Source organism: Triticum urartu, chromosome 6A (assembly GCF_056163025.1).
Source record: "Triticum urartu cultivar PI428250 chromosome 6A, HENAU_Tu73, whole genome shotgun sequence".
Classification (NCBI taxonomy): domain Eukaryota; kingdom Viridiplantae; phylum Streptophyta; class Magnoliopsida; order Poales; family Poaceae; genus Triticum; species Triticum urartu.
In genome coordinates, this window is record NC_141878.1 from 409,353,144 (window position 1) to 409,425,232 (window position 72,089).

At 47.7% G+C, this 72,089-nt stretch overlaps 4 protein-coding genes across 4 annotated transcripts in view; all 4 read right to left on the bottom strand.

The window, feature by feature from the left end:
• LOC147965448 (uncharacterized) overlaps positions 1-899 on the bottom strand; it is a 1,656-nt gene extending 757 nt beyond the window's left edge. Inside the window, exons 1-2 of the mRNA XM_087530462.1 lie at positions 760-899; positions 1-655 (exon numbers count right to left, since the gene is read on the bottom strand). The exon at positions 1-655 is cut by the window's left edge and continues 108 nt beyond it. Of these exons, the coding sequence (XP_087386588.1) occupies positions 1-655; positions 760-899 (795 nt within the window). The remainder of the gene's footprint in view (positions 656-759) is intronic.
• Positions 900-38,244: 37,345 nt separating this feature from the next.
• Positions 38,245-38,804, bottom strand: LOC147965449 (uncharacterized). The gene is made up of 2 exons (XM_087530463.1): positions 38,591-38,804; positions 38,245-38,507 (listed from the first exon to the last, which is right to left on the bottom strand). The coding sequence occupies exons 1-2, from the start codon at positions 38,802-38,804 to the stop codon at positions 38,245-38,247; spliced, it is 477 nt and encodes a 158-aa protein (XP_087386589.1).
• Positions 38,805-38,930: 126 nt separating this feature from the next.
• On the bottom strand, positions 38,931-39,371 carry LOC147965450 (uncharacterized). The gene has a single exon (XM_087530464.1). The coding sequence runs from the start codon at positions 39,369-39,371 to the stop codon at positions 38,931-38,933; it is 441 nt and encodes a 146-aa protein (XP_087386590.1).
• Positions 39,372-41,220: 1,849 nt separating this feature from the next.
• On the bottom strand, positions 41,221-41,769 carry LOC147965451 (uncharacterized). The gene has a single exon (XM_087530465.1). The coding sequence runs from the start codon at positions 41,767-41,769 to the stop codon at positions 41,221-41,223; it is 549 nt and encodes a 182-aa protein (XP_087386591.1).
• Between the last annotated feature and the right edge of the window lie 30,320 nt (positions 41,770-72,089).

Sequence of the window (72,089 nt, forward strand, 5' to 3'; positions counted from 1 at the left end):
TCCTGCTGCTGCTTCTGGTGCAACTTGTGCTGCTGGGCCCCTACCAAGTTCAGGGCATTTTCTTTTGTTATGCCCTGGCTGCTGGCACACACTACAATGCCCCACAATGCCATGCCTGCTCATCCTAGTACCATTCTCTTCCTCTAGTGGGTTCTTCTTCCTTTTGGTCCCAGGCCTCCCAACTTGCTTCTCATATTTGGGTGGTGCCACTGGAGGGCCATTAGTTCTAGGCCACACCCTAGGATCACTACATGGCATTATGACTTTGCCATAAGCTACTTTGAAAGCTTCAATGCTGTAGCACTTGTTGACAACAGCCTCTGGTTTAATTCTTTCATATCTTAAACATGCTGCTCCATGTCTACATGGAATTCCAGAGAGCTGCCAGGCCCTACATGAGCACTCTTCCTTCTGTATGTTCACCTCATATTCCCCAATCATGCCCTTGACATGAAAGATATGTTGCCCAGCAGGCAAAGTTGTGCAGTTGTTGGACATGTCAATGTTTTTGTTCAATTTCTTTCTAATTTTGGGACAAATAGAACCACACATCTCCTCATCTTCCACATTTTTGCTATAAAACCTAGTCATTAACTGGTCCTTGATCTTCTTAAGAGCACTCACAATGGGCAGTTCTCTAGCATCAAGTATGTATCTAAAGTGGCAACAAATAAAATGCTACTGTTAATAAAATGCTACTATTAACAAGTATGTATCTACAGTTCTTTAGAGAAATGAGATGCTACTGTTAGTACTTACTTGTAAAACACTTCACAACTATTATTCAGAAGCAAATCACATTTTGGGAGTTCTTGGAAATAGGCCTTGCACCACTGTCTTGGGTCAATTGCATCCAAGTACTCAAATGCCCCCTGATCCATCTCTTTCATCTCTTGCATGTATTTCTTCCAGTCTGCCTCATGTGTAGCTCTTGCAATTTGCCACAACTTATTCTTGAAAACATCGCCTTTCCAGTTCTTTGCAAAGTTTTGATGCAGGTGCCTCACACAAAATCTATGTTGTGCATCAGGAAACAGTGCATTGACAGCATTGATCAACCCCTACATACACAGAGTATAGAAAACAAATGAAATGCTATATATGAAATGCTACAGTATGACAAAAGAAATGCTATATATGAAATGCTACAGTATGACAAATGAAATGCTACAATATGACAAATGAAATGCTACAGTACTGATACCTTCTGCCTGTCACTCATAAGTGTCCATCCTGCTGTGTTTTGTATGTTTAGATCCTCCTTCAATGTGTTTAGAAACCACTTCCATGTAACAGTGTCTTCAACTTCAACTATGGCAATAGCAATGGGAAAGATACAATCATTGGGATCAACTCCAACAGCTGTCAACATCACTCCACCATACTTGTTCTTAATGTGGCACCCATCAATGCATATAATTGGCCTGCAAGCAAGTAAGAAACCTCTCTTGCATGCATCCAATGACATGTAACAGTTCTCAAAAACTCCAGCTTTTGTATTCACAAACATTGTACTTCCAGGATTGGACCTTCTAACTTCAGCTGCAAAGTCCCAAAGTAAATTGTACTGTTCCAGTTCATCTCCATGTATTTGCTTTAGTGCAAATCTTCTTGCTCTTGCTAGCTTGCTTCTAGTAGGAAGCATATTGTAGTCCAAGTGAACAAGCCTTGCAAAGTTCTGCAAGGACATCTTCTCATCTGCTCTGAAAGTCTCCACATACCTGGCAGCTAGATATTTTGCTGTGAATTGCTTCAGTGCCCACTCTCTTTCACATGTATGTTCTCCCACATATTTCTTCACAACCCAAGATTTTGTCCTGCTATCGGGTGCAGCAAATAAGAACCAGGGACAATCACCAACACAGCCAGCCCTAACCCTCTGCTTATCATTTTTAATGTATCATATTTGCACTCTTTGTTTCACAATGTACTCTTGAATTGCTGCCCTTAGTTCAGTCACTGTCAAGAACACCATTCCTATATGAAAATTCACCTCTTTCATGTTCTCTGGCCTCCACCTTTTGAGCTTCACTTTCTTCTTCCTTGTTTTCCTTCCTTGAGCATCAACTACTTCCACTTCTTCTGCTAAATCACTCTCTTCAAGCTCGGAATCTTGCAACTCTTGCAGCTTATCAGATTCATAGTCATTGTCCTGCTCCAATATGGATTTCTTCTTTTTCTTCTGCTCAAATTTTTCATCCACCCATTCTTCATAAAGATCATCATCATCTTTACCTACTTCATTGTCAGAGTCTACCCAGTCTGAATCCCACTCACTGTCATCACTATCACTGTCTTTTTCATTGCAAATTTCTTCTTCTACCACAAGCTTTCTCCTGCTTCTTCTGAGCTCATGGCCAACACTTTGTGCCATTGGTGGAACACTGCTACTGCCTACATTGTTGCTGCCTCCATGACACTGGTTCAAATTGCCTTTCTGAGCTTTAACCTTAAACCTAGGACTGCCCCTAATTCCAGTATTAAACTGAGGAGACTTAGGGCTTAGTACAGCAGGAAGATCAGGTGTACCACTAACATTAATGTCATCCATTGCATTGTCATATGTCATATCTTTATGGTCCACAAACAACTGAAAATACTGAAATTTTGGGACAACTGATGTCATGTGCAATGTGTCAGTGTCGCAGTCCACAATCCGGAGACCATCAGCTAGATTTTTTCCAGGGAGCAACCAATATAAAATGAAGTTCGATTGGTCACTATATCCTAATTGTTGCATAAAATCAGTGAGCCAGAGAGGAGACCATGTATCTACTTCACATCCATCAAACACAGCCTCTTTGCCATCAACATATGACTTCGACTTGCCAAATCCACAAAAAAACCATCATAATTGATTTCTACACTGAAAAGCTCCTCTTATGGTCCTAGATTGCAAAGGATTCGGTCACTGATTAAGGTTACGAACACATAACAGGGGAGAGATTGGGATTAGGGTTACGAGCACTTACCATATCGCGGAGGAGGATCTCCGGGTCGCCGTAGATGTGGCGCTATCCTAGCGTCGCCGTCGCCAGACAACAGCTGCCGCCGCCGGCAACGGCCCCCTCTTCTCACTGGAGCAGAGCCGCCGCCGTCAATCCCCTGTTTCCGCCAGACAGGGAGAGGGAAAGGAAGAGGGAGATGGACCGCGAGTGAAAGTGATTTAGGGTTAGAGGGTTTTTCTGCAAATATACGCAGCCAGTCGTTATCCCGCCTGGGCCCTCTGGTGCCGACGTGGCACTGGTCAGCGGCGGTCAGACGAGATTAGGACCTCGGATGAACAACTTAAAAAGATACGGGACTCAAATATGCATTTTGAAAGAATTAGGACTCAAGTGACACTTTCAGAAAAGAATTAGGACCGCGCTTGCATTTTACTCAATGGAGAGAGACGATGTGGAATGAGCTCTGTCTCCCCGTTCCCCTCTTCTTAATCACCACGGGGGTGGCCGCTTCCCCTTCCTTTCTTTAATGCGGCTCAAAAAAACAAAATGCAAAAAACAAACAAACAAACAAAAAGCCCGCACGGAAACACATCCTAGCCCACAAAACGCTCGTGCGGGATCGCGGTTCGACAGAAAAAAAACAAACGGGCTGGTCCACACCTTAGACAGGCCGAAATGAGGGACAATCCGCCCTAGTGTGAATCTACACGCTGCACAAGATCGGACGGCTGAGCAGTCGACTGAGACTTCGCGAAGTCTCAGTCGACTGATATTTAGCAGCGCCGTTGAGATTATACTTAACCTATCACTCAGCTCGCGGGTGGAGAAAGATTACTGATCATGGCATCATGATAAAAGGGGCATTTTCTCTGTTCGATCTGCATACCGGATGCTCACAGGCATCAAGGCATAAAGAGAGGATTGGCTTGAAAACCGGCCTGGCCATTCAAATATCAAGGCGGACAAGAAATCTTGGACACAATTATGGAAGGCCAAGGTTCTATCAAAAGTATGTGTGTTCGTGTGGAGATTGGCTCATACTTCACTTCCGACAGGGACGACTAGACACGAGAGGAACATGGCGACCACATCAGCTTGTTCTATTTGCAATTTAGCAGAAGATGACTGGAGACACTCCCTGTTTGGCTGCCGGATGGCTCGCTGTGTTTGGGCTTTGGGAGATGAAGAAGTGCTAGAGCATGTGATTTCAAACCAAGGTGAAGATGCTCGCTTATGGCTGTTCTGGTTGTTTGACACTATGCATCAACATGGTTTTGCACAAGTATTGGTCACAATGTGGGCAATATGGTGGGATCGACGGCGAGCCATCCATGACGGCGAGTTTCAGAGTCCGCTCACCACAATGGGATTTATCAACAGATACCTGGAAGAAATGGAGATTGTTGCGACTCATGCTCCTTGTAGTCCAGTTTTACAAGTGAGGGCTGTTAGGATAAAACAATGGATCAAACTAGATGGAGATGCGGTGAAAATTAACGTTGATGGTGCTATATCACGAGATGGCAAGTTTGGAGCATCCGTTGCTGTTTGCAGGGACTCATCGGGACATTACCTGGGAGCTTCAGGCGTTGCTTTTGAAGGATTGGTTGAGCCGGCCAGTTTGGAGGTGCAGGCTTGCAATGAGGCCATATCTCTTGCCTTAGACCTTAATGTTCGCAAAATTATTGTTGCTTCAAACTGCCTCGAAGTAATCAACAATATCAATAAAGGAGGTTCCCCTGTTTATGGATTCATTCTGAAGGAAATTGCTCATCGTAAAAGAGAGTTAGACGATGTTAGCTTTTGTTTCGAACATAGAGAGTCGAACTATGCAGCTCATGCCCTTGCTAAGGTTGTAACTTCTTTACAAGCAGGGCACCATGTGTCGTGGTGGGCGCACGACAGATGCCATGGGATGGCTAAAGAGAGGAGGAGGCTCGAGGGCACTGGTGGGCTCCAGAGGTGAGGTCGGCATGAGCGAGCGCGCGACGCAAGACATACCCAGGTTCGGGGCTCTCCGTAGAGATAACACCCCTAGTCCTGCCAAGTGTGGTTAATATGTTATAGTACAGGGTTGCTCCTAGAGCTGTATGGGGGAAGAAGAAGGGCGGGCCAAGGCTTAGACTGCTCCCTCTCTCGGTGTGGCTAGTCTATTTTGTTGTGTGAATGCTATTGTTCTTGTCGTGCTGCTTGTTCGTATGCATGAGGGCTCCTGGGGGGGGGTTATAGGTCAACCCCCAGGGGTACAATGGAAATGTTACAAGGTTGTAGGGCCGGGTCATCAACGTCTAGGAACCCGGTGCTGGGACCCGTCGGGTACCAGGTCTCACCGGGTTCCCCGGGCACGGGACCCACCGGGTACGGGGGCACTGTTGGCCGTCTTGTCGATCGTCAGGGCGTGGCCGAGTTGAGCCGGCTACAGTGGTGCTCCGTCAGGTCGCCGCTTGTTGGCGTCACGGGTGACGATGGGTGCACTGTTGCCACACCGAGCCTGGTCAGCGGGTAGGTGGGGGGCACTGTTGCCTCGTCCGGCTGACCAAAGGCATGGGCGGGGCACTGTGGCTTCGGTCATCAGTTTGTGGCGACTCGTCCCATCGTACGGCTGGGATGGGACAACCACTGACCCTTGGCCGGGTTGGAGTACACGCCAATGGGGGTTGGCTTTTTGGATAAGTCTTGGTGCGTCGGGCTTGGTCGCCTTGGGCTGTCTTGCTAGAAAAGTCTTGAGGATTAGGCCGGGTCGAGGGGCTTGGCCGGGTCGAGCGACCCGGCCGAGCGCAAGCCGTCTTGAGGGGCGATGCCAGCCCCGTTGTTTTTTCAAAGGATTCGGGTTCCGTTGCCTGCTCGGGGTCCATCCCCCCGACAGTAGTCCCCGAAGTTGTGAAGGTCCGCCATCTTCGGGTGGAAGGGCCTTCGCAGTTTCCCCTTTGAAGGAGGTGAATCTTGAGGCCGCCGGGTCTGGCAACACCCACTGTGTGCCGGCTTCCGGAAGCCGGATTGCGGTATCTTGATAGTGGCGGGAAACCGAGGAGTCCACCGAATCTTGGGAGGCAATCTTTCGGGCCTCGCGCGGGCGCCAAGTGGCGTCCGGGAGCCGGAGGGGCCTGATAGGCCACGCGCGCGATAGGACAGGGCGATGCACAGAGGCCCGTGGCCGCGCACCTACGGCCCACGTGCGCGGATTTATTGCGGTGTCCGCGAGTCGGTTGCTATTCTCGAGGCAGTTATTGCACGTGTACATGCGCAGTTATTGTGGGGAAGTGGGGGAGGCGAGCGCAAACGATCCCACTTCCCCATGTTTTGAACTGTGGCTTATAAATTGGGGCGAGGAGGGGGCGGTGGAAACCATTCTCACCCGCGCCCCTGCCTTCGTCTTCCTTCCTCTGTTTCCTGCGAGCGCCACGCACTGCGACGCCCGTTGCTTCGAGCAGAGCTTTGCGGTCACCCTCTTCTTCTTCTTCTCTCGCTTCTTTGTTGATGCCGCTGCCGTCGGGCTTGTGGATGGGCTCGACCGTCACCCTCGAGGACATCACCTAGCTCCGCGCCACCAGGCGCCTGCCGGGAGAGATGGAGGTCGCCGTGGGGCGAGCGGGAGCCGCGGCCCGAGGGCATGGAGAGGGTCGTCTTCCTCCCGAACTTCGAGCGCGGGTTCGGGCTTCCTGCGAGCGGCTTCTTCCGTGACTTCTTGGAGTTCTTAGGGCTCCAGCCTCATCATCTAGGCGACGGTGCCATTGTGCAGTTGTCCGGCTTCGTAACCCTCTGCGAGGGGTACCTGGGGGTCGAACCTTCGATCGACCTCTGGGTCCGCTTCTTCTCCTTGAAGCAGCAGGGCCGAGGGCCGGGGAGATGTCGGAGTGCGGGGCCGCCGTCATCTCCAAGCGGGCAGGCGCTGACTGCCCGAAGATGCCGCTGGAGGATTCTGCCAAGAAGTGGCAGAACTCTTTCTTCTACGTCTGCAACCTTGGAGCGGACCGCATCAACCTGCCACCCTTCGTCAACTCGCCGCCGAAGGAGAAGCAAAACTAGGGGTATTACCCCAAGCGTCCGTCGCAGGAGGTGCTCAACCTGTGCGAGCGGGTGTCAGTGATGAAGGAGAGGGAGGGGCTCACCGGCACCGACCTCATCACTGCCTTCATCGTCCGCCGGGTGCTGCCGCTGCAGCAGCGCAGCCATCTCATCGGGGAGATGACCGGCCTCCAGGACCCCAATCGCATGGCGAACATGCGGCTGGGCACGGACCTGTTCGCGCACCGGGTCAACGACATCTCCAAGGCCAACCTCCAAGGCGACTGGGAGTTCGGGAAGGCCCCGTACAGTCGCGTGAACCTGGCATCCTCGGTGAGTCCTTGGTCTCCATTCTTTGCTGGCGCTTATCTTCTGGTCCGTCCCGACGCAACGCGGGAAGTGCTTCTGAACGCCATCCGACATCCTTATGATTGGGCGCGGGGCGCAGGTGGTGCGCGCTGCCTCGGAGGAGCCCGAGGCCCGCGGTGGAGAGGAGGAGGCGGCAGCTGACGAGGGCGCGGGGCGCCGAGCCGGTAAGCCTTGAGCTTTCTTATGTTTTCTTTTTGAATCGCCGGGTTGCTGGGTCAAGGTGCCGACATGAGCCGTTGATGCAGCAACGCCGGGTGGAGGAGGTGGCGGCGCGGTCGAGGCCGGTTTGCCTCGGGGAGCGCCGGCGGCGAGGCGGCCGCATGGGAAGGACAGCGTCGTGCTGCGAGCCCCGATCGCGAAGCGCCCAGCGGACCCGGCCGGGGTGGCGAAGCCGGCCGCCAAGAGGAGGCGCGCCGTGCCATAGGAGAGGGCGGCGAGACCCGCCGTTCCGGTGGTGCCGAGGTAAGCTTTTCTTCTAGCTCGGACCGAGTTGCCGAGCAGCTTTGCTTGTCTCGTATTTACTTCATCTTGTGTTTCAGGTCGCCGATCTCACTGGCGGTGGCGGCAGTGGATGATGCGTCCGCCGAGGGCGCCATGTTCCGGAGGAGCCGGTCCGGAACCATCGACCGGACAAGGAGGAGGAGGGGCGGGCAGATCCGGACCTTGTTCTGGACCCGTCCGACGCCAAAGTCCTGGCCTGGCGGGACCGGAACCGGGCCGAGGCGGAGCTGGAGGTGGCGTCGACCCAGGCCTGGGTTAGCGCCGTGGCGGCGTGGGCGGGAGCCGACGAGGAACTGGCATGGCCGGAGATGCCGGCAGGGACGATGGCGTTGGAGACGGCCTTTGTGCCATCGTCGGAGGGGGAGCACGACCACGATGGCCGCGTCGACGCGATGGACCTCGACCGGCAGGTCGTGGTCGTTGGGGATGGTGTCCCGCAGCAGACCGACGTGGTCGAGCGGGCGGGAGCCGGCGGAGGCGGCGGTGACGCCATCTTGGGGGAGGCGTCGTGGACGGCGCCGGCAGGGACAGCCCGGGCGCCGGCGAGCGAGACGCCGTTGGTGGTGGAGCCGCAAGCCAGTCGGCCCACGGAGCCGGCATCGGAGCATGCCCTGGTGCTCAAGCCCGGGGGTCGTCGGGTCGCAGCTGGCGCAGAGTGGGACCGGCGAGGTCTTTTTCGGGCCCCCGATCCAGGAGGAGGCGGCGATGAACGCCGTGACCCGACGCGTGCGAGGGCGGGCGGACCGGATCCAGGCCTTCGCCCAGGCCGAGGTTGAGGCGACGCAGGAGCTGGAGCGCATTGTGCTTGTAAGTTTCCTCCGCGTTCTTCTTTTCCTTTTTACTGCTTCTGCTTTGTGGGGGCGCGCTGGCGCGCACCCACTGGGTGTAGCCCCTGAGATTCGGCCAACTGCGTAGCAGTTGGGTCGAATCTTATCTTGATGCCTATCAGGTAAGCGTCTTCAACCGGCTCCTTGAGACGCACGGGCGTCTCAAGGAGTGGCTCACCGCCAAGGAGGAGGAGCTCCGCGCCGTGGCAGGTACTTGCCTTGTATGCTTTTTTCCAGTGGGGGTGCGCTAGCGCACCCACTGGGTGTAGCCCTCGAGATTCGGGCCAACTGCGTAGCAGCTGGGTCGAATCTTAAGTAGTACTTTGTTTCTGAGTTTCTTTTCTGCAGCCGAGGTGTGATACGTCCATTTTGCATCATGCTTTTATATCGATATTTATTGCATTATGGGCTGTTATTACACATTATGTCACAATACTTATGCCTACTCTCTTATTTTACAAGGTTTACATAAACAGGGAGAATGCCGACAGCTAGGATTCTGGACTGGAAAAGGAGCAAATATTAGAGACCTATTCTGCACAACTCCAATAGTCCTGAAACTTCACGAAAGACGTTTTCAAAATATATAAAAAATACCGAGCGCAAGAAGTTCACCAGGGGGGCCACACCCAGCCCACGAGGGTGGGGGGCGCGCCCCCTACCTCGTGGCCCCCCTGGTGGCCCTCCAATGACCATCTTCTGCTATCTGAAGTCTTTCGATGAGAAAAAAAAATCATAAGCCATCTTCTTGGATGAAACTCCGCCGCCACGAGGCGGAACCTTGGCGGAACCAATCTAGGGTTCTGGCGGAGCTGTTCTGCCGGGGACACTTCCCTCCGGGAGGGGGAAATCGTCGTCACCATCATCACCAACGCTCCTCTCATCGGGAGAGGGCAATCTCCATCAACATCTTCACCAGCACCATCTCCACTCAAAACCCTAGTTCATCTCTTGTATCCAATTCTTGTCTCCAAGTCCGGGATTGGTACTAGTAGGTTGCTAGTAGTGTTAATTACTCCTTGTAGTTGATGCTAGTTGGTTTAATTGGTGGCAGATCATATGTTCAGATCCTATATGCATATTAATACCCCTCTGATTATGAACATGAATATGTTTTATGAGTAGTTACGTTTGTTCCTGAGGACATGGGAGAAGTCTTGCTATTAGTAGTCATGTGAATTTGGTATTCGTTCGATATTTTGATGAGATGTATGTTGTCTCTCCTCTAGTGGTGTTATGTGAACGTCGACTACATAACACTTCAGCATTATTTGGGCCTGGAGGAAGGCATTGGGAAGTAATAAGTAGATGATGGGTTGCTAGAGTGACAGAAGCTTAAACCCTAGTTTATGCGTTGCTTCGTAAGGGGCTGATTTGGATCCATATGTTTCATGCTATGGCTAGGTTTACCTTAATACTTTTGTTGTAGTTGCGGATGCTTGCAATATAGGTTAATCATAAGTGGGATGCTTGTCCAAGTAAGGACAACACCCAATCACCGGTCTACCCACATATCAGATTATCAAAGTACCGAACGCGAATCATATGAGCGTGATGAAAACTGGCTTGACGATATTCCCATGTGTCCTCAGGAGCGCTTTTCTCTATATAAGAGTTTGTCCAGGATTGTCCTTTGCTACAAAAAGGATTGGGCCACCTTGCTGCACTTTATTTACTTTTGTTACTTGTTGCTCGTTACAAATTATCCTATCACAAAACTATCTGTTACCACTTATTTTAGTACTTGCAGAGAATACCTTGCTGGAAACCGCTTATCATTTCCTTCTGCTCCTCGTTGGGTTCGACACTCTTACTTATCGAAAGGACTACAATAGATCCCCTATACTTGTGGGTCATCAAGACTCTTTTCTGGCGCCGTTGCCGGGGAGTGAAGCGCCTTTGGTAGGTGGAATTTGGTAAGGAAAAATTTATATAGTGTGCTGAAATTTACTGTCAGTTGTTACTATGGAAAGTAATCCTTTGAGGGGCTTGTTCGGGGTATCTTCACCCCGACCAGTAGAGCAAAGAGTTGCTCCTCAACCTATTGAACCTACTGAAAATGAAAATGAAAATGTCTGCTTTGAAATTCCTTCGGGTATGTTAGAAAAACTGCTAGCTAATCCTTGTGCAGGAGACGGAACAATGCATCCTGATGAGCACCTAATATATGTTGATGAAGTTTGTGGATTATTTAAGCTTGCAGGTGTACCCGGAGATGTTGTTAAGAAGAAGGTCTTCCCTTTATCTTTGAAGGAAGATGCATTGACATGGTACAGGCTATGTGATGATATGGGGTCATGGAACTACAAACGATTGAAATTGGAATTTCATCAGAAGTTTTATCCTATGCATCTTGTTCATCGTGATCGCAATTATATATATAATTTTTGGCCTCGCGAAGGAGAAAGCATCACTCAAGCTTGGGGGAGGCTTAAATCAATGTTATATTCATGCCCCAATCATGAGCTCTCAAGAGAGATGATTATTCAAAATTTATATGCTCGGCTTTCTGATAACAATCGCACCATGCTTGATACTTCTTGTGTTGGCTCTTTTATGACGAAGATTATTGAATTCAAATGGAATTTATTGGAAAGAATTAGACGCAACTCTGAAGATTGGGACCTCGACAAAGGTAAGGAGCTGAGAACCCCGTTGCAGACAACTTGTCTAGGTTAGAAAATGTGCTTGATGACCCACTTCCTATTGATGATAGCTTTCCTGATGAGCAATTAAATGTCATAAATGCTTCTCATACCGCTCCATGGTATGCTGATTATGCTAATTACAATGTTGCTAAGTTTATACCACCTAGTTTCACATACCAGCAAAATAAAAAGTTCTTCTATGGTTTGAGGCATTACTTTTGGGATGACCCACATCTTTATAAAGGAGTAGATGGTGTTATTAGACGTTGTGTACCTGAGCATGAACAGGAACAGATCCTACGCAAGTGTCACTCCGAAGCTTATGGAGGACTGCACATAAGGTATTGCAATCTGGTTTTTATTGGCCTACTCTCTTCAAAGATGCCCGTAAGTTTGTCTTATCTTGTGATGAATGTCAAAGAATTCATAATATTAGTAGACGTCAAGAAATGCCTATGAATTATTCACTTTTGAACCATTTGATGTTTGGGGCTTTGATTATATGGGACCTTTTCCTTCGTCTAATCGGTATACACATATTTTAGTTGCTGTTGATTACGTTACTAAGTGGGTAGAAGCTATTCCAACTAGTAGTGTTGATCATAACACCTCTATTAAGATGCTTAAAGAAGTTATTTTTTCCAAGATTTGGAGTCCCTAGATATTTAATGACTGATGGTGGTTCACATTTTATTCATGGTGCTTTCCATAAAATGCTTGCTAAGTATGATGTTAATCATAGAATTGCATCTCCTTATCACCCACAGTCTAGTGGTCAAGTAGAATTGAGTAATAGAGAACTCAAATTAATTTTGTAAAAGACTGTTAATAGATCTAGAAAGAATTGGTCCAAGAAACTTGATGATGCATTATGGGCCTATAGAACTGCATATAAAAATCCTATGGGTATGTCTCCGTATAAAATGGTTTATGGAAAAGCATGTCACTTACCTCTTGAACTAGAGCACAAGGCATATTGGGCTATTAAAGAGCTCAATTATGATTTTAAACTTGCCGGTGAGAAGAGGTTATTTGATATTAGCTCACTCGATGAATGGAGAACCCAAGCCTACGAAAATGCCAAGTTGTTTAAAGAAAAAGTTAAAAGATGGCATGACAAAAGAATACAAAAGCGTGAGTTTAATATAGGTGATTATGTATTGCTATACAACTCTCGTTTAAGATTTTTTGCAGGAAAATTTCTCTCTAAATGGGAAGGTCCTTACGTTATCGAGGAGGTCTATCGTTCCGGTGCCATAAAAATCAACAACTTCGAAGGCACAAATCCGAAGGTGGTGAACGGTCAAAGAATCAAACATTATATCTCAGGTAATCCCATAAATGTTGAAACCAATGTTATTGAAACCGTAACCCTGGAGGAATACATAAGGGAAACTTTCCGGAACGTTTCAGACTCCGAAAAGGAATAGGTATGTGGTACGATAAGTAAACCGACTCCAAAACAGTTTTTATGGCGATATTTCTCCGTTTTGGAATATTTAGAAAAATAGAAAAATAAGTAGCAGTCCAGGAAGGACACGAGGCCTCCACAAGGGTGGAGGGCGCGCCCTACCCTACTGGGCATGCCACCCTACCTCGTGGGCACCTCGTGTGCTCTCCGGACTCCGTTTTCATATATGACACGTATTTTGGTCAGTAAAAATTCATTATATAATCTCCCGGGGGTTTTGACTCCCGTATCACGCAAATATCTCCTGTCTTTGTTTCGAGCTGTCCTGCTGCAGATTTGAGCAACATGTTGTCCCAGGATTCGGAAGGAGAGAGCTATGTGGCTGATTACCTTGCAGATCCTAAAGTCTATGGGGATGTGGAGCATTGTGGATGGACTACGGATTAAGAAGAGGACTATGAACCTAAGGGAAAGGAGGAGACAAGCTCAGATGAAGTTGAAGTCCCACTACCTCAACCTAGGGACATGCATGTGGAGTTCAAAAAGTCAAGCCTCCCTGATAGAGTAAAGAAACCTAAGATTGAGTTTATCCCTTTTCACCTCTTGCAGGAAAACAAACAGGAACTATGCAAAAAGATACTGAGCCTGGAGCAGGAGATCGAGGACTTAAGGGACCAAAATTCTGTCCTCAAGCGCAAATTAAGGAAAAAGCCTATGCCATCAACAAAACCATCACCTTCTCCACCAACAAAGAAGAATTGAGTATCTGGTATGGGCACTCCGCTTGGCAGCTGCCAAGCTTGGGGGAGTGCCCCGGTATCATATCACCATCACTTTTATCTTTACTGTTTTTCTTAGTTCGATCCTTTTGGTAATATCTTGATCTAGTAGAATAAAAGCTTTTTAGTATGATCTAGTTGTGATTTTTGCTTTATGATCCTTCTATGTAATCGAGTCCGTGAGCTATATAATAAAGATTAGTGTTGAGTCAAGGGCTTGATTATTTTGCCATGATCCTAAGTGAATAAAAGAAAAGAGAAATAAATAAAAAGAAACAAAGAGATCATATGGATCTTTATGGAGAGTAATGAGCTCACATAGAAAAAATATGATGAATAAAAGTTGTTGAGGGTTGACAAACATAGTTTTGGTCATCGTTGCAATTAATAGGAAGTAATAAAGAAAGAGAGGTCTTCACATATAAATATACTATCTTGGACATCTTTTATGATTGTGAGCACTCATTAAAATATGACATGCTAAAAAGTTGACGTTGGACAAGGAAGACAACATAATGGGTTATGTTTTCTTACATCTGAGATAAATTATATTGTCATGGATCATCCAACATAGTTGAGCTTGCCTTTCCCTCTCATGCTAGCCAAATTCATCGCACCAAGTAGAGATACTACTTGTGCTTCCAAATACCCTTAAATCAGTTTTGCCATGAGAGTCCACCATACCTACCTATGGATTGAATAAGATCCTTCAAGTAAGTTGTCATCGGTGCAAGCAATAAAAATTGCTCCCTAAATATGTATGACTTATTAGTGTGGGAGAAAATAAACTTTATACGATTGCGTGATATGGAAGAAATAAAAGCGACAGACTGCATAATAAAGGTCCATATCACAAGTGGCAATATAAAGTGACGTTCTTTCACATTAAGATTTTGTGCATCCAACCATAAAAGCGCATGACAACCTCTGCTTCCCTCTGCGAAGGGCCTATCTTTTACTTTTATCTTCTACCTTGCATAAGAGTCATGGTGATCTTCACCCTTCCTTTTTACATTTTATCCTTTGCCAAGCACAATATGTTGGAAAGATCCTGGTATATATGGCTAATTGGATGTGAGTTTTCATGAACTATTATTGTTGACATTACCCTTGAGGTAAAACATTGGGAGGCAAAACTATAAGCCCCTATCTTTCTCTGTGTTCGATTAAAACTCCATACCCATAAGTATTGCATGAGTGTTAGCAATTGTGAAAGACTATATGATAGTTGAGTATGTGGACTTGCTGAAAAGCTCTTATATATTGACTCTTTCCTATGTTATGAATAAATTGCAATTGCTCCAATGACCGAGATTATAGTTTGTTAGTTTTCAATGAAGTTTATGATTCAAACTTGAAATTGTGATTGAATTATTACTCTAGCATAAGAAATCATATGATAAGAATTATGTAAGTTGATGTTCTAAGAATGATCATGATGCCCTCATGTCCGTATTTTACTTTTATCGACACCTCTATCTCTAAACATGTGGACATATTTTTCGATTTCGGCTTTCGCTTGAGGACAAGCGAGGTCTAAGCTTGGGGGAGTTGATACGTCCATTTTGCATCATGCTTTTATATCGATATTTATTGCATTATGGGCTGTTATTACACATTATGTCACAATACTTATGCCTATTCTCTCTTATTTTACAAGGTTTACATAAAGAGGGAGAATGCCGGCAGCTGGGATTCTGGACTGGAAAAGGAGCAAATATTAGAGACCTATTCTGCACAGCTCCAAAAGTCCTGAAACTTCATGGAAGATGTTTTCGGAATATATAAAAAATACCAAGCGCAAGAAGTTCACCAGGGGGGCCACGCCCTGCCCACGAGGGTGGGGGCGTGCCCTACCCCCTGGGCATGCCGCCCTACCTCTTGGGCCCCCTGGTGGCCCTCCTATGACCATCTTCTGCTGTATGAAGTCTTTCGATGAGAAAAAAAATCATAAGCCATCTTCTCGGATGAAACACCGCCGCCACGAGGCGGAACCTTAGCGGAACCAATCTAGGGTTCTGGCGGAGCTATTCTGCCGGGGAAACTTCCCTCCGGGAGGGGGAAATCATCGTCACCATCATCACCAACGCTCCTCTCATCGGGAGAGGGCAATCTCCATCAACATCTTCACCATCACCATCTCCTCTCAAAACCCTAGTTCATCTCTTGTATCCAATTCTTGTCTCCAAGTCCGGGATTGGTACTAGTAGGTTGCTAGTAGTGTTAATTACTCCTTGTAGTTGATGCTAGTTGGTTTAATTGGTGGAAGATCATATGTTCAGATCCTATATGCATATTAATACCCCTCTGATTATTAACATGAACATGTTTTGTGAGTAGTTATGTTTGTTCCTGAGGACATGGGAGAAGTCTTGCTATTAGTAGTCATGTGAATTTGGTATTCGTTCGATATTTTGATGAGATGTATGTTGTCTCTCCTCTAGTGGTCTTATGTGAACGTCAACTACATAACACTTCACCATTATTTGGGCCTAGAGGAAGGCATTGGGAAGTAATAAGTAGATGATGGGTTGCTAGAGTGACAGAAGCTTAAACCCTAGTTTATGCGTTGCTTCGTAAGGGGCTGATTTGGATCCATATGTTTCATGCTATGGTTAGGTTTACCTTAATACTTTTGTTGTAGTTGCGGATGCTTGCAATAGAGGTTAATCATAAGTGGGATGCTTGTCCAAGTAAGGACAGGACCCAAGCACCGGTCCACCCACATATCAGATTATCAAAGTACCGAACGCGAATCATATGAGCGTGATGAAAACTAGCTTGACGATATTCCCATGTGTCCTCGGGAGCGCTTTTCTCTATATAAGAGTTTGTCTGGGCTTGTCCTTTTCTACAAAAAGGATTGGGCCACCTTGCTGCACTTTATTTACTTTTGTTACTTGTTGCTCGTTACAAATTATCCTATCACAAAACTATATGTTACCACTTATTTCAGTACTTGCAGAGAATACCTTGCTGGAAACCGCTTATCATTTCCTTCTGCTCCTCGTTGGGTTCGACACTCTTACTTATCGAAAGGACTACGATAGATCACATATACTTGTGGGTCATCAAGGTGTTGTCTTGGAGGACCCGGCTGGTCCGGGCCGGCTTCCATTATGACCGGCTCGTTGCTGACGCCGGTCGGCTTGGAGCCGAGGTGGAGAGGGCGAGGGCGGAGGCAACGGGGGCCCGGCGAGCGCTCGACGAAGCCAGCCGGCTGTAGGAGCGGCTGGAGGGTGACAAAGGCCGCCTCGAGGCCGAGGTGGAGCGGCTCACGGTGGAGGCCAGCAAGGTCGTGGAGGCGCAGCAGGCCCTTGCTGAGGCAGACCAGCAACGCGGCCAGCTGGCCGATGACAAGGGGCAGCTCCAGGCCAAGGTGGAGCGTCTGAAAGCGCTGGTGGCCGCGGCGGAGGAGACCCGGCAGGTGATAATCCCCAAGTGCAAGGAAACATCGTAGCAATTTCCAAAGGTGAAAGTGATAAGTATGGAGTGTCAAACCCACAAGTAGCTAAAGGTAAGATCAATATTCTCTCAAGCCCTATCTGCCACTGATACAACTCTACGTACACCGAACGTTTGCTTCCAACTAGCAACGAGAAATAAAACTATCCTGTGGGTATGAAGAGGATAACTTTGTATGATATTGGAGAGCTAAAATATAAAAGTAGGTGATGTTATCATGAAGTTAGAATATATTACTAAATATTATAAATAGCGAGTGTGGAATAATGGTGGATCAGTGTGCGGAATTGTCCTAGGCAACCGTTAACAAGACCGGTAATCACTATTGCAGTTTCATATGAGGGGGAGGCATAAGCTAACATACTTTCTCTACTTGGATCATATGCACTTATGATTGGAACTCTAGCAAGCATCCGCAACTACTAAAGATCATTAAGGTAAAACCCAACCATGGCATTAAAGCATCAAGTCCTCTTTATTTCATACGCAACAACCCCCTTACTCGAGTTTGTGTTTCAGTCACTCACGCAACCCACTATAAGCAAATCATAAATGTATTGCAACACCCTACAGCGGGAATCCCTCATGCTTGCGTGACACGGAGGGCACCATAGGACAACACCAAAGTAAAACATACAACTCATACCAATCTAGATCATCAATCAACCCAAAGACAAAGGATATCTACTCAAAACATCATAGGATGGCAACACATCATTGGATCATAATATGTGGCATAAAGCACCATGTTCAAGTAGGGATTACAGCGGGGTGCGGGAGAGTGGACCGCGTAAAAGAGATGAGGATGGTGATGTTGATGAAGACGATCACCGCGGCGATGATTCCCCTCTCGATGGCACTCAGGTGCCACCAAGAGAGAGGAGGAGTGGTTCTCCCCCTTGTGCTTCCTCCTCCATGGCCTCCCCCCTAGATGGGGAGAGGTTCCTCCTCTGATCCTTGGCCTTCATGGTGATGATGGCCCCTCCGGGATCCTCCTCCACGCCCTCCGGTGATGATGGCCCCCTCTAGCAGGGTGCCAGAAAGGGCCTAGATTGGTTTTCGGTGGCTACGGAGGCTTCTCGCGACGGAACTCCCGATCTAGGTTAATTTTCTGAGGTTTCTGTATTTATAGGAATTTTTGGAGTCGGTCTCATGTCAAGGAGGTGCCCGAGGCATCCACGAGGCAGGCCCACACGCCTGGGGGGGGCACCCTCGTGGACGCCCCGGGACTCTCCTGGCCCAACTCTTTTACTCCGGGGTCTTCTTTTGGTCCATAAAAAATCGTTAAAAATTGGCACATCAATTGGACTCCATTTGATATTCCTTTTCTATAAAACTCAAAAACAAGGAAAAAACAGAAACTGGCACTGGACTCTAGGTTAATAGGTTAGTCCCAAAAACCATATAAATGCATATAAAACATCCAAGGTTGATAATATAATAGCATGAATAATTCATAAATTATAGATACGTTGGAGACGTATCAGCAGGCGGAGACCCGGCGCCGTGAGGAGGCCGGGAAGGCAGCTGAGGACAAGGACGCCGAGCTAAAGGAAGCCCTTGCCAAGGTCGCTGAGCTGGAGAAGGCGCTCTAGGAGCATGACTGCACCATCGCCCGAGAGCGGCACGGTACGTTGCTTGAAGCGCAGCACGTGGAAGAGTCCTTCTCCAGTAAGTGCTTTCCTTCGGTTTTGTTGTTACCGTTTTGGGACTCCGGCTTTTCTTCCTTAGTGACTTTCTTCTGACTTGCTTTTCTCTTCGACAGGGACCTTCCTGGAGATGCACTGGCTGGCGGAGGAGGCGGTCTGCTTTCAGCGCGACCCGCAGGGAATCGTCGGCTCCGGGACTGACCCGCGGGTGGCCTGTACCTTCCTGGAGATCATGGCCGCCGCCAAGGCCCGTCTGCAAGTCCTGAGCAAGCAGATGGGGTGACTTTCTGAGGCCGGCACAGCGATGACAGCGGCCCTCTGGCCGGGCACCATCGCACCGAATAGTTTCACGCGGCTGGCGCGGTGGTTGGAGGCGGGCCCGGACCGTCTTCACTAGTGGCGGGTTTCTGCCACCCGTGCTGGTGCCGAGATGGCGCTTCGGTTCGCGTTGTCTTAGCATCCGGACCTGGTGCTAGATGCGTTGATGGGCCAGCTGGCCGGCTCAGAGAGCCAGCTGCAGGCGGAGGCCGGGCAGGTCGCCGCCCGGGCCAGCTACATCACCGGGTTCACCTTCCACGACGAGTTCCAGCCGGAGCGGGCGGTGGATGGCGGAGTCGTGCCTTTTGAGGACTACGACCTTCTTCTGGACGACCCTGAGGGAAGCTCTGAGGAGGCGGGCGTCTACCGTGACGCAGACGCTAGAGAGGATGATGCCGGAACCTCGACGGACCTAGGGGCTGCGCGATCCGGTGGCGGAGATGCCTGATTTAACTTTGTAAAAATTTCTGTTAGGTAGCAGGTCCACCCACCTGTTGGGGAACGTAGTAATTTCAAAAAAATTCCTACGCACACGCAAGATCATGGTGATGCATAGCAACGAGAGGGGAGAGTGTTGTCCACGTACCCTCGTAGACCGAAAGCGGAAGCGTTAGCACAACGCGGTTGATGTAGTCGTACGTCTTCACGATCCGACCGATCAAGCACCGAACGCACGGCACCTCCGAGTTCTGCACACGTTCAACTCGATGATGTCCCTCGAACTCCGATCCAGCCAAGCTTTGAGGGAGAGTTCCGTCAGCACGACGGCGTGGTGATGATGATGATGTTCTACCGACACAGGGCTTCGCCTAAGCACCGCTACAATATGACCGAGGTGGATTGTGGTGGAGGGGAGCACCGCACACGGCTAAGAGATCCAAGGGATCAATTGTTGTGTCTCTAGGGGGTGCCTCCCTCCCGTATATAAAGGAGTAGAGGAGGGGGAGGGGGCCGGCCACCCTTGGCGCGCCCTATGAGGAGTCCTACTCCCGGTAGGGAGTAGGACTCCCCCCTTTCCATGTTGGAGTAGGAGAGGAGAGGGAAGGAGAAAGAGGGAGAAAGGAAAGGGGGGGGGGCGCCGCCCCCTTCCTAGTCCAATTCAGACTTGGGAGGGGAGGGGCGCGCGGCTGCCCCTTGACCGCCTCTCCTCTTCCACCAATTGGGCCCATGAGGCCCATTAACCTCTGGGGGAGGGGTTCCGGTAACCCCCCGGTACTCCGGTATATATCCGATAACCCCCGAAACCATTCCTATGTCCGAATATAGTCGTCCAATATATCAATCTTCATGTCTCGACCATTTCGAGACTCCTCGTCATGTCCGTGATCACATCCGGGACTCCGAACTACCTTTGGTACATCAAAACACATAAACTCATAATATAACCGTCATTGAACTTTAAGCGTGCGGACCCTACGGATTCGAGAACTATGTAGACATGACCGAGACATGTCTCCGGTCAATAACCAATAGCGGAACCTTGATGCTCATATTGGCTCCTACATATTCTACGAAGATCTTTATCAGTCAAACCGCATAACAACATACGTTATTCCCTTTGTCATCGGTATGTTACTTGCTCGAGATTCGATCGTCGGTATCTCAATACCTAGTTCAATCTCGTTACCGGCAAGTCTCTTTACTCGTTTCGTAATACATCATCCCGCAACTAACTCATTAGTTGCAATGCTTGCAAGGCTTAAGTGATGTGTATTACCGAGTGGGCCCAGAGATACCTCTCCGACAATTGGAGTGACAAATCCTAATCTCGAAATATGCCAAACCAACAAGTACCTTTGGAGACACCTGTAGAACACCTTTATAATCACCCAGTTACATTGTGACATTTGGTAGCACACAAAGTGTTCCTCCGGTAAACGGGAGTTGCATAATCTCATAGTCATAGGAACATGTATAAGTCATGAAGAAAGCAATAGCAACAAACTAAACGATCAAGTGCTAAGCTAACGGAATGGGTCAAGTCAATCACATCATTCTCCTAATGATGTGATCCCCTTAATCAAATGACAACTCATGTCTATGGCTAGGAAACATAACCATCTTTGATTAACGAGCTAGTCTAGTAGAGGCATACTAGTGACACTTTGTTTGTCTATGTATTCACACATGTATCATGTTTCCGGTTAATACAATTCTAGCATGAATAATAAACATTTATCATGATATAAGGAAATAAATAATAACTTTATTATTGCCTCTAGGGCATATTTCCTTCAGTCTTCCACTTCCACTAGAGTCAATAATCTAGATTACACAATAATGATTCTAACACCCATGGAGCCTTGGTGCTGATCATGTTTTGCTCGTGGAAGAGGCTTAGTCAACGAGTCTGCAATATTCAGATCCGTATGTATCTTGCAAATCTCTATGTCTCCCATATGGACTTGATCTCGGATGGAGTTGAAGCGTCTCTTGATGTGCTTGGTTCTCTTGTGAAATCTGGATTCCTTTGCCAAAGCAATTGCACCAGTATTGTCACAAAAGATTTTCATTGGACCCGATGCACTAGGTATGACACCTAGATCAGATATAGACTCCTTCATCTAGACTCCTTCATTTGCTGCTTCTGAAGCAGCTATGTACTCCGCTTCACATGTAGATCCCGCTACGACGCTTTGTTTAGAACTGCACCAACTGACAGCTCCACCGTTTAATAAAAACATGTATCCCGTTTGCGATTTAGAATCGTTCGGATCAGTGTCAAAGATTGCATCGACGTAACCATTTACGATGAGCTCTTTGTCACCTCCATAAACGAGAAACATATCCTTCGTCCTTTTCAGGTATTTCAGGATGTTCTTGACCGCTGTCCAGTGATCCACTCCTGGATTACTTTGGTACCTCCCTGCTAAACTAATAGCAAGGCACACATCAGGTCTGGTACACAGCATTGCATACATGATAGAGCCTATGGCTGAAGCATAGGGAACATCTTTCATTTTCTCTCTATCTTCTGCAGTGGTCGGGCATTGAGTCTTACTCAACTTCACACCTTGCAATACAAACAAGAACCCTTTCTTTGCTTGATCCATTTTGAACTTTTTCAAAACTTTGTTAAGGTATGTGCTTTGTGAAAGTCCACTCAAGCGTCTCGATCTATCGCTATAGATCTTGATGCCCAATATATAAGCAGCTTCACCGAGGTCTTTCATTGAAAAACTCTTATTCAAATATCCTGCTATCCATAAATTCTATATCATTTCCAATCAACAATATGTCATCCACATATAATATTAGAAATGCTACAGAGCTCCCACTCACTTTCTTGTAAATACAGGCTTCTTCAAAAGTCTGTATAAAACCATATGCTTTGATCACACTATCAAAACGTTTATTCCAACTCCGAGAGGCTTGCACCAGTCCATAAATGGATCGCTGGAGCTTGCACACTTTGTCAGATCCCTTTGGATCGACAAAACCTTCCAGTTGCATCATATACAACTCTTCTTCCAGAAATCCATTCAGGAATGCAGTTTTGACATCCATTTGCCAAATTTCATAATCATAAAATGCAGCAATTGCTAACATGATTCGGACAGACTTAAGCATCGCTACAGGTGAGAAGGTCTCATCGTAGTCAATCTCTTGAACTTGTCAAAAACCTTTTGCAACAAGTCGAGCTTTATAGACAGTAACATTGCCATTAGTGTCAGTCTTCTTCTTGAAGATCCATTTATTCTCGATGGCTTGCCGATCAACGGGAAGTCAACCAAAGTCCACACTTTGTTCTCATACATGGATCCCATCTCAGATTTCATGGACTCAAGCCATTTTGCGGAATCTGGGCTCACCATCGCTTCTTCATAGGTTCGTCATGGTCTAGTAACATAACCTCCAGAACAGGATTACTGTACCACTCTGGTGCGGATCTTACTCTGGTTGATCTACGAGGTTCAGTAACAACTTGATATGAAGTTTCATGATCATTATCATTAACTTCCTCACTAATTGGTGTAGGTGTCACAGGAACCGGTTTTTGTGATGAACTACTTTCCAATAAGGGAGCAGGTACAATTACCTCATCAAGTTCTACTTTCCTCCCACTCACTTCTTTCGAGAGAAACTCCTTCTCTAGAAAGGATCCAAATTTAGCAACAAACGTTTTGCCTTCAGATCTGTGATAGAAGGTGTACCCAACAATTTCCTTTGGGTATCCTATGAAGACACATTTCTCCGATTTGGGTTCGAGCTTATCAGGTTGAAGTTTTTTCACATAAGCATCGCAGCCCCAAACTTGAAGAAATGACAACTTTGGTTTCTTGCCAAACCACAGTTCATAAGGCGTCGTCTCAACGGATTTTGACGGTGCCCTATTTAACGTGAATGCAGCCGTCTCTAAAGCATAACCCCAAAATGATAGCGGTAAATCAGTAAGAGACATCATAGATCGCACCATATCTAGTAAAGTACGATTACGATGTTCGGACGCACCATTACGCTGTGGTGTTCCGGGTGGCGTGAGTTGCGAAACTATTCTGCATTGTTTCAAATGAAGACCAAACTCGTAACTCAAATATTTTCCTCCATGATCAGATCATAGAAACTTCATTTTCTTGTTACGATGATTTTCAACTTCACTCTGAAATTCTTTGGACTTTTCAAATGTTTCAGACTTATGTTTCATTAAGTAGATATACCCATATCTACTTAAATCATCTATGAAGGTGAGAAAATAACGATACCCACCGCGAGCCTCAACATTCATCGGACCACATACATCTGTATGTATGATTTCCAACAGATCTGTTGCTCGCTCCATAGTTCCGGAGAATGGCGTTTTAGTCATCTTGCCCATGAGGCACGGTTTGCAAGTACTAAGTGATTCATAATCAAGTGGTTCCAAAAGTCCATCAGTATGGAGTTTCTTTATGCGCTTTACACCAATATGACCTAAACGACAGTGCCACAAATAAGTTGCACTATCATTATCAACTCTGCATCTTTTGGCTTCAATATTATGAATATGTGTATCACTACTATCGAGATTCAATAAGAATAGACCACTCTTCAAGGGTGCATGACCATAAAAGATATTACTCATATAAATAGAACAACCATTATTCTCTGATTTAAATGAATAACCGTCTCGCATCAAACAAGATCCAGATATAATGTTCATGCTCAACGCTGGCACCAAATAACAATTATTTAGGTCTAAAACTAACCCCGAAGGTAGATGTAGAGGTAGCATGCCGACTGCGATCACATCGACTTTGGAACCATTTCCCACGCGCATCCTCACCTCGTCCTTAGCGAATCTTCGCTTAATCCGTAGTCCCTGTTTCGAGTTGCGAATATTAGCAACAGAACCAGTATCAAATACCCAGGTGCTACTGCGAGCATTAGTAAGGTACACATCAATAACATGTATATCACATATACCTTTGTTCTCCTTGCCATCCTTCTTATCCGCCAAATACTTGGGGCAGTTCCGCTTCCAGTGACCAATCTGTTTGCAGTAGAAGCACTCAATTGCAGGCTTAGGTCTAGACTTGGGTTTCTTCTCTTGAGCAGCAACTTGTTTGCCGTTCTTCTTGAAGTTCCCCTTCTTCTTCCCTTTACCCTTTTTCTTGAAACTAGTGGTCTTGTTGACCATCAACACTTGATGCTCCTTTTTGATTTCTACCTCCGCAGCCTTTAGCATCGCGAAGAGCTCGAGAATTGTCTTATTCATCCCTTGCATATTATAGTTCATCATGAAGCTTTTGTAGCTTGTTGGTAGTGATTGAAGAACTCTGTCAATGACACCATCAACAGGAAGATTAACTCCCAGTTGAGTCAAGTGATTATGATACCCAGACATTTTGAGTATATGTTCACTGACAGAACTATTCTCCTCCATCTTACACCTATAGAACTTTTTGGAGACTTCATATCTCTCAATCCGGGCATTTGCTTGAAATATTAACTTCAACTCCTGGAACATCTCATATGCTCCATGACGTTCAAAACATCGTTGAAGTCCCGGTTCTAAGCTGTAAAGCATGGCACACTGAACTATCGAGTAGTCATCAGCTTTACTCTGCCAAACGTTCTTAACGTTATCAGCAGTATCTACAGCAGGCCTGGCACCCAGCGGTGCTTCCAGGACGTAATTCTTCTGTGCAGCAATGAGGATAATCCTCAAGTTACGGACCCAGTCCGTGTAATTGCTACCATCATCTTTCAACTTTTCTTTCTCAAGGAACGCATTAAAAATCAATGGAACAACAACACGAGCCATCTATCTACAATCAACATAGACAAGCAAAAAACTATCAGGTACTAAGTTCATGATAAATTTAAGTTCAATTAATCATATTACTTAAGAACCCCCACTTAGATAGACATCTCTCTAATCCTCTAAGTGACCACGTGATCCAAATCAACCAAACCATGTCCGATCATCACGTGAGATGGAGTAGTTTCAATGGTGAACATCACTATGTTGATCATATTTACTATATGATTCACGCTCGACCTTTCGATCTCAGTGTTTCGAGGCCATATCTACATATGCTAGGCTCGCCAAGTTTAACCAGAGTATTCTGCGTGTGCAACTGTTTTGCACCCATTGTATTTGAACGTAGAGCCTATCACACCCGATCATCACGCGGTGTCTCAGCATGAAGAACTTTCACAACGGTGCATACTCAGGGAGAACACTTATACCTTGATAATTTAGTGAGAGATCATCTTATAATGCTACCGTCAATCAAAGCAAGATAAGATGCATAAAAGATAAACATCACATGCAATCAATATAAGTGATATGATATGGCCATCATCATCTTGTGCTTGTGATCTTCATCTCCAAAGCACCGTCATGATCACCATTGTCACCGGTGCGATACTTTGATCTCCATCGTAGCATCGTTGTCGTCTCGCCAACTTATTCTTCTACGACTATCGCTACCGCTTAGTGATAACGTAAAGCATTACAGGGCGATTGCATTGCATACAATAAAGCGACAACCATATGGCTCCTGCCAGTTGCCAATAACTCGGTTACAAAACATGATCATCTCATACAATAAAATATAGCATCAAGCCTTGACCATATCACATCACAACATGCCCTGCAAAAACAAGTTAGACGTCCTCTACTTTGTTGTTGCATGTTTTACGTGGCTGCTACGGGCTGAGCAAGAACCGTTCTGTAACGCCCCAAGACCGGAGCTTCAGATGCCTTCCATGTTTTTTCGAGTTTCGTCGTGTGAGTTGTTGGTTTGTTGCATTCATCATTGCATCATGTGCATTACATCATGCATCTTCTCCATACCATTGTTGTGTTTGTTTAATTTAGTTGCTCATGTGCATTGCAACTTCTTTTCTTCTCTTGATCTTTCCAGAAACCCCATGCTCACTTCCAACTTGGTTTCACCCAAGTTTCAAATCCTTATGCCACTTCTTTCTTTCCCTTTTCTCTATTTATTTGAGTTGCAAATAGAATTGCTCAAATAAATGTTCATCTTTTGCCCATAAATCATATATATTATGTAGGGCCATCCTATAAAATTTAAGCCCATTTGGGTTCAGTTTGGTTAGGTTATAAATTCATGCAAGTTTGGATTAAATTCAAACTTGTTCCTTTGTGTGAACTTTATTCTCTCTAAAATTCCTTTCACCATTTTATTTAAATTCCTCATATTTTTATGAGCCCGGGAAAATTGTCCTCCTGCCCAAATTCCTTCCCTAACACCTCTCTTTCTTTTATTCTCTCTAATTCTTTTCTTTGCTAAAAAACTCAAGTGGGAGAAGAGGAAGCCCAGCGAGGCTGGCCCATTCTTTTCCTCTCAGCCCACCAGGCCGGCCCTCCTCCTCCTTTAACCTAGCGCCAGGAGAACCCCATCTCCCTCGAACCCCCCCTCCTTCGTTCCTCCCTCCAGCGTTGCCAGGAGAGGAGCACCCGTGCCCGCATCCCTCGATCCACATCCCCTCTCCTCGCCCTTCCCCGCTCGTCCTCCAGGCAGCCAACTCCGGCGGCCCCATCGCCCGTTCCTCCCTCCTCTCGCTCGCCTACACCACCCCGACCATGCTTGGCCTCCACGCTCGCCCGATCCATCACCTCGCCTTCATCCCCAATAGCGACGTCCTCCCAGCGCCCCCTCTCTCTCCGACAAGCGTTCGTCCACACCAGAGTGCCTGCCTCCCCGACGCCCGGCCTCTTCCTCGCCCTGCTGGTGCCCTGCCGCCGTTGTCACCTGCGCCTCCTCCGCACCAAGTCCAGGGGCTCGTCACCTCCAGTGCCTCTTCATGTCCGAGCCCCCTGCCCCGCCTCTGCTTCGTTCGAGCGGGGAGGAGGACGCGCCTCCGCTCGCCCGCATCGTCACCCAGTACTGGGGCGAGAGTTCGGGAGTATTGCCATAACTCGTATAACGGATGCTTTTCGAAGGTTGAGGTAAATGATTTCCGAAGGTTTCTTGGTTATGTGTTGAAGGATGGATACAGTTGGATGTAGGATTTGCTAGTTTTGGGTGAGATATTATGCTTCCCCTGTATCCCCAACACCTGATTGCATAACCAGAAAGTTTCGGGAGTTTATAAGTGGGAATTCAAGTAGCTCCTAGAATATTTTTCCAACAGACACATGATATGATATGGGATCTATCATATGTTTGTTTTCGGCTTATTCTTCAAGCCAATCCTTTGTTTTGTTTTGAGTTGTGGTATTCGAGTTGCTTCAATGTCAACTGTTGATTCCATACCTTTCCTAAGAGGTGTTCTCATATTCCTATGTGAATAAAAGTCCTTCTTGATCATCGAGTTCGTCATCTCAATTTCTTCTCAACCGACGTGCTTCTCTTCAAGTGGTTCCGATCACTTCAACATTCGCAAGATCACCTCTCAGTTTTCCCAACGGTGTTTGTTTCATCCGTCCCAAATTGTCTTTGTTTTTCCCTCCCTCCCACCCTTTTCCTTCAAGGACTCGGATTTCTTATTCAAGTATCCTTTTATTGTTGCGAAGCCTCTCCATTCTTTTTTGTCAATGTTCTTACCCGGTGATTCTCATGAAGATGCTAAGGAAGCTTCAAGATCATTATTCTTAATTCTTTTCTTCTCTTGTGGATTCAAGTCAAGCCTTGTCGATCACATCCTTTTTCCTCGTTTCAAATGATTTTCCCATGCCGGTGCACCTCATAATCATTCCCCGCTTGCTATTCAATTGTTCTGGAGTGCTGAAGATATCTCGAAGATTCATGTTTCCACTCTGCATTCGTTCAAGCTTCAAGCCATTTAATTTAACCGGTGTATTCTCTCGTTTAAATCGTTCAACGGTGTTTCTTTTGAGTGGGCCCTAACCCACAGGTCTTTTCCCAGGATCTTACCCGACTCTTCGAATTTTCCTGGAGCTAACCTAAATTCTTTCAAAATTGACGTAAGAATGAATTATCATCAGTCATTTGTATCGCTCCAAGATATTTCAAATTCTTTTCATTGTTGGCTCAACCTCTTCGCTTTTCATTCTCCCAGAGTATCTCAACAATTCATGGTGGTGTTTCTCATCGTCATTATCAACATTTGAAGACCGAAGAAGATTTTTCTCTCAATCTTGCTCCATTCTCTTCAAAATTCATTGTTTAGCTTGATGCCATCCTCTCATAATTGTTTTCGATTGTGAGAATGTTTTTTCACCCATCCGGAGTAATTCAAGATTCTTTTCAGTTTGATTCTCCGGAGTCCATCATCTCAGGATTATTCATCCCAGCTTTCAGCTCTCGTTCTCCAAATCTTACCGGTGCATCATTCAAGTATTCTCCAATCAGCTCGTGATCTATTCGTTCTCATGTATCTAAATTCCTTCAAGTATCTTCATTCATTTTCCAATTCTTCCCGGTGTATTGTGCCTTTGCTACGTTCATTTCTTACGGTGGTTCGTTCAAGAGTTCTCTTCCTTGGTTATTTATCAATTCATTCGTTCTTTCCAATCCTACCGGTGGTTCGTTGAAGACCTTCCTAAGTTTGCGCGATATCTATATTTAATCCTTTCTATGAGAATAAGTAGTATGCCAAATCCATTGCTTGTCATCAATTTAAATTGGTGAAGGATACACATAACATAATTCTTATTCTTCTTTCATCCAAGTGATTAATTCCTTCTTCCGGAGCTCGTTCATGATATCTTTTTCTCGGTTCGAGATGCTTTATCTTTCTTCCGGAGTTCCAAGTTTTCCGCATTATCTCATCATGAAGCTCCATCTAATCATTGCAAGGCTTCACCTTGTGTTTTCAACTTCACTTTCTTTTTATCATCCTTTTGTTACCGGAGTTCTTCATGGAGGCTCAACATGATGGTTTGCAAGGATACTTTTCATTCTCAATTGTTCTTCAAGATTTCTCTCGGAGCTAAGATCCGCCAAGATATACTCTAAAATAAACATGGTGCCCAACACATTTTTTGTTTGAGGAGTTCAAGCCTTCTTCATCTTGCATTCCGAAGTGCAATTCTTTCTACCGTATCATTTGAGGTGGTGCTATGTCATTCTTCATAATTTGAGTTCATGTTTCATGATTCACATGTTGTCAAGAATGAGGTATCTTAAATCCATCAATCTCTTCATTGGAGTTATCTTGGGTTATATTTCACCTAAAACCTTCCCTAAGGAATGTTGCTATTGGGGTGCTTATCAATAATCCAAGTTTTCCTCCTATTCTCGCGATGAAAGAAGTTTTTCATCTCCTCGTCGATCTGAAGCAAGCAATTGTTTCCGTTTGTGGTAGGTTGTCACCTCAAAATTTTGAGATGTCTTCCATTAGGCCACAACAAGCTTATCCTTTCGTGGTTGTTAGTCCAACAACTCCGTTCTACCATCTCGTGTAAGTGTGCTATTTTAAGATCTTGTTTTCCTCCATTCAGTAAATTCATTTCTTTCATTTCTTCCGGAGGCATTGTGATGTTCCACCCTTCGACCCATCATCCCATTTGTTGTCAAAGATCATGTTCTTTCCTTTTGCTTATCCATTCAACCGGAGTGTCGTGTTTTCATTAAAGTTCTCTCATCTTATCAAGTTTTGTCTCCCTTCTCAATCGGAGTGCTGTCTGAGATCTTTCTTACCCCTTGTTCCATTCTTTCAATAGTTTCGGAGGAGTATGTTGTTGATGTCATCTAGTTTCCTCTCATCTTGTCAAAATCTTGTTCTATTCCTTCCATTTTCAGTCGGAGTGCTATCCAAATTATATCATTCTTATTCATTCTCTATCTTATTTTAACCGGAGTGTGGTGTCTATCATTCCTCTTCTAACCGGAGTCTCATCCAAGTGCTTTCATTTTGCCAAGTTCATATTCTATGCCTTCCATTTCTAACTGGAGTGTTGTCGTAATTGATCTTTATCGTTCCTTGTACATCTCGTTTCTACCGGAGTGCTTGCATGTACTTCTTGTCCATTGCAACCCTTTTCTTATGTCTTTCTACCTACAAGGTTTTGGTAATGTTCCTTGTTCCTCCTTTCTAACAGAGCGTTTCAACCTTGTTCATCTTCGTTGTATTCTTTTTTTCTATTTGTTCAACCTATCAAGGTTTTTGGTTTCACTCGTTTGTCAAAGAAGCAACTTAGTTTTACCTCTTCTCTTCTTCTTCCGTTTTCCCTCCGGTGCCATCCTAAATCTCGGGACGAGATCCTCTCGTAGTGGTGGAGTGTTGTAACGCCCCAAGACCAGAGCTTCAGATGCCTTCCATGTGTTTTCCGAGTTTCATCATGTGAGTTGTTGGTTTGTTGCATTCATCATTGCATCATGTGCATTGCATCATGCATCTTCTCCATACCATTGTTGTGTTTGTTTAATTTAGTTGCTCATGTGCATTGCAACTTCTTTTCTTCTCTTGATCTTTCCATAAACCCCATGCTCACTTCCAACTTGGTTTCACCCAAGTTTCAAATCCTTATGCCACTTCTTTCTTTCCCTTTTCTCTATTTATTTGAGTTGCAAATAGAATTGCTTAAATAAATGTTCATCTTTTGCCCATAAATCATATATATTATGTAGGGTCATCCTATAAAATTTAAGCCCATTTGGATTCAGTTTGGTTAGGTTATAAATTCATGCAAGTTCGGATTAAATTCAAACATGTTACTTTGTGTTAACTTTATTCTCTCTAAAATTCCTTTCACCATTTTATTTAAATTCCTCATATTTTTATGAGCCCGGGAAAATTGTCCTCCTGCCCAAATTCCTTCCCTAACACCTCTCTTTCTTTTATTCTCTCTAATTCTTTTATTTGCTAAAAAAACTCAAGTGGGAGAAGAGGAAGCCCAGCGAGGCCGGCCCATTCTTTTCCTCTCAGCCCACCAGGCTGGCCCTCCTCCTCCTTTAACCTAGCGCCAGGAGAACCCCATGTCCCTCGAACCCCCTCCTCCTCCTTCGTTCCTCCCTACAGCGCCGCCAGGAGAGGAGCACCCGTGCCCGCATCCCTCGATCCACATCCCCTCTCCTCGCCCTTCCCCGCTCGTCCTCCAGGCAGCCAACTCCGGCGGCCCCATCGCCCGTTCCTCCCTCCTCTCGCTTGCCTACACCACCCAGACCATGACCGCCCTCCACGCTCACCCGATCCATCGCCTCGCCTTCCTCCCCAACAGCGCTGTCCTCCCAGCGCCTCCTCTCTCTCCGACAAGCGCTCGTCCACGCCGGAGTGCCTGCCTCCCCGACGCCCGGCCTCTTCATCGCCCTGCTGGTGCCCTCCTGCCGTTGTCACCTGCGCCTCCTCCACGCCAAGTCCAGGGGCTCATCACCTCCAGCGCCTCTTCATGTCCGAGCCCCCTGCCCCGCCTCTGCTTCATTCGAGCGGGGAGGAGGACGCGCCTCCGCTCGCTCGCATCGTCTAGCGCCGCCCCCATCCGGATCCGTCAAGCCCCGCTGCGCACCTTCTTCGCCTCGCCATCCCTCGTCCCGACCAGCAGCAGGAGCTCGAGCCCTACCATGGCCGCTGCCTTCTTCCAGCTTCGTCGGCCCCCTTGTTTTGACTGGCAGGTCAAGAACGACTCCATCGCGTCCTTCCTACACCCCACACGCCGTCCGCGAGCGTCAGGAGCACCCTCACGTGATGACCAGAACATCGCCAAGTCGTTGCCTCTTTGCACCTGTGATGTCTTGCGTGGACACATTCGAAACCGGATTTGGAACCTCAAGCGCCAAGTACCGTGAGTCCGAAGATCTTGGATGCACCAAGTCCCTCGACGACAAGTACCAATACGAACGTGAACGACTACCATCGAGATGTACAACTACACGATGCCCGCCAAGTTCGACGATGCTCTCCGCCCGAACGACTACCGCCAACGCGTACCTCTCCGTCGCCGTGGGTTTCGACAAGTTCAACGGTGAACCCCGAAGCCCTCGGATTCGTCAAGTCTGAAGACCCTTAGTACCACGACGACCCTCGAAGACTTTGGATTCGACAAGTCCGATGACGCTCTTGTACAACTACGATGCCGAGACCGAGACCGGCGAGACCGACCTTGTAATGCTATGCCAAGTACCTCTACCGGTGACTTGAACATCTACGAACCGTGTACAACTACCGCCGCTGTAATTTTGACAAGAAACGTGTACCACTACCGTCGCGAGTACCTCTACCGTCGTAATGTACCCCTACTTCCAGTACGAACATCCCGAGAACGTCTACTTCCTCTACTTTGCACCGAACTCGAACCGCTCGAGAATGCTCCCTTGGAAGGTATACCCACCGAGACGACGCCCGTGAACGAATGTTGTGTGATGTAGGAGATGCTCGTGGTTGCACCGTGTCCGAGTTGTTTCTTTGCGAGTTCCTCGTTGCCTTGCCGTCGACATGTGGGAACCCGGAATCCGGGAGCACCCCATCTTCTTGCATGACACACTCGCACCCACTTCCTTTTGCACCGGTATCCCCGTGAGCTACCGGATCATCGGAATGTTGCCGCGGCATCATTTCCGTTTCGTCGCCGTGGCACCCCTTTCTTTCTACCACGGTGACAAATGCTCTCTTCATGCTCTTATCAACACTTTCATAAAACTTGCATAAAACTTGCACATGTCATCCGCATCATGATAACAACTTTTAAAATGTTTAAAATTGTTGTTGCATTAAGTTACTAATGCACATGAGGATTTACCGGAACTGTTGTTTGATGTTTCCGGCCTCATTTAAAATGCCTAACTATGTTTTCTACTCATGTTTCACCTCTTGCCATGTTTAACAACATTTAATATTGTTGGGTACATAATCGGGAGTGAACTAAATAATTGATGTGGTGTTCCATCAATATGCAACTCGTTGCATATTGGGCTCCATTTAACTTGTAGTTTTGTTTGTGCACTTTGCCATGACATGCCTCATTAAAGTGGACATGCATCATACTTGGTTGTGCATCATGCCATGTTTATGTGATGGTTGTTTACTATGTTGTTTGCTTCTTTCCGGTGTTGCTTCTTCGGGTTAGTTCCGATAACGTCGCGTTTGTGAGGATCCGTTCGACTACGTCCATTTGTCTTCTTCATGGACTCGTTCTTCTTCCTTGCGGGATCTCAGGCAAGATGACCATACCCTTGAAATCACTTCTATCTTTGCTTGATAGTTGCTAGCTCTATTGCTATGCCGCGATACCTACCACTTCCTATATCATGCCTCCCACATTGCCATGTCAAACCTCTAACCCACCTTGTCCTAGCAAACCGTTGTTTGGCTATGTTATCGCTTTGCTCGGCCCCTCTTATAGCATTGCTAGTTGCAGGTGAAGATTGGAGTTTGGTTCCTTATTGGAACATGTTTATTGTTGGGATATCATTATTATATCTTGTTTACTTTAATGCACCTATATACTTGGTAAAGGGTGGAAGCCTCGGCCTTATGCCTGGTGTTTTGTTCCACTCTTGCCGCCCTAGTTTCCATCATACCGGTGTTATGTTCCTTGATTTTGCGTTCCTTACGCGGTTGGGTGTTATGGGAACCCCTTGACAGTTTGCTTTGAATAAAACTCCTCTAGCAAGGCCCGACCTTGGTTTTACCATTTTCCTACCTACCACCATATACCTTCCCTTGGGTTCTGCAGACTCAAGGGTCATCTTATTTTAAACCCCCCGGGCCAGTGCTCCTCTGAGTGTTGGTCCGAACCGAGCTGCCTGCGGGGCCACCTCGGGGAAACTTGAGGTTTGGTTTTACTCGTAGCTAGTCTCATCCGGTGTTGCCCTAAGAACGAGATATGTGCGACTCCTATCGGGATTTTTCGGCATATCGGGTGGCTTTGCTGGTCTTGTTTTACCATTGTTGAAATGTCTTGTAACCGGGATTCCGAGTCTGATAGGGTCTTCCTGGGAGAAGGAATATCCTTCGTTGACCGTGAGAGCTTGTGATGGGCTAAGTTGGGACACCCCTGCAGGGTTTTGAACTTTCGAAAGCCGTGCCTGCGGTTATGGGCAGATGGGAATTTGTTAATATCCGGTTGTAGAAAACCTGACACTTAACTTAATTAAAATAAATCAACAACGTGTGTAGGCGTGATGGTCTCTTTTCGGCGGAGTCCGGGAAGAGAACACGGTCTCGTGTTATGCTTGAACGTATGTAGTTTCAGGATCACTTCTTGATATTTATAGCTTCTCGACCGTGCTTTGCTTCTCTTCTCGCCCTCATTTGCGTAAGTTAGCCACCATATATGCTAGTGCTTGTTGTAGCTCCACCTCACTACCTTTCCTACCCCTTAATCTTATATAGTCTTGATCGCGAGGGTGTGAGATTGCTGAGTCCCCGTGACTCACAGTTTACTTCCAAATAGTTGCAAGTGCCGATGATGCCAGTGCAGGTGACGCAACCGAGCTCAAGGAGGAGCTCGATGAAGAACGTGTTCGTTGTGTTGTTTCGTTTCCTTTCGATCAGTAGTGGAGCCTAGTTGGGGCGACCAGGGATCTTTTGCATTAGGGGTTGTCTTTCTTTATTTGGTTCCATAGTCGGACCTTGATTGTATTCTGGATGATGTAATGCTATATTTATGTATTGTGTGAAGTGGCGATTGTAAGCCAACTCTTTATCCCATTCTTATTCAGTACATAGGATGTGTAAAGATTACCCCTCTTGCGACATGCCAACTATGCAGTTATGCCTCTAAGTCGTGCTCCAACACATGGGAGATATAGCCGCATCGTGGGTGTTACACGTTCTTACCTACGTATAAAAACCACAACGATAGTTCGTCAAGTTAGTGTTGTTTTAACCTTGTCAAGGACTGGGCGTAGCCACACTCGGTTCAACTAAAGTTGGAGAAACTGACACCCGCCAGCCACCTGTGTGCAAAGCACATCGGTAGAACCAGTCTCGCGTAAACGCACGCGTAATGTCGGTCTGAGCCGCTTCATCCAACAATACCGCTGAACCAAAGTATGACATGCTGGTAAGCAGTATGACTTGTATCGCCCACAACTCACTTGTGTTCTACTCGTGCATATAACATCAACGCATAAAACCAGGCTCTAATGCCACTATTGGGGAACGTAGTAATTTCAAAAAATTTCCTACGCACACGCAAGATCATGGTGATGCATAGCAACGAGAGGGGAGAGTATTGTCCACGTACCCTCATAGACCGAAAGCGGAAGCGTTAGCACAACGCGGTTGATGTAGTCGTACGTCTTCACGATCTGACCGATCAAGCACCGAACGCATGACACCTCCGAGTTCTGCACACGTTCAACTTGATGACGTCCCTCGAACTCCGATCCAGCCGAGCTTTGAGGGAGAGTTCCGTCCGCACGACGGCATGGTGACGATGATGATGTTCTACCGACACAGGGCTTCGCCTAAGCACCACTACGATATGACCGAGGTGGATTATGGTGGAGGGGAGCACCGCACACGGCTAAGAAATCCAAGGGATCAATTGTTGTGTCTCTAGGGGGTGCCTCCCTCCCGTATATAAAGGAGTAGAGGAGGGGGAGGGGGCCGGCCACCCTTGGCGCGCCCTATGAGGAGTCCTACTCCCACCGGGAGTAGGAGTCCCCCCTTTCCATGTTGGAGTAGGAGAGGAGAGGGAAGGAGAAAGAGGGAGAAAGGAGGGGGGGGAGGGGGCGCCGCCCCCCTTCCTAGTCCAATTCGGACTTGGGAGGGGAGGGGCGCGCGGCTGCCCCTTGGCCGCCTCTCCTCTTCCACCAATTGGGCCCATGAGGCCCATTAACCTCCGGGGGGTTCCGGTAACCCACCGGTACTCCGGTATATATTCGATAACCCCCAGAACCATTCCGGTGTCCGAATATAGTCGTCCAATATATCAATCTTTGTGTCTCGACCATTTCGAGACTCCTCGTCATGTCCGTGATCACATCCGGGACTCTGAACTACCTTCGGTACATCAAAACACATAAAATCATAATATAACCATCATTGAACTTTAAGCGTGCAGACCCTAAGGGTTCGAGAACTATGTAGACATGACCGAGACATGTCTCCGGTCAATAACCAATAGCGGAACCTGGATGCTCATATTGGCTCCTACATATTCTACGAAGATCTTTATCGGTCAAACCGCATAACAACATACGTTGTTCCCTTTGTCATCGGTATGTTACTTGCCCGAGATTCGATCATCGGTATCTCAATACCTAGTTCAATCTCGTTATCGGAAAGTCTCTTTACTTGTTCCATAATACATCATCCCGCAACTAACTCATTAGTTGCAATGCTTGCAAGGCTTAAGTGATGTGTATTACTGAGTGGGCCCAGAGATACCTCTCCGAAAATCAGAGTGACAAATCCTAATCTCGAAATACGCCAACCCAACAAGTACCTTTGGAGACACCTGTAGAGCACCTTTATAATCACCCAGTTACGTTGTGACGTTTGGTAGCACACAAATTGTTCCTCTGGTAAACGGGAGTTGCATAATCTCATAGTCACAGGAACATGTATAAGTCATGAAGAAAGCAATAGCAACAAACTAAACGATCAAGTGCTAAGCTAACAGAATGGGTCAAGTCAATCACATCATTCTCCTAATGATGTGATCCCGTTAATCAAATGACAACTCATGTCTATGGCTAGGAAACATAACCATCTTTGATTAACGAGCTAGTCTAGTAGAGGCATACTAGTGACACTTTGTTTGTCTATGTATTCACACATGTATCATGTTTCCGGTTAATACAATTCTAGCATGAATAATAAACATTTATCATGATATAAGGAAATAAATAATAACTTTATTATTGCCTCTAGGGCATATTTCCTTCACCACCCACTGGGGGTCGACTTGGGTGTAATGAACTCTGGCCTTGGGCCTGTTTCTGAATTTACGATGTATGAGCCTTGTGAATGTTTTTGCCTTTGCTTTTCGTTTTTTCGAGCCGTTTTCCTGCATTCTTCCCTCTTGGGCTTCTCCCCCGCGAGTCTGACGACCGAGGCTCTGGTCCGTGACAAAGGGTTCGGCTTTTGAGAGGAGAGTGTAGTACTTAGGCTTTCGTAACGTTGAGCGTGAGCGAAAACACCCACTGGGCCAGCCGGTGGCAACCCGGCAGGGCCGGGTTGGCATGCGGCCGGTTGCTTGGTGGCTTAGAGTGGCGGGGCCAGGTCGAGCGACCCGGTCAGCATGCGAAAACCTTGTGGATGCTAGTGCTCTTGCTCTTTGTCTTTGAAGCTTTTTTCTCGCGACTTCTCCCCCTTCTCCCCCCCCGCGACTCTGATGGTCGAGACTCCGGTCCGTGACAAGGGGTTCGGCCTTTGGGAGGAACGCGTGATATTTAGCCTCTCAAAATGTTGAGCGCAAGCGAAACACCCACTGGGCCGGCTGGTGGCAATCCGGCGGGACCGGGTTGGCGAGCAGCCGGTCGTGCGACAACTTTAAAGTGGCGGGGCCGGGTTGGGTGACCCGATGGCTCTTAACTTAGCGCTCGCGGCGCGCTGGTGTTCTGGTCTCGGCGCTTGCCAGCCAACAGCCGAAGCCGGTTCTGCGCTTAGGGCGAAGCGGGAGGCCGCAACGATCCAATGCGTTAGGGGCCGCTAAGGGAGGCGGCGGGTGGCCAAGCCAGCCAGCCCCCGAGCCCCCGAGTCGAGCGAGTTGACCCGGCTGTCGGGTTGGCTTACTAGAAAGGTAAATGCGCAAATGTAGGGGACACAATAACTTGGTCGCGAAAAGGGCAGCCCCCGAGCGTTGTTCGGGGGCCCCATAGTTTTCAGATGATTACAAAAGGCAACTATACATACGTGCATACGGCTAACTGTAAAATGGGCGGAGGAGTTCCGCGTTCCATGGTCGGGTTGTTTCTTCGCTGGCGGTGTCCCTCTTGCGCTTGTTTGACTTGCGGGCATCGATGAGGTAGTACGCGTTGCGATCGCACAAGGCCTTGCTGATGATGAAGGGGCCCTCCTACGGGGAGGATAGCTTGTGTTGGCCGGTCTGTTGCTGGACGAGCCAGAGGACGAGGTCTCCCTCCCGGAAGGCGAGGGGCTTGATTTTCTTGCTGTGGTAGTGCCTCAGGCCTTGCTGGCAGATAGCCGAGCGACTAAGCGCTAGGAGACGTGCCTCTTTGAGCAGGTCAATGCCGTCTTCGCGTGCTTCCTTGGCTTTGGCTTCCGTGTACATTGTGACGCGCGGCGAGTCGAACTCGATGTCGGTCGGGATGACGGCTTCTGCTCCATAGACAAGGAAGAACGGGGTGAACCCGGTCGACCGGTTTGGCATGGTGCGGAGACTCTAGAGGACGGCCGGCAACTCGTCGAGCTAGCTGCCGGGAGAAGGACGAGTGGCTCGACGAGCCGCGGCTTGATGCCGGATAGGATGAGGTCGTTGGCCCTCTCAACCTGGCCGTTGGACTGCAGATGTGCAACAGAAGCCAGGTCGAGGCGGATGCCGGAGACAGAGTAGTACTGCGCGAGCGTGACCTTGGTGAAGTTGGTGCCGTTGTCCATGATGATGCCGTTCGGCATGCTGTAGCGCACCGCGATGTCCTTGATGAACCAAACGGCTGTCGGGCCATTCAGCTTCTTGATTGGCCTTGCTTCGATCCATTTGGTGAACTTGTCCACCGCCACCAGCAAATGCGTCATGCCGCCTCAGACGGTCTTGAAGGGTCCCACCATGTCGAGTCCCCAGACCGCGAAGGGCCAGGCGATCGGGATGGTCCAGAGTGCTGACGCCGGCTGGTGGCTACGCTTGCTGAAGCGCTGGCATCCCTCACACTTTATGACGAGTGACTCTGTGTCTTCGAGGGCCGTGGGCCAGTAGAAGCCATGTTGGAAAGCCTTAGCCACCAGGGATCTTGAGGCGGCGTGGTGCCCGCATTCGCCCTGGTGTATGTCGAGGAGGATCTCAATGCCCTTGTCCTGCTCGACGCAGCGCTGGAACACGCTGGTGGAGCTGCGCTTGACGAGCTCATTGTTGATGATGCTGTAGGCGGACGCTCGATGCTGCACTTGCCGTGCTTCGGTCTCGTCCATGGGGAGGACCCCATTCTCCAAGAACTCCGAGATGGGCAGGGCCCAGGATGGCGCCATCACCACGGCGAAGACGGCCACTATTTCGGGATCCGGGTCGGCGGCCCCCGAGCCGGGTCCGGCAGCCCCCGGGTCGGATGGAGCAGTCCCCGGGCCGGGTCGGGTGGAGAAGTGCCCGGGCCGGGTTGAGGCGCGGCCGGGTCGGTTGGCACATGGATGGACTCGGAGTCTGGAGACGGCTTGACGAACGACTTGTGCAGATGCTCAAGGGAAACGCCAGACGAAATGGACTGCCGAGACGAGGTGATCTTGGCGAGTGTGTCGGCCACCTCGTTCTCCGCGTGCGGGACGTGGAGGAACTCGCAACCCTCGAAGAACCGGGACAGTTTCTGGACAAAGAACCGGTAGCTTGCCATGTTGGAGTCGTGCACGTCCCACTCGCCTGAGCACTACTGCACCACCAGGTCCGAGTCGCCATAGCACAGGATGCGCCGGATGCCGAGTTCCTTGGCAAGCCGGAGGCTGTGCACAAGGGTTTCGTACTCGACGACGTTGTTGGAGGCGGCGAAGTGGACCTGTAGTGCGTACTTGAGCCGGTCGCCTTTGGGGGAGGACAACACTATGCCGACTCCCAGGCCGAGTCGCATCTTTGAGCCATCGAAGTGCATGCGCCAATGCATTGAGTCCGGTGGCGGCGGCATGTATTGGGTTTCGGTCCAGTCGATGAGGAAGTCGGCCAAAGCTTGGGACTTGATCATGGTGCAGGGCTCGTAGAGGATGGTATGGCCGGCCAGCTCGAGCGCCCACTTGGCGACCCGGCCAGAGGCATCCCGACACCCGATGATGTCACCGAGAGGGTCGTGCTGACCAACCGCGAGGTCGCGGTGATATAGAGCAACAGCAGCTCCTCGGCGGGCGCGTCCAGGACTGGTGCGATGGAGAGCATGCGCTTGAGATCCCGGAAAGCTTCATCCACCTGGTCGTTCCATTCGAATGATGTTGTCTCCTTCATCAGCTGATACAGGGGCAGGGCCCTCTCGCCCAGCTGGTGGAGAAACCGGCTGACCGAGGCCAAGCAGCCGGTGAACTTCTAGACATCGCGCAGCCGGGCCAGCTTGCGCATGCGCATGCGCTCCATGGCCTTAATTTTCTCTGGGTTCGCCTCAATGCCGCGCTCCGAGACGAGGAAGCCAAGTAGTTTTGGACGCCGAAAACACATTTCTCCGGGTTGAGCTTGACCTTGTACTCGCGCAGGCTGGCGAAGGTGTCCTTCAGATCTTCGAGGAGCGTGAGGTGCTGCTTGGTCTTTTCACCACGATGTCTTCCACGTAGACATGGATATTGCGGCCGAGTTGCGGAGGCATTTCTGCATGCAGCGCTGGAAGGTGGCGCCGGCGTTCTTCAAGCCGAAAGACATGGTGATGTAGCAATACGCCCCGAAGGGTGTGATGAAGGACGTCTTCAGGGCGTCGGCCAGGTCCAACTTGATCTGGTGATAGCCGGAGTAAGCGTCCAGAAAGGTCATGAGCTCACACCCGGCAGTGGAGTCGATGACTTGGTCGATCCGCGGGAGGGCGAACGGGTCTTTTGGGCAGGCCTTGTTCAGGCTGGTGTAGTTGATACACATGCGCCATGTCTTGTTCTTCTTCAAAACGAGGACTGGGTTGGCCAGCCACTCGGGGTGAAATACTTCCATGATGAAGCCGGCCGCCAGAAGTTTGGCGACCTCTTCACCGATGGTCCTTCTCTTCTCTTCGGAAAAACATCGCAGGGGTTGACGGACGGGCTTGGCGTCCTTGCGGACGTGGAGTTTGTGCTCGGCGTACTTCCTCGGGATACCCGACATGTCCTTCGGGGTCCATGCAAAGATATCCCGATTCTCACGGAGGAAGTCGACGAGCTCGCCTTCCTATTTGCTGTCGAGACGGGTGCCTACGGCAACGTACTTGCTGCAGCTGGGGTCTTCCGGGTTCAGCTTCACTTTCTTGGTTTCCTTGGAGGGCTTGAACGAGGCCTGATCGGCTGGGTCCTCGGCCGGGGTGGGTGCGGCCGACGCCTCTTGGGCCAGGGCAACGATTCGGTCGAGCTGGCGCCGCTCCTCGGCTACGACCAGCGACTCGGCCAGCTTGGCGCCGTCTCGGGCGCATTCCACGGACTTGCGGTAGTCGCCAGTGATGATGATGAGGCCCTTTGGACCCGGCATCTTTATCTTCAGATAGGCATAGTGGGGAACGGCCATGAACTTGGCGAGCGCGGGCCGGCCCAACAGTGCATGATACGCACTGGACAGGTCCATCACCTCGAACCAGATCGGCTCGCGTCGAAAGTGGCTGTTGTCGCCGAACAAGACGTCGAGCCGGACCCGGCTGATCGGGGAGCAGGAGAGGCCGGGAACTATGCCATGGAAAACCGTCATGGTCGGCTCCAAGTCCTTGGCCTCAAGGCCGAGCTTGGTCATGGTGTCGCGGTAGAGGATGTTGATGCTGCTGCCGCCGTTGATGAGCACTCGGGAGAACTTGCACGTGCGCCGAGGCGCGACGATTGTGGGATTGAGGACGAGGGCGTAACCACCCGGGTTCGGTATGACAGCCGGGTGGTCCTGCCGAGTCTAGGTGACCGGGAGCTCCGACCAATGCATGTACTCCGTCTTGGCCGGGATGACGGTGTTCACCTCCTGCCGAAGGAGGCGCTCGCTGCGCTTGTCTTCGCCAAGGCTGGTGAAGACGACGTAGGTTGCGTTCTGGGCTGGGTAGGCGTCGTCGCGCATTGCACCGCCGGCCGGGGGCGGTGGTGGAGGTGGAGGCAGCTACCCCGCTCCCTAAGCCGGGGCCGGAGGAGGCGAGACGTCGCCCCTCATGATGTGTTTGGTGATGGCGCACTACCGAAGCGTGTGCGTGGACGGCCTCACGGCACCGTGGTGCTTGCAGGGAGCATCGAGTATCTCCTCGAAACTCGTGGCGGGTTGCCATGTCGTCTTGCCAGTCTGCCAGCACTTGGCAGCTGCGACAAGCCGGTTGTCGTAGCGCTGAGCTGGCTGATCGGCCTAGCGCTTGTTGTTCTACTGGTTGTGCCGCTGCCGGCTTCCTTCGCCGGCCGGCTTCGGGGGGGGGGAGGACCGGCTTTGCTTTGCCGACTTCGTCCAGCGCCACCTGGATCTTCATGGCGGAGTCGGCGGTGGAGTACTTGTCCGCCGTCACCATGAGCGCGGCCATGGTGGCTGGCTCGGAGCGCAAGAGCTTGTGCTTGAGGAGGGTGCCGTCCCGACACCCGTTGATGAAGTATTGGATTGCTTGGACTTCGTGGACGCCCTCGCAGCTGTTCCAGAGCTTGGTCCAGCATGCGAGGTACTCGCGGCCGGTCTCTGCTGGTCCCTGTACGCACATGGCGAGCTGATTGGGGCGGCCGGGTCGCTTGTACGTGTCGGTGAAGTTGCGCACGAAAGCTTGCTCGAAGTCGACCCACGCGTTGATGCTGCCCTCCGGCAAGCTATTCAACCAGGTGCGGGCCGACCCTTGGAGCATGAGGGACGCATAGCGCACGGTGAGGCAGCAGTTGCCGATGGCGGTGGTGTAGTCGGTGAGCCAGTCCTCCGACTTCATGGTGCCGTTGTACTTGGGGTGTCGTGGGGGAGCGTGAACCCTTTGGTAAAGGGCTCACCTCGGATGCGTAGTCCGAAGCACGCTGGCCCGACGGGGCCGGTTTCCTCCAGCTCTTGGGAGAGGGAGAGTCAGTCGAGGCGATGACGGGCGTCGGTGTCGTCGATGATGCGCGGGCCCAACCGGTCAGTCGCCATGCCGATACGTCTCCGTCATATCTACTTTTCCAAACACTTTCGCCCTTGTTTTGGACTCTAACTTGCATGATTTGAATGGAACTAACCCGGACTGACGCTATTTTCAGCAGAATTACCATGGTGTTATTTTTGTGTAGAAATAGAAGTTCTGGAAATGACCTGAAAATCAATGGAAATTATTTTTGGAATATATAAAAAATACTGGAAGAAGAATCCACGTCAGGGGGACCACACCCTGTCCACGAGGGTGGGGGCGCGCCTACCCCCCTGGGCGCGCCCCTGCCTCGTGGGCCCCCTGACGCTCCACCGACCTCAACCTTGACTCCATATATTCACTTTCGGGAAGAAAAAAAATAAGAGAGAAGGATTCATCACGTTTTACGATACGAAGCTGCCGCCAAGCCCTAAACTCTCTCGGGAGGGCTGATCTGGAGTCTGTTCGGGGCTCCGGAGAGGGGAATCCGTTGCCATCGTCATCATCAACCTTCCTCCATCACCAATTTCATGATGCTCACTGCCGTGCGTGAGTAATTCCATCGTAGGCTTGCTGGACGGTGATGGGTTGGATGAGATTTATCATGTAATCGAGTTAGTTTTGTCAGGGTTTGATCCCTAGTATCCACTATGTTCTGAGATTGATGTTGCTATGACTTTGCTATGCTTAATGCTTGTCACTAGGGCCCGAGTGCCATGATTTTAGATCTGTACCAATTATGTTTTCATGAATATATGTGAGTTCTTGATCATATCTTGCAAGTCTATAGTCACCTATTATGTGTTATGATCCGTTAACCCCGAAGTGACAATAATTGGGACCATTACCGGTGATGACCGTAGTTTGAGGAGTTCATGTATTCACTGTGTGTTAATGCTTTGGTCCGGTACTCTATTAAAAGGAGGCCTTAATATCCCTTAGTTTCCAATAGGACCCCACTGCCACGGGAGGGTAGGACAAAAGATGTCATGCAAGTTCTTTTCCATAAGCACGTATGACTATATTCGAAATACATGCCTACATTACATTGATGAATTGGAGCTAGTTCTGTGTCACCCTATGTTATAACTGTTGCATGATTGATCGCATCCAACATAATTATCCATCACTGATCCGTTGCCTACGAGCTTTTCATATATTGTTCTTCATTTATTTACTTTTCCGTTGCTACTGTTACCATCACTATAAAACCGAAAAATATTACTTTTGCTACCATTACCACTACTATCATATTACTTTGCTACTAAATACCTTGCTGCAGATATTAAGTTTCCAGGTGTGGTTGAATTGACAACTCAGCTGCTAATACTTGAGAATATTCTTTGGCTCCCCTTGTGTCGAATCAATAAATTTGGGTTGAATACTCTACCCTCGAAAACTATTGTGATCCCCTATATTTGTGGGTTATCTCATGCCACGGGGGGCCGGGTCTCCTCCCGTTGGACGTCGACTGGGTTGGAGCAGGGGGTCGAGCCGTGATAACCCGCAAGTATAGGGGATCGCAACAGTTTTCGAGGGTAGAGTATTCAACCCAAATTTATTGATTCGACACCAGGGGAGCCAAAGAATATTATCAAGTATTAGCAGCCGAGTTGTCAATTCAACCACACCTGGAAACTTAATATCTGCAGCAAAGTGTTTAGTAGCAAAGTAATATGATAGTAGTGGTAACGGTGGCAAAAGGTAACGGTAGCAAAAGTAATATTTTTGGGTTTTGTAGTGATTGTAACAGTACCAACGGAAAAGTAAATAAGCGAAGAACAATATAGGAAAAGCTCGTAGGCATTGGATCGGTGATGGAGAATTATGCCGGATGCGATCAATCATGTAACAGTCATAACCTAGGGTGACACATAACTAGCTCCAGTTCATCAATGTAATGTAGGCATGTATTCCGAATATACTCATACGTGCTTATGGAAAAGAACTTGCATGACATCTTTTGTCCTACCCTCCCGTGGCAGCGGGGTCCTAATGGAAACTAAGGGATATTGAGGCCTCCTTTTAATAGAGTACCGAACCAAAGCATTAACACATAGTGAATACATGAACTCCTCAAACTACGATCATCACCGGTAAATATCCCGGTTATTGTCACTTTGCTACCTCTTGAGCACTGCATTGGTTTTCCCTTGAAGAAGAAAGGGTGATGTAGTAAAGCAGCGTAAGTATTTCCCTCAGTTTTTGAGAACCAAGGTATCAATCCAGTAGGAGACCACATGCGAGTCACCTCGTACCTACACAAATTAATAAGAACCTCGCAACCAACGCGATAAAGGGGTTGTCAATCCCTTCACGGCCACTTGCAAGAGTGAGATCTGATAGAGATAATAATAATAAGATAAATATTTTTGGTATTTTTATGATATAGATTGAAAGTAAAGATTGCAAAATAAAATAGATTGGAAACTTCTATGATGGAAAATAGACCCGGGGGCCATAGGTTTCACTAGTGGCTTCTCTCAAGATAGCATAAGTATTACGGCAGGTAAACAAATTATTGTCGAGCAATTGATAGAAAAGCAAATAATTATGAGAATATCTAGGCATGATCATGTATATAGGCATAATGTCCGCGACAAGTAGACCGAAACGATTCTGCATCTACTACTATTTCTCCACACATCGACCGCTATCCAGCATGCATCTAGAGTATTAAGTTCATAAGAACAGAGTAACGCCTTAAGAAAGATGACATGATGTAGAGGGATAAACTCATGCAATATGATATAAACCCCATCTTTTTATCCTCGATGGCAACAATACAATATGTATCATTTCCCCTACTGTCACTGGGATCGAGCAACGCAAGATTGAACCCAAAGCTAAGCACTTCTCCCATTGCAAGAAAGCTCAATCTAGTAGGCCAACCAAACTGATAATTCGAAGAGACTTGAAAAGATAAACCAATCATGCATAAAAGAATTCAGATAAGAATCATATATTGTTCATAGATAATCTGGATCATAAACCCACAATTCATCGGATCTCGACAAACACACCGCAAAAGAAGATTACATCGAATATATCTCCAAGAGAACCGAGGAGAACTTTGTATTGAGATCCAAAGAGAGAGAAGAAGCCATCTAGCTACTAGCTATGGACCCGAAGGTCTGAATTAAACTACTCACACATCACTGGAGAGGCCATGGAGTTGATGTAGAGGCCCTCCGTGATCAATGCCCCCTCCGGCGGAGCTCCGGAAAAGGCCCCAAGATGGGATCTCTCGGGTACAGAAGGTTGCGATGGTGGAATTAGCTTTTCGTGGCACTCCTAGATGTTTTGCAGGGTACGTGGACTTATATAGGAGGAAGAAGTAGGTCAGTGGAGCAACGAGGGGCCCACGAGGGTGGAGGGCGCGCCCCTTGCCTCTGGCCTCCTTGATTGTTTCTTGACGCCCACTCCAAGTCTCCTGGATCACGTTTGTTGACAAAATCATGTTCCCGAAGGTTTCATTCTGTTTGGACTTCATTTGATAGTCCTTTTCTGCGAAACACTGAAATAGGCAAAAAAACAACAATTTGGGTTGGGCCTCCGGTTAATAGGTTAGTTCCAAAAATGATATGAAAGTGTAAAATAAAGTCCATTAACATCCAAAAAAGATAATACAATAGCATGGAGCAATAAAAAATTATAGATACGTTGGAGACGTATCAAGCATCCCCAAGCTTAATTCCTGCTCGTCCTCGAGTAGGTAAATGATAAAAAAGAATTTTTGATGTGGAATGCTTTCTAACATATTTCTCAATGTAATTTTTATTTATTGTGGCATGAATGTTCAGATCCAAAAGATTCAAGATAAAAGTTTAATATTGACATAAAAATAATAATACTTCAAGTATACTAACTAACCAATCATGTCTTCTCAAAATAACATGGCCAAAGAAAGTTATCCCTACAAAATCATATAGTCTGGCTATGCTATATCTTCACCACACAAAATATTTAAATCACGCACAACCCCGATGACAAGCCAAGCAATTGTTTCATACTTTTGATGTTCTCAAACTTTTTCAATCTTCACGCAATACATGAGCATGAGCCATGGATATAGCACTATATGTGGAATAGAATGGTGGTTGTGGAGAAGACAAAAAAGGAGAAGATAGTCTCACATCAACTAGGCATATCAACGGGCTATGGAGATGCCCATCAATAGATATCAACGTGAGTGAGTAGGGATTGCCATGCAACAGATGCACTGGAGCTATAAGTGTATGAAAGCTCAACAAAAGAACTAAGTGGGTGTGCATACAACTTGCTTGCTCATGAAGACCTAGGGCAATTTTGAGGAAGCCCATCATTGGAATATACAAGCCAAGTTCTATAATGTAAAATTCCCACTAGTATATAAAAGTGATAACATAGGAGACTCTCTATCATGAAGATCATGGTGCTACTTTGAAGCACAAGTGTGGAAAAAGGATAGTAACACTGTCCCTTCTCTCTTTTTCTCCCATTATATACTTTTTTATTTGGGACTTCTCTTTTATTTTCTTTTTGGCCCCTTTTTTCGTCCGGAGTCTCATCCCGACTTGTGGGGGAATCATAGTCTTCATCACCCTTTCCTCATTGGGACAATGCTCTAATAATGATGATCATCACACTTTAATTTACTTACAACTCAAGAATTACAACTCAATACTTAGAACAAAATATGACTCTATGTGAATGCCTCTAGCGGTGTACCGGGATGTGCAATGATGCATGGGTGACATGTATGAAGAATTATGAACGGTGGCTTTGCCACAAATACGATGTTGATACGTCACCAACGTATCTATAATTTTTGATTGCTCCATGCTATTATATTAACTTTTTGGATGTTAATGGGCTTTATTTTACACTTCTATATCATTTTTGGGACTAACCTATTAACCGGAGGCCCAGCCCAAATTGCTGTTTTTTTGCCTATTTTAGTGTTTCACAGAAAAGGAATATCAAACGAAGTCCAAACGGAATGAAACCTTCGGGAACGTGATTTTGTCAACATACATGATCCAGGAGACTTGGAGTGGGCGTCAAGAAACAATTGAGGAGGCCACAAGGCAGGGGGAGCGCCTACCCCCCTGGGCTCGCCTTCCACCCTCTTGGGCCCCTCATTGCTCCACCGACCTACTTCTTTCTCCTATATATATCCACGTACCCCCAAACATCGAGGAGCACCACGAAAACCTAATTCCACCGCCGCAACCTTTTGTACCCGAGAGATCCCATCTTGGGGCCTTTTCCGGAGCTCCGCCGGAGGGGGCATTGATCACGGAGGGCCTCTACATCAACTCCATGGCCTCTCCGGTGATGTGCGAGTAGTTTACTTCATACCTTCGGGTCCATAGTTATTAGCTAGATGGCTTCTTCTCTCTCTTTGGATCTCAATACAAAGTTCTCCTCGATCTTCTTGGAGATCTATTCGATGTAATCTTCTTTTGTGGTGTGTTTGTCGAGATCCGATGAATTGTGGGTTTATGATCAAGTTTATCTATGAACAATATTTGAATCTCCTCTGAATTCTTTTATGTATGATTGATTTATCTTTGCAAGTCTCTTCGAATTATCAGTTTGGTTTGGCCTACTAGATTGATCTTTCTTGCAATGGGAGAAGTGCTTAGCTTTGGGTTCAATCTTGCGGTGTCCTTTCCCAGTGACAGCAGGGGCAGCAAGGCACGTATTGTATTGTTGCCATCGAGGATAAAAATATGGGGTTTATATCATATTGCATGAGTTTATCCCTCTACATCATGTCATCTTACTTAAAGCATTACTCTGTTCTTATGAACTTAATACTCTAGATGCATGCTGGATAGCGATCGATGTGTGGAGCAATAGTAGTAGATGCAGAATCGTTTCGGTCTACTTGTCGCGGACGTGATGCCTATATACATGATCATACCTAGATATTCTCATAACTATGCTCAATTCTATCAATTGCTCGACAGTACACTACAAAAAAATGCACTTCCGTGATGATACGTGTTTGTCAGAGTAGGTCGCGTTTTCTGTCATGCATGTACATCCATGACAAATTTATGACAGAATCAAGATAGTCATACATGTGCTGTCGTAGAAGTGTTCCATGACATTGCCAAAATTAACATCACGGAAGTGTCCACTTCCATGACGATAAATCACGCATCACAAAAGTGCTTTCGTCAAGGGTGACCGACACGTGGCATCCACCGTAACGGAACGCTGTTAAGCTATTGGGTCGGGTTTTGGATCCGATAACCCGTTAACAGCCCCGACCAATGGGAAATTTCCACGTGTAAAATTCTTATTGGCCGAATGAAACATGTGTTAGCTCGTCAGTGGGTCAGATAGGCGCCTATGATATGTCGACACGTGCCACGGCCCACCACTGGCCCATTTAGCTTACAAAGCCGGCCCGTTTGACTTGGTCAAAAGTTAACGGGCTGGCCCATGAAAAGCCTGTTAACGGTCTCTTCACAAATAGCCCATTTTATGGCCCGTTAACTCACGACCCGTTAGGCTCTGAAGGAAATTGGCCCAACAACGTCATGTGGGCCGTCGAATATAACACCAGCCCATTTCACTTTCGGCCCATGTATGGCTCACGACGTCTTTCGGCCCATATGAGGCCTTCGTATCTTTCGGCCCTTTACAGGCCCACGGTGACTCTAGCCCATAATGAACAGTAATTTTATTTATACCCGTTAACGGCCCGTGATTTACATGGGCCGCTTCTAGCCCGTGTTAGCTTTAGGCCTCTTGACGGCCCATACATTCTTGGGCTCCTTTTCGGCCCTTGATTACTTCCGGCCCGTTACTAGCCTGTTCCCCTAATGGGCCAAATTTGGCCCATGGCAAGAGTCGGCCCATTACTGGGTTGTTCCCCTAATGGGCCAAATTCGGCCCATGGCAAGAGTCGGCCCATTACTGGCCTGTTACCCTAATGGGCCAAATTCGGCCCATGGCAAGAGTCGGCCCGTTTCTGGCCTGTTAACCCGTTGCACCGTTTCCAGCCCGTCCTATATTCTAGCCCATTAACGACCCGTTATGCCTGTGACAGAATTAAGCCTTTGCTGTCCTATGGCCTGTTACCGTGCTGGGACGATACCAATTACGCCCGATTACGACCCATGCAGACCCATTTATCCGACGGCCCGAGGCCCACTGATTAAAGGCCCATTTATCGACGGCCCGTAGGAGACCCATGGATCCTATGGCCCGTATATGGCCCATGGTAGTTGCGGCCACTAGCAAACCAGGGAAAAGAAGACTAGGAAATAAATAAGGCCGAAACTAACGCTAGGCTATTAAGGCGATTGCACAGATTACATCCACTTGGCATCAAAGATCGCCACCAGTGCAAATATAGGGAACACCCTACACTATACAAAAATGGCTTGCTGTTTTCTTCAGCCGGTGGCTGCACGTTAAGAATAAATTTTGTATCACACCAAAACAAATTACAACTATATAACAAAAGGAAGGTTGGCATAAAACTTAATGGTCTAGCAGATAAATGCACCACCAGAAGTTCAGAAGCTCAGTTTATTTGACCTGACTGTTACGTTTTCATGTTGTATTGTTCGATGGAGCACCATAACCCTCGCCTTCATTTCCCCTAGGATCCTGAACAACATAGCAAATGTCTGATAGTCTGTTTTCAAAACCATGCATATATTGACGACATTGAGCAATGTTTCTCCTTGTTTCACAAAGGGTCTCTGTTAGGGAATGGACTTGTGTCTGGAGCGCAGATACAACATTACTTTGAGCTTGAATATCTTGATCATGAGGCAGTTTGGATGATATTTCCTTAACAACCAACCCAATATTACGCAGGAACGTGCTTTTGGCACTGTTAGTGGACAGGTACTGACCCACTGCAGCAAGAGCTAACATTGCGGTTATAGTTCCCTCGCCACCTTCAGAAGGTGGCGGTTCCACCATTTTTTTCATAGCTCGCTGAAAAGTTGAGGTTTTACATTAGTAGTACCAGAACAGAAGATATTAAGGAGGTAGCAAAACCAAACAAAATAGCTTTCTTCTATATACAGAACTTATTCTGGTGAATCCATGTAAAATAATAGTTGTATTTTATTGCAAAGTACATAATAAAACCAGGTTCCAAACATATGACCATGTACCATCGCTAATGTATTGTCTATTTATTCACATTGTATTGAGGGCTAAGGATAAAGAGACAAAGTTTATAATACGGTAAGCATATTATGACATCATTCATATCACAAAACAACTGAGAACAGACAAACACGCAATTGTAACGTTGTGTGGGCAAGTCCAGCACGGAACTAGATTACAGGTCAAGATCAAAGGAATATCACTCCTCTCTTTTAAACCTTGTAAGGTGCAATGATACGCTAAGACAATTGTGTATAAAATTGAAAAGAGTAATAGACATTGGCTGTAAACCATGCAGTTCAAGGCACAAGTCAGAGTAAGTAGTAGTTGAAAGGCATGAGGATTAAGGACTTACAACAGCGGCTTTGACTGGTGTAGTCATGCCCTTCTTCTTGCTGGTGTGATAGTCCTTGAAGATTTCCACAGCATTTGGTTCAGGTACTTTTTGGTCCTTGCGGGTTTTCCTCTGCATTTGGAACAAGTCAATATAGATCTGATAATATGGTACACTGAAAAGAGTGAAACAACAGCTAATTACAAGAGCCTCGCAGTGTGCAATATAGCTACGAGATCCCGTCGTCTGTTGGAATTTCACTTTCATACGACTGGCCTTATTCTTTGAACAGTTCACCTACAAGAAGATAGATTTGTGTGGCACATGCGTAATAGGACTTCAACATGTGATCTGATGACATATATATAATGTACCTGATACTTCGGATCGGACCAGTGTTTAACAAGGCCTCTCCAGTCTTCATCAGATATATTTTCCACGGGAGATGTTTGGGCAAGTTCACTATTAGCCTTGCCTTCAAAGTGAGTTTTCCTCAAGTTATACCGATACTGTTGTAGAGCAGACTTGAAAACATGGGTGCAAGCTTGACTGGTTGCATCATCTTGGCTATCCAACTTGAACCTCATCTGTTGAAAATTATGGGAGTCTCATTATCAGCAACCTAGAAAGTATTGGACAGAGCAAGACGATATTACTAGTTTCCATACATAACCATACTTACAGATAAATGGTCGAGGAAGGTGTTGAACTGAGTTTTGTCTTTGTCATTCCTGTACTGAATCCATGTTGGGAGGATACGTACATGACACCTAACAGCAACCACTGCCTCTGATACTAACTTGGCTGAATCTGTAGCATCATGTGGCCTTTTTAAACCTGCCTCAAAACGGATCTCCATTCTTCCTCCTCTAGATTTAGTTAACCTATCGAGCATTATCCCTGATGTTTGTTTCCTCTTGCGCCTAGGTGCTAGTCCAACAACAAACATAGGAAGTGTTAGTGTACATCAAACTGTGAGACTACATATAAAGAAGCATGCAACTGTAACTTGACTCCAGCAACTACCTTCTCTGTTGAAGCTCACAAGGTTCATCTGATATTGCCAACTCGTCTTGTGTCAAGAGTGCTTGGGAAGTAGTGTCAGGTGGCAAGGGAGCTTGGGAACATGCTGCTAGCTCAGTTGACGCATGAGTAAATCGTGCAGCTGGTAGTACTGTGGTAGGTGTTGAAAGAACTAGGGCTGTCTCTGCTTGTTTGGTGGCAGCTATTTGTTTCTGTTTGGCTTTTTTTGCAACTCATGTAGCATGGGATGCCGTGTTTGTAGAATTTTCCGCTGGACTTTGACCTTCTATTGCACCATCAGTACCAGCAGAATCTGCAGGGTTCATCTGCTTCTCATTCCCTGCCATTCTGTGTTTCTTTCTCTTTCTCTGTGCCATGTTAAGTCAAGCCGACAAGAAAAACGAATAACAATTTAGTTCTTCAGAACAAATTGATGTGTGATGGAGACGAACTGAACTTTGATGTTAGACAACCACATGATAGGAGGATGTAATATGTATGAAAAACAGGACGGAAGAGATAACCAGAACTATGATGTGTAAACTAAGAAGAAGACATTTCACCAAATTAGAAGTAATGCAATGGAAGGTAGACACCATATGAAAGATGCTACAAATATTGCTCTGCCAAGTTAACAGTGTCTCATCATAAATGGCGTTTAAACAAATGTGAAGCAGTACAAGAAATAAATCATATGCAAGATGCAAACAACATCACACTACCATGTTAGAGGTCTCTCATCATTAGTGCAATTGCATATTCACAGCTTATGATGTGTAAACTAAGGAGAAGGCATTTCAACAAATTAGAAGCAATGAAAGCTAGACACCATATGAAAGATGCAACGAATATCACTCTACCAAGTTAAAACTGTCTCGTCATAAGTGCCATTTCAACAAATTAGTAGTACAAGCTAGAAAAGAATGTGAGATGTAACCTATATCACACTCCGAAGTCAAAAGTGTCTTATGATAAGTGATTGTTGCAGGTTACACAACAGTAGTAATTTGATGTAAGAACATGGTGTGATAGACAGATATTGTATGTTCTAGAAACAGGAACACGTGTCTTATTCAAGTATAATGTGTAAAGTAAGCAGATGGAATTCAACAAAATTAGAAGCAATACAAGCTAGACATCACACATAACATGCAACCACATATAATAGTGCCAAGTTAGAGGGAGCACCGGTGATGCTGCACTAGGGGAGACGTGCTCATCATAAACACATCTTTGTTGAGTGTTTATGCATGTGTTGTCTTGGAAATCATCTTGGGGGTGTGGAGGAGTAGAAACTATAGAGGCCCTCTGTTCGGAAGGAGCACCTTTATCCGCTGCCTTGCTTTCTTCCTTCTGCTTTATTGATTTTGAATTGTCAAGTAAAACCGACAAGAAAAAGCAATAAAATTCTCTCTTCAGAACTCATTCATGCATGATACTGACAATCACTACTTTGATGTAAGGCAAACACATGATACCAGGATGGAATATGTACGAAAAACAGGACGGCATGGCATGTTCACAACTGTTTGTGTAAACTAAGCAGAAACCATTCCAGCAAATAAGAAGCAATGCAAGCTAGACACCACATGAAAGATGCAACCAATATGACTCTGCCAAGTTAAAAGCGTCCCATCATAAATGGAATTTCAACAAATTAGAAGCAACGCATGCTATAAATCATATGAAAGATGCAACTAATATCGCACTACATATACTAAAGGTGTCTCGTCATGTTTATTGATGCATGATACAAAAAACAATAGTTTTATGTAAGGACATGCTTAATAGACAGATGTACTATGTACTAAATACAAGAAGGCATGTCAACAGGTATAATGTATAAGCTAAGCAGACTAGCACATGCAGTTTAACCAGATTGGAAGAATTACAATCTAGACACCATATGCAACATGCAACCACATATCACGCTGCCAAGTTAGAGCAAGCACCTACGATGCTAGTGTAGGGGAAATGCTGTAATCAACTACAAAGCTACGTTCACTATCTTCATCTAGCATTTCTGTTTCTTGAGAATCATGTCGGGAGGCTGACGCTGCATTCTTTAAATGAGGAGTAGTCCCCTTGTCTGCCTGCCTCGTCATAAGTGATTGATGAGGGATACACAAGAACATTAGTTTGATGTAAGAACATGGTTAATACACAAATGTACTAGTATGTACCAAAAACAGAAAGGCATGTCATATTCAAAGGTATAATGTGTAAGCTAAGCAGATGCAATTTAACCAAATTAGAAGCAATACAAGCAAGACATCCAGCTGGAGTGGTGAGCATGATCATCTAGGACCTGAGAGCCTGGTGGGAGGCGGGCTGCTTCGCCACCATCGCAGCTTTTTAGTTGGCTTCCAGGTGATGCCTATCTTTGCTGGGCTTGTCACTGGCTCGGTCAGTGCCCTGACTAGCTATTTGTCTTCTGGTGCTCACGGGATGGTGGTTCATGTAAAAAAATATTTCCTTATCTTACCGACTTCGGCCTTTCGAATACAAGCTAGACACCATATTCAACGTGCAACCACATATGACACCGTGAAGTTAAAGCAAGCACCTGGGTTGGTGGTTCATGGCAAGCGAGATCATCAACTCCAGAGCTACGTTCCTCGTCTCCATTTGCTGACACTACACCCTTTAAAGCCTTGAAACGTTTTTGGCCTAGCTGCGTACCATGCTGGAGTGACTTCTCTCTATTCTTTTCTGCTTCTGTCAAGGCAGGGTCTGAAATACCCTTGCATAAAAACACAATAGTGAGAGTAAGGGTGAAGTGTGTGCAGAACTAGTGCACTGTAAAAGTAGCAGATATCAGGTGGCTGAAAAATAAATGACAGGAGACATATGATAGCTCTACAACATTGCATAACAAACAAAATTAGATTCTACTCCGTATGATTTTGTAATATATGAGCACAGGAAATGCAGGTACTCCTCCAGCACACCACCACATGTGGTCATATCTAAGATAACAGTCGACTGAAAATAAATAGGTCAGTTGATTTTTTTAATGAACCATCCGATCTATAAGGAACGGGCAGATGGCCTTCATCTACCTCCCGCCAGTCACTGTTGACGATCTTTCTCGAACCGCCAGCGACCACTGGCCCAGACCCCTGCCTCCGCCGCCCCGCCCTCCCATCGACCTCATACCACCGCCGTGCTTGGCAGTGCCCCCAGTCCATCCCTTTAATCCTGGCTGACCTCCAGATCGGGCGCCAGTAGCTCTAGGCCGCACACGCCCCTAAGATAAACACCAAGGCACTGCTTCCCCGGCGTAATAGGCGTACTAGCACCTGTTACGCCGGGGAATGCTTCCGTTAATTAGGAATCAACTGGCCAGAAATTGAAATTCAGGGGGGGTGACGGACCTCTAGCTAAGGTGAAATAGTATATGAGGAGAAACCTTGTGCATCGCGAGTTACTAGGAACATCTAGTATCAAGAAGAATCGGTCAACTAGTGTCTTCTGTGGGATGAATACCGTGCAAGCAGAGACGTAAGATTTGCCCGAATAAGGGAAGAGGAGTACCTTTTTCGGTTGCCGGTGTGGTCACCTCCACATGTCGCGGCGATCTTCTTCTTTTTACCGGGGAAACCAATGTTCTGGAGGGTGCAGGCTTGGACGAACCCATGGCCAAATTGTTGACTATGTTGCCGTGGCCCTATGTCGGCGGAGGGGAAGTAGATCCGAGGCGGCGAAGGACGGCGTAGCAGGAACAACTCCGGTGCGGTGGAGGGTGGCGAAGTTGGAGCGGCAGCGGTGAGGCGCAGGACGGCGTGGTTGAACTGGCTCGGGTACGGACGACTCGGCCTCGGCTTCAACTACTAGCCGTGGAGGGCGTTGCGGTTGAGGTTGCGGTGGACGACGACGTCGGGGTATCGGCTCCGGCGCGATGGAGGAGGGCGGCGGTTGATGGGTGGGATGGGGTGGCGGACGGAGGACGCCGGGGTTTCGCGGCTGGTGGAGAGGTATTTTTGGCGCCCACGGAGTACGAATGGGGAATAGGACGGGTGGGCGGGGGGGGGGGGGGGAGGGGAGAACCATGTTTCGGTCTGGGACGCGCTTGTTTTTGGCTTTTTTGAACAGAAGATGGGACACGCTTGTTTGAAATTTGGGGAAAGTACAAACTTTGCCCCCCTCTTAAATTTTGGATCTACTGCGGGTCAGGGGTAGGATGGTAATCCCAGGTGTCCCAAATAGTGGGCGGGAGCGATTTCGGCCGCGTGCATGTGTGCTTAGGCGGCCATTGTGTATGAATGTTTTTCGCATGCGGTTGCGTGGCATCTAGATGAAGCTACAAACCTACCCTGGTTTAGACCTTTGGACGTCGGGCCGGTAGGTCTCACGGGTCGGAGTTATTAGAAAAGTAATTTCCTTGTACTACCAAACATTGGTCTCACGCGGTTTCGAGCGAGTAGAGGCTCTTTTGGTGCTTCGTTCGAAATTTTGAAACACAAGCATTCACGTTTAGAGTACTCTTGAACTATGAGGATTGACCTAAATAGACAACGTTATATTTGACATTGTATGTTTGAAAACCTCATTAAATTATCCGCTTCTTTTTGAAATTTTGACACTTGAAAATCCTATAACTATGATTATTTTGGAATGGAGGAGCTAAATTTGAATCTATTTTGTACACGACTACATATGCTATTATGTACAAAATCAGAGCAAAGATTGGTGCCCCCATAATTTAGGTATGGTTTACAAATTCCATGATATCAAATTCAAATAATTGAATGGACTTCATGTTGAATTTGATTTTCTTAAACCACCTTAAGTTGAATTCAAATGTATGCGTTCATAGGTAGCTATTTATAATGTCCATTGTGTAACTTTCGTATGTATAATGTGCTTTACACACACAACATGAACTATACTCATGTTTATATTCGATTGCTAAAGCGATGCATTGTCTGGAGTTCAAAATACTAACTATGTGGATCAATTGTGTCAAATAATAACATAGACATGCTCAAATTCGATAGAATCTAGATGTCTGATGGATCAATGACCGCTCCTTGCGCGAATTGCAAATATCATGATCCCATCCTAATATTTGGATACAATTTATATCTTTAATCAATGTGTAGAGCAGTCTTTTACGTGTAGTTTCACTCTCCATCGGTGGTCTCTCACACATGCTCACACTCTCTCTCCCGAGGTGTCTTTCTCGCACACATGCTCTAGATATAACCATCCCTCCCTCTCGTAACCATTTACAACTGTTTTCACTAACCTTTATCACAAGCACTCTTCCTCTCGCAAACATACACACGCACAATACTCATCGACCCTTTCTATATACATGGACCTGCCTACGTGTCTCATGTACGCACATTATCTTTATGGCTGTCTCTCACGCATTGTCTCACACCTCTCTTCCTAATCAACAAGTATGATTCTAGCAGAGCATTCTGTAGGATGCCCCTTAAAGTTAGGTTGGATGAATAGTAATATCAGAGATAAAGGGGTTACCTTAGTCCGAGAACCTAGGGTTACAAATCCTAGCCGGCTTTGTCAGTGGACACATAGTCCTTCAAAATTCTGCTATCTTTGTCTTGTACGACTAGTCATCCATGGGTCTTCCTAAATGTGTCACGGGTCGACCAATGTGGCGTAGGACGGAACCGAACGAAGGGCCTCACCTCGACCCACCGGACCTCACGCGGTGACACACCCTCTGCCCCTACGTCTCATTATCTTCTCACACACACATACCAACACAAACACCACACACACAGAAAATTTCTCCTGGTGCCTCTATTCCCTCCCCCTTGCATATACACACTCAAGGGAATGGAATCTCTTGTCGTGACGTCATATTCGTCTCTCTCTCTAGACCACTCTCATTTCTCGTGCTATCTCTCCCACACCCCCCCGTCGGCCCCTCTATCCATGCCTCTCTCGAATACGTAATACACACACACACCTCTCTAGGCCCCGCCAAATGCATCAACTACACATTCACACATGTTACATCACATACCCTGTTGATCTAAAAAGCCCTCTCTTCACGTTTATTTCGCATACAACATTCCTTTTGAATAAAGTGTGGCCAAAAAATTATTTTAGAGTTTCTACATATATACAACATTACAAAGTTATATGGAGGAGTACGAACGCTAATTTGCATTGCATGGTGCCCACAATGATATTTATTTTGCACTATGAATTTGTATATTTTTATACTATATACAAAGTTAGTCATAATAAAGAGAAACGAGGATCATCTCTCTCTCCATCGCATACCCCCCCTGTACGCCCCGTTCACGTATGCACACAAAACTATCTCCAGGTCCTCTAAAAGTAAGCCCCCAGAAAATTCACGCATGTTTCATCTTTCTCTCGCGATATATGCAATGACGATCATTGTATTTGAAGCGAAAGCACGATACGTACATTGGACTTCAGAATCCACTCATTACGGTCACCATTTACGTTTAGTGGTTATTATACAGTCACGGGCTCACCGTACAACTCTGTATTTGCTCATGACATGACTAGTTGACCAGTTAAACACTCCACGTGGCACCTCTAGTGTTGCATCACATTATCTCACTACCATCGTGCCCACCTGTCGACTTGTATCTACTCTACATCTACACTCTTATAAAATACATAAAATACACTCTTATAAAAAACAGAGTTGGTGATGATGGTGTGCCTTCCATCCTGCAATATAGGCCGTCCGATTTATATCTGACGGATAGGAAAGAAACTATGGCAATTTTGCAAAAAGGTACCCACACACCTCTCCACATTTGCAAATAAGGCCTTCCCTCGTTCATCATTTTCTCTCACAGGATAAACAAGTCATACAAATGCATCTTGATGTTACGTGCAACGCACGAGCATCTTGCTAGTAAGAATGAAAACAAACGACAAAAAAATATTTGGACGATGGTTCGAAGTCATGACCGCGGGCACAGCGGACCAGGTGGCCTTGTATTGGTATGCTGAGCCGTCTGTTTTAACACACATGAGCTGGTGTGGTGATTATACACACACGCACGCATGCACACAAACTGCATCCACGCAACACATGCACCCATGCACGCACGTAACACTCACACGCACCCGCGCACGCATGCATGCACACACTAGTACACCACACGACCAACACACACTCTCACGCTCAAGTGCTCAACCTACACGTGCATGCGCACACATCAGGCCCTGACAGACACATACACAACCAGGTGATTCCCGCGCACAGGTTGGAGCCTTGTCGCGCCTGCATAAATTTGTGTTTATCTGACCTTTTGTCTATGCGAACTGACAGGTGGGACCCACAAGGAACATGGTCAATTTAACTAGTCAACATGGCGCCACGCAGACTATTTGGCCGGTCAACAGAGTGCAATCCGATGCTGAACTGTGAGCAAGTGACCGTATAATCACCGCAAAACGTATATAGTGACCGTAATCAGCTTATTCTGAAGTTTGGTGACCGTATTATGCTTTTCTCTCTGTAGGCCCTCCAAAACTACATCTCTACACGTTCTCGCATGTTACACTAACAACTATGCAATACAGCACTACTACTACACTCTAACACAATAAATCATATGTGTTTTTAGTTTTACTTGATATCATATTGTTACTTATAATTATTCAGTTTGCATACATTAAAATTGCCTTTGAAATGTATGGCCAATATCATCTACCGCGTGGGAAAAATCCCGCCCTTTCCTGTTTAATCGGGTTTGTATCGATGGATCGTGCGAAACAACAAAACTATAGTACTATACAGTACAAGTGACAGTTCACTGGGCCGTCGTGTCGTCTACTCCTCCGTCGTAAGAGTGGAGCGCTCGCTTTCATAAATCTTCTAGTCCCTTTCGCCGACATGTGGGACATCAAGCTACCGGGTCCACGTGCCATACCGGAATACAATGCAGAGCAGCCGGGGTGAAGCACCCCAGTCATGGCGCCGGCGTAGTAATGAGCAATGAGGCGTCAAATCACAAAGCTGCACCTTTCCCGCAGTTAAGTTGGAGGGACGAAGCAACCATCATTTCACTCGTTGCTGAATCCGCTTCTCCCTCATCTTCTTCAACTTAATCACGTGTTGCTTCTGCCGTTGTTCTGCCTCATGTGGGACGCGGATCGGCTTGGTAAAGCACTAACACGTGGGACCGCATGTTAGCAAACCGCGAGGACAACATCCTCCGAAAATAAGAAGCCTAATCCTAGACTTACAAAGGGCTAAATAGCTGCTACGTATACTTTCCATCTAATCTATATATGCCCCCCTGATTTTAGGTGGGGTGGGCCTAATCCTCTCCTTCAATCCAATCAAATAGTCCCACATCACATCAATTCGTAACTTTACGTAAACCATTACGTGGATGTAGCATTGCTCAAATAAGAAACCTCCCCCGCCATCCGCGCGGCAAAATCACCTCCTTTTTACTAATCTTGATTCTATAATTTTTTAGATCAATATAATTGAGATTTGTATAGATAGCACACAGGAGCAAAACCAAGTGGTACGGTTAAGGGCATCCACAATGTGTAGCCAAATGTGAAAATAGCTTTTGGCATCGTGGGAACCATTGTGGACGGTGTTGCCAAAGCCAAAAAGATGGAACCGAAGCTCCCTGATTGATTGATTGAAGGAATAGAAAAATGCAACGTATCTCCTCTTTCTCCCATGCTTGGACGCATGTAGTACAGTATAGAGCATAGAGTCTACTCCCCTGTCCCTTCTATCACAAATCACAAAGCAGTGAGGCGTCAAATCACAAAAGCACGGACGAAGCAACCATCATTTCACTATTCGCTGACTCCGCTTCTCCATCGTCTTCTTCGAGAAACCATCTCACCGCACTAGTACTCCTAGTAGTACTCCCTCCGGTCCTTTTTTGTCTACGTCTAAGAAAATTTTGTTTTCCCCGCAATGCTCTCCGCATTGGCATTTTTTCGCTGCTCTTTCCAACCGGACCCTCCATCCCTTTCCACCGCATGCGTGTCTGCAGTAATCCCATCTCTCTTTCCCATGTGCTTCGCATCTTCCCAAGGCAGAGAGAGCTGCTTGCATGCAGAAACAGGAGAGAGAGAGAGAGGCGCATGCGTGCAGAGAGATGGACAGGGGAGAAAGAGACGACATGCATGCATGCGGAAGTGAGAAGGTTGGTTTGCATGGCGCTGCATTAATCAAGCGATGAGGAGTGAGATGGTTAGCTCTTTGGTCTTTGGAGAAAAAAAACGCATTAATTGACACATGAAATGAGGATTTGTATCGATTAAATCCCGCGAAGGAAAACCCCGCCTTTCTTTTTTAACACTAGTACTCCTAGTACGTACGTACTTATCCTGTTTGGGTCTAGGCCTTGCATTGCCAAACTTCGCCACACATATTTGCCAAGCTTGCCTAAAGTTTTCAAAATGAGGAGGTACACTTGTGCACGGCTGTCGCGGTCGCACCGCACCCTCACACGGTCGCTCCTGCACACCGCGATCGCACCGCACCCTCACACAGTCGCTCCCGCACGCCGCAAATCCAACCAAGGGAACGCACCCTCACTGACACGTGCTGTCGCATGTGAACAAACCAAACTCAGCCATCCTATCGCTGACACATAATTTTCGTTCATAGAGTATGTTTATCCAACCACATGTTGGGGAGTATCTGTACGGCCCGTGGGGTGGTCTATTGGGGAAGAAGAAGAGGTGGGGAAGAAGGAGGAAAGAAGGGTTAGGAGACGTAGGATATTCATCCAACCGATGGAAATGGTAGACTGACCCAAGTCAGGCGACTTGCATAACAAATATATGTTTTTACACAGCAAAAGATCCATAAAAACAACAACATAAAGAAAACTATCACTGCTCGCGGAAAGAGATGGCCTCGTCGTCTTTGGCTACCGGAGCGAACCAGCCGTCGTTGCCGACGTGTGTCTCCGCACTGTGGTTGTCCTCGGCCTCCAGCTACTCGTTCAAGTGGAGCGTGCGGGCGCTCTGCACGGACGAGAGCACAACCCGGTTCAAGTCGAGAACGTCCGGTTCCGCCTGCAAGAGGGCCTCGATGGCAGCGGCATCCGCGCGCTTCGCGTCGAGTCGAGCCTCCGCCGCCCGATTCAAGTCCAGGACGTCCGGTTCCGCCTGCAGGAGGGCGTTGATGAGAGCGGCATCTGCGCGCTCTATGTCGAGTCGAGCCTCTGCCGCCCGGTTCAAGTCCAGGACGTCCGGTTCCGCCTGCAGGAGGGCCTCGATGGCAGCGGCATCCGCACGCTCCACCTCAAGTTGAGCCTCCGCCGCCCGGTTCACATCCACGACATCCGGTTCCGCCCACAGGAGAGCCACGATGGCAGCGGCATGCGCGCGCTCCGCGTCGAGTTGAGCCTTTGCCTCCCGGTCCTCCTTTAGTATCGCCATGTTGAACTGCCGGTCCGCCTGCACCATGGGGGACTCGGACGCCGGCACGAAGTCGACGTCCATCGTCTCATACCCATCGGGGGCCTTCTGCGTCGCGACCTCCGCCATGAACATTGGATCGGCTTCCTCCTCCTCGTAGCTTGGCTCCAGAGAACTCGGGGATTGGCCCGTCGCAAAGCGAGCTTGGGAACGGAGGTCTGTGGCACCGACCGCCGCCGCGATTTCTGCGCGGCGCTCCGGCATCAGCATCTTGTAGTAAGTGATCTTGCGACGCACCATGGATTTTCGGCGAACTAGGGGACGCTTGATGCGGGCTAGGGGATCGAAATGTGGGGAATGGGCTGGAGATTTGGTGTGGTTTTATGGCAGTGGCTGGCGTAGGCCGAGCAGCGAAGGTTCTGGTGTGAATAGTGGTTCCGATGACGACCGGTCAATCGGTTTTGACTGTACATCGCTCTTGTCATGTTCGTGTTGCATCCCGGCACGCTGGACCCTCCACGTCGCTCACTGAATGGAACACGCTTCGTCTTGCGTTTTCGCTCGCTTGTGGGACCGCAGTTGAGAGCAAACCGACGTCCCTCCCCCTCCCCCGCCCACGTCATTTATTATACCACCACTCCCTCCGTTTTATGCGGAGTAAATAAAAACAGAGGGAGTATACTACTGATGAGAATTCCCTGACATGGCCGAACCCATTTAGTAACTGACACGTGGGGCCTAGCAAGCATGGGGTCCGCCAGTAAGTGACCGAAAGGGAGGGTAAGGCAGGGATACCTACGTCAGAGGATCCACTTCCACTATACTACTTTGACCAAATGTTAGAGTAATAATATATGACATGCAACTTACACAAATGTTAGAGTAATAATATATGGCATGCAACTTACACAAAGCATACAGGGTCTAATGCATTTTTCGAGACTAACTTTGACCAAATGTTAGAGTAATAATATATGACATGCAACTTACACAAAGCATACGGTCAAATTTGTATGTGAAAGGAGTTTCCAATGATATAATTTTCACATCATACATCTCATGTACTATTAATATTGTCAATAGTCAAATTGGAAACCATCTCGAGTACAAATCTAGGAGTACGTACGAATCTAACAATATTGATTGGGCGTTGTTGAGTGTTGATACCTTTTTGATCAAAGTAGATATACTTTGACTACACATAAAACTTATATGTAAACTAGAAAGGATAGGAGGGAGTATATTGTACGTTCAAAAATGAAACGAACATTGAATACCCTTTATATATGATTTGCGGATGCTATGATCACCGGTTCAAAATTTTGAATCCGCCTTAGGTATCACATGCCCCCACTCGTTCCCTCTCGATTTCATCTCGGGGTCCAGAGATCTATTGAAAGAGGACTAGGGTGGGTACATGCGAATGATACTCCGCGGAATGTTCAAATGAGGCATGCGGGAGGATGGACTCGACTGGAGGGCGACATGATCGATGGAGAAGAGGGTTGGAGAGGAATGAGAAATAAGAAAACGCCACATGATTATACTCGAACGGCTCAAATAAACAATAAGTTGTCTCGCTTGGCCTACATAGTGAAAGGCCTAATGCGCAACGTGGAGCATTGACGCTCGAATATGGCCAGGAAAACAGGGAAACCGACATGTGGGGCAGACTAGTCCAATGGAGGAGCTGGCCCACGACCTCCTCGCCACCGACAACCGTTCATGTGGGTCATTGGGGCCAATAACGGGGCGCAGCTCCAGCACCGCCTCTGGACACGGCGATCGCGGTGAGCGACACACTCATATCGTAGCTAGACACGGTCGGTTTCAGTGTGCCGAGGGTGGCGTTAGTGCTGTGGCACGACCAACGGTATGTTTTGTTTGTGCCCAAGGTTTCCCCATCAAAGCATTGGGTAGCCAAAATTTTGGTTGAGGTATTGGTTGCCCATGATTTGGCCGACATTGGCAAGAAAAATGAACTAGAGTTGGCTAGAGTTCATTGGCATGCCAAAGAAATGGCAACCATCCAAACAAAGACCAATCTTTGGGTCATGACCAAAATTTTGGTTGAGGTATTGGTTGCCCATGATTTGGCCGACATTGGCAAGAAAAATGAACTAGAGTTGGCTAGAGTTCATTGGCATGCCAAAAAATGGCAACCATCCAAACAAAGACCAATCTTTGGGTCATGATTTTTTTTGGTAAGGTGCACTTTGGCCACAATCCAAACACACCCCAACACCCGGCTCGTCGAGGATGCACGGGGCGCCGTGACGCGTCCGCGGAGTGGTGTAGCCACTACAAAAAAAGACACATCCGTGACATTTTGGGCCGAACGAATTTTTTTTGTCATACATATGACACTTCTATGAAGATAATTGTGACAAAACCCGGTATCATCATAGATGTGGTGGGCTCCTACTTCTATGACAAAAAATCATGACAGAAAATGGGCTTTTCGTCCTGGGCGGGCCGGAGACGCAGATGCATGACATTCTTTGGGCCATCCATGACAGAAAAAACCATGGTAGAAGTGAGGGGGAGGAAAATTTCGGGGAGTTCCCGGTTACGGTGGGAGGTCGGGGGATGAGCGATGCGTGCTTCTCTCATACACGTACGCGCGTGTGTGCGAGGCGTTGGCTCTAACTGAACCCGAGCGAGGCGTTGGGCTCTAACTGAACCCGAGCGATTGCACTGCAGGCTACGCGTTACTAAACCCGAGCGATCGATTGATGACTGTTAACTGAACCCGATCGAGCGATTCCTTCGCTACTGCTGCTAACTGAAGCCATTCGATGCTGCCTCTGGATGAACAGTGAGGGTTGCAGGGGGGTTTGGATGAACAGTTCCCGGTGGGGGTGGATGAACAGGACCCCGTGGTGTTGCCTCTGGATGAACAGGACCCCGATCGATCGAGCCGGTTGGGGTTGGATGAACAGGACCCCGTGGAGGGCTGGATGAACAGGACCACCCCGTGGAGGGTAGGATGAACAGTAGACGGCGGAGGGCAGGATGAACAGTAGCCCGTGGAGGGGTGGTTGAACAGGAGCCCGTGGAGAGGGCTGGTTGAACAGTAGCCGGTGGAGTAGCGCGCGGTGGAGGCTGGATGAACAGGAGCCCGTGGATGAACAGTCGCAGGTGGAGGCTGGAGGAGGTCGGCGGTGGATGAACAGTAGCGAGTGGAGGCTGGAGGGGGTCGATGGTGGAGATGAACAGTATCCCGTGGAGTCCCGTTTTGCGGTACGCCACACCCCTCCCGATGAACAGGACCCCCATTTCGACCGTAGCGCTCCAACACAAGTCCGTTTCGTCCGTTTTGCGGTACGCCACACCCCTCCCGATCAACAGGACCCCCGTTTCGACCGTAGGAGGTCCGATTCCTCCGTTTTGCGGTACGCTAGACCCCTCTCGATGAACAGGATACCGTTTCGAACGTGGCCGGTCGAACACAAGGCCGTTTCCTCCGTTTTGCGGTACGCCAGGCCTCGTTTCCATCGCCTGTTCCATCCAAGCCCTCCCGATGAACATGACCACGCATTCCGTTCCGACCCAGCCGGTTGGCTCCCACGCGTTCCGTTGCCTCCCCATGAACACGACACATTCCATTGCCTCCCCATGAACACGACGCATTCCGTTGCCTCCCCATGAACACGATGACGACGCTGTTTCTCCATTCCGACCCAGCCATGTACACGAGCCCTGGCCGTACGTATGCGCGAGTAGGCGTTCGAGACCCCGCTCGTATGTACACATACGTGGCCGTATTTTCTTTCTTGCACCCTGGCCGCTGTATGTACGTGTACATGCTACGTGCGCGCCTCTACTACGACACGTGCGCGCCTCTACATCGACCAGTATGTACGTACATGTTCGCGACCAGAATGACAACGCTACGTACGCTTCGACCAGGTGGGTCCCGACTATCAGGCACTTCCTTGCGTGCGAAGATGTAGCTGGTGGGTCCCAGCAATCAGGGGCAAACGTTTTTTCATGAAATACGGTGGCCCGTCCAGTGGGTCCTCGCTGTCAGGTGGAGGAATAATTATTTTGCACGTAATAAGGATGCACTTCCTTGCTGCGGCCGTGCACCCAGCTATCAGCCTCTCCACGTACAGTCCACATCCGATGGAAGCTATTCCTTGACCACGTTGACCACGCCGCGCCGAGAGCACCAGGGCAGTGGACGACGGCGAGGCCTAGGAAGGGGTTGACACGGAGCCGGGGAAGACGCGGCAGTGGATGCCCACGCGCAGAGGAGTACGAGGGTTCACTGGTTCGCTGCGGTGTGAGGCTGCCGTCGCCGCAAAATAATAGGGGGTGTGGGTGAGTAGACGGATGGCCTGGCCAGCGGTGGGAGTAGTAGGGGGCGGTGAGGCCTCCGCCACATCGCAGCCGGCCATGGGAGGCAGGAGCACGAGGCACGACCGGCGCTGGTTTGGGCGGCTGGAGCAAAAAGACCAGAGGTTGAAGAAACACTACGGCCGTTGGATGGACATCATACGGTCACTAGAGCTAGAATCGTGCATATTGACTAAGTTGACAAAGCCCTCCGTCCCCGTCAACTTAGTAGGCCCACAAGTCAGCGTCCCACCAAGGTGGGTCCCAGCTAGCAGGGGGTATTCATTTTTTTTTGCGTAATAAGGAGGCACTTCCGGTGGGTCCGAGACAGCAGGGGGAACGTTTTTTTCACGAAATACGGTGGCCCGTTGGGTGGGTCCCAACAGTCAGGGGCAAACGTTTTTTTCGCGATATACTGGTGGGCGTCCGGTGTATCTCTGCTGTTAGGTGGAGGAATAATTATTTTCCGCGTAATAAGGAGGCACTTCCTTACGGCTGCCGTGGACCCAGCTGTCAGCCTCTCCACGTACAGTATTCTTCCGATGGAATTCGGTCGTTGACCACATTGACCACGCCACGCCGACAGCACCATGGCGGTGGATGACGGCGAGGCCTAGGAAGGGGACGGCGCGGAGCCGGGGAAGATGCGGCAGTGGATGCCCATGCAGAGAGGAGTACGAGGGTTCACTGGTTCGGCTGCGCCGCCGCCGCCGTAGAATAACACGGGGTGTGGGTGAGTGGAGTGGAGGGATGGCCTGGCCAGCGGTGGGAGTAGTATGGGGGTGGTGAGGCCTCCGCGGTAGCACAGCCGGCCACGGGAGGCAGGAGCAGGCGGCACGACCGGCGCTGCTTTGGGCGGCTGGAGCAAGAAGACCAGAGGTTGAAGAAGCACTAGGGCCGTTGGATGGACATCGTACGGTCAGTCGAGCTAGAATCGTGCATATTGACTAAGTTGACAAAGCCCTTCGTCCCCGTCAACTTAGTAGGCCCACTATACTGGGTCCCAACTAGTAGGGGGAGTATTCATTTTTTGTGCGTAATAATGAGGCACTTCCTTGCGTGCGAAGATATAGCTGGTGGGTCCGAGCTTTCAGCGGTGGTAACGTTTTTTCGTGAAATACAGAGGCCGTTTCGATGGGTCCCAGATGTCAGGTGGAGGAAATCATTATTTTGCGCGTAATAAGGAGGCATTTCCTTGCGTGTGGCCGTGGACCCAGCCGTCAGCCTCTCCACGTACAGTCTACTTCAGATGCATGTCGGTCGTTGACCATGCTGACCACGCCACGCCGAGAGCACCAGGGCGGTGGATGACAGCGAGGCCTAGGAAGGGAACGACACGGAGGCAGGGAAGACTCGGCTGTTGTTTTTGTTTCCCATGCGGAGGGGAGTACGACTGTACGAGGGTTTACTGGTTTGTCTGCCGTCGCCGGAGAATAACAGCAGGTGTGGGTGAGTAGAGGGATGGCTAGGCCAGCGATTGGAGTACGGTGGGGTGGTGAGGCCTGTGCGGCAGCACAGCCGGCCGCGGGGAGGAGGGAGCAGGCAGTCCTGCTGGCGCTTGTTTGAGCAGCTAGAGCAGGAAGAGCAGAGATTGAAGAAGCACGACGGCCGTTGGATGGACATCCAACAGTATACAGGCCATCTGTGGAAAGCCTCAAATCTGTGGAAAACAGCATACAACCCATCTGCCATTATTTCAAATAATTTACAGCTCATTTGCTAATTCTTACGAGTTTTTTTGGAGCCCATATTCTTTATGTTAGCATTACAGCCCATATTGTGGCCACGGTTAAATTTTTTTACGAAATTTTGCATATGTCGATGCGGTCTGAACTGTTTTTAATCCCGAAATTTCGAGTCACATTCAGACTGATTTTAAAAATAAATGTATATCAATATAAAATCCAATAAATTGTCCACGCTTAAAAATCAATGCAATTTAAAATCTCGAAATGAAAAAAAGATATTTGAAAATAATTGCCGGTTTGATGTGTTTTAAAAATTCACAACCCATTTCTCATTACTGATAGGCCATTTTCTCGGCCAGCCGAATGAAGCTCTCCTCGTCTTGAAAGATTTGCAGCCCAACAGGCCTGATAAAGCGACTTACTTGACAAATCACAAAATAACTGGGCTAGCCATTTTTAGAAAGAAAAAAAACTACTGGGCTGGTCTGTGGTAAACATAAAAGAAAAGGCTGTCTAGACAGGCCAGAGTGTCCCACACAACCCAGTTGACACCCTGCTTCCGTCTCAAAAACAAATTAGATAAATGCCACTCCAATTATGGCGATTCATAAAAATGCCACTACAATTTCCAAACTTTGAAAAATGCCACTACAATTTTTGCAAACTCTGAAAAACGCCAATGTAGTTTGCAAACTTTGAAAAACGCCACTCCAGACTTCGAAAAATGCCACTAGAAATGGCATGAAATGGCATTTTTCAAAGTTTGGAAATTGCAGTGGCATTTCTCGGATACACCAGATTTGGAGTGGCATTTATCAAATTAACCCAAAACAAAAATAACTGGGCGAGCTGCTGGGTCCCTGGTGTCAGCCGCTCGTTGTGCAATTCTCTCGTTTATTGACTACGTTGACAATGGCATGGGACCCAGATGTCTGAAATCCACTAGGAGGAGCCATTTTTTATTTGCTTGAAATAAGGAGGCACTTGCTTGTGTACTGCCATGACCTTGGCGGGTCCCTGCTATCATCCTCTCCACGTACAATCATCTCCTGATTGTGTACGTGTCCACTTGCTAGGCCCACAAGTCAGCCTCTAAACCATGGAGGACAAATACAACCCATTTTCTCTGCGTACAGTACCAGTTAGTCGTGCTTCAAAACTGATCGGCATGCCATTAAAAAAATAAAGGTCGATAACTAATGCGGCACTTCGGGCCAACGCGGCCAGATCGCATTTTGCACGAGAAATTACACACCATGTTTCGTTGACATGTGGTCCCGTTCCAACATATCAGTGAGACGACGACGAGTAGTAGGAGTATTTCCGAATGGACGTGTAGGCCGGGGCGCCTCTTCGTGAACTGTGGCAAACTCGCAACCGTCCACCGACTCTCCGCCTTTCCCTCTCGATTTGGAACTGCTGTCGCACGCTCTTCCTCTCCCTCCTCCATTTTCCTTCAGCCCTTCACCCTTTCTTCTGCCATTGTTCGACCGTCTTCTCCATGGAGGGAACAGGCCGGAAACGACCCCGTTATTCTTGCCCCGATCTGAAAGATGACGTGGTGGAGGAACTCATTGATTGGTGCAACGTCATCACCTCGGCTAGCATGACAGGTTTGTTCAAGCCCATTCTCGACTCAACTAATAACATCATTACAAAGAACCCAAGAGTCAAGGAGCGGTTTGATCTCCCATATCTTCTTTGCCGTGACCCTGATGACTGGCGCCGGCACGACGAAGGCCTCGCCCTGTGCCAGTTGATGCCGCTTGATAATGATACGTATGATGTTAAGATGCCATCACTTGAGGGCAAGGCTTGGGCGGGCGCAAATGGAGATTGGGTTGTTTACATTGGGTCCAACTGCGAGTGGGAACTTGTGAATGTGTACACTCGTCACCGGGTTCCACTTCCAAAAAACTCAGCACACTGCCCAGAGGTTGAGCACACCGGTAATGTACGCACGTTCAAATACGATCATGGTGACTGTCTTCTATGGAAGATAGCAATTTGTCGAGTTCCCAACCGCTCTTGGAATTACAACAACTATCAAGTTGTTGCTATCTTCGACAAGCTTGTTGCCGTCCTTCGTGGTTCGACTCGATGGATATTGCTCAAAAATCAGTTTCTGTACACGGATGAGTACTGTGATGCAATTCAATACGAGGGCCTTGTGTTTGCTGCCACCACTCGTGGCACTGTTTTTGCGTGGCATCCTAGTAGTTTCGGTACGTTTGTCTTCCACCGTAATTATAATTGTTTCATCCACATGCATGCGGGTTAGCAAGTTTCCCTTTACTAATTAACCTTCTTCTTGTGTTTCCAAGGTCCTGTGAACATCCCACCACCTATACTTGAAAATTTTTATAACCAGGGGGGAGATGCCGATGGTGATGATCACGAGCAGCGCCCATATACTCTGTGGCGCCTGGCAACTAATTCTGATGGATCACCTCTTCTTGTGTGTATACAGCCCACTGATGATGTTATTGCTAAGGAAGCAGGTGTCTCCCATGGTCGCACTCTCCGGACCTATTCCAACACCCGTTGCATGGTATTCGGGATGGATACTAGTGTGCTAGCGCCAACTCCTTCTCCCTGGCACAGAATTGATAGTCTTGGAGAAAACTCGCTCTTCCTTGGACAAAACTATCCGATGATGGTGAAAGGCGATCCAACTGCTGTTGACACATTTATGAGAAGCAACTGTGTCTATACCTCGGACATTTGGGTGGTTCCCTACCCTAGTACTGATATAGTAGGCCGCTTCAGCCTGGGTGATCAGTCCTACATTGGTCTCCAGATCGACAACGGACGGCCCGTCCCAGAGAATCACTTGTGGTTCAAAGCAAGCGTTTCCAACGCCGCGGAATGGTTGAGTTGAAGTTCATTTCATGGCTTGTTATTTGTTGTGTGGTGAAAACTTTAGTATTTATAATGTATCCTCGTTGTCGATGTGGGTTGATGACCTGTTGTATGTAATAAAATGATATGCCTGTGATAAACTTACTAAATTTATGAATGGCTTTCGAGTCGCTTCTCTGAGTGAGTGGTGCGACGAGGCAATTTTTTTTTCCGAATACATAATTGTATGTGCATTGCAACAGGTTATCGGATGAGTCCAATC

Bases quoted from the DNA above. Each gene is read 5' to 3' on its own strand.
- LOC147965450 (XM_087530464.1), bottom strand. From the start codon at position 39,371: ATGGCGCCATCCTGGGCCCTGCCCATCTCGGAGTTCTTGGAGAATGGG.
- LOC147965451 (XM_087530465.1), bottom strand. From the start codon at position 41,769: ATGACCAAGCTCGGCCTTGAGGCCAAGGACTTGGAGCCGACCATGACG.
- LOC147965449 (XM_087530463.1), bottom strand. From the start codon at position 38,804: ATGCCGAACGGCATCATCATGGACAACGGCACCAACTTCACCAAGGTC. The intron at 38,508-38,590 runs GTTGCCGGCCGT...TCTATGGAGCAG, and splicing joins CCCGGCAGCTAGCTCGACGA to AAGCCGTCATCCCGACCGAC.